At 43.4% G+C, this 71,701-nt stretch overlaps 1 protein-coding gene and 1 long non-coding RNA gene across 12 annotated transcripts in view; both read left to right on the forward strand.

The window, feature by feature from the left end:
- Window positions 1–3,786: 3,786 nt before the first annotated feature.
- On the forward strand, window positions 3,787–29,153 carry CD34 (CD34 molecule). 3 transcript variants are annotated; one of them, XM_067548548.1, is made up of 8 exons: window positions 3,787–4,054; window positions 15,806–15,946; window positions 16,862–17,113; window positions 18,414–18,499; window positions 21,654–21,810; window positions 22,271–22,323; window positions 24,344–24,508; window positions 26,516–29,153. In XM_067548548.1, exons 1-8 carry the CDS (start codon window positions 3,976–3,978, stop codon window positions 26,705–26,707), a joined length of 1,125 nt encoding a protein of 374 aa, XP_067404649.1. In that variant the 5' UTR covers window positions 3,787–3,975; the 3' UTR covers window positions 26,708–29,153. The 3 variants fall into 3 exon arrangements, with proteins under 3 accessions (XP_067404649.1, XP_067404657.1, XP_067404642.1); XM_067548556.1 differs by lacking the exon at window positions 26,516–29,153 and adding an exon at window positions 24,987–26,497 and having other exon boundaries at window positions 16,862–17,127; window positions 18,416–18,499; XM_067548541.1 differs by having other exon boundaries at window positions 3,788–4,054; window positions 16,862–17,127; window positions 18,416–18,499.
- Window positions 29,154–49,501: 20,348 nt separating this feature from the next.
- Window positions 49,502–71,701, forward strand: part of LOC137153350 (uncharacterized) — a 55,939-nt gene continuing 33,739 nt past the window's right edge. For all 9 annotated transcript variants that reach the window (XR_010919763.1, XR_010919765.1, XR_010919769.1 and 6 more), the window contains exon 1: window positions 49,502–49,794. This is a non-coding gene — a long non-coding RNA (uncharacterized lncRNA). The remainder of the gene's footprint in view (window positions 49,795–71,701) is intronic.

The raw sequence follows: 71,701 nt of genomic DNA on the forward strand, positions 1-71,701 counted from the left end.
GATCTCGGCACGTGGGTGCTAACCCTATTAACAGGACTGTGTAAGAAGGAAGGGGTGTCTTTTCTGGAGAAAGTTGGGGGCACAAAGCTGCCATTTTCTTGGTGCCTGGTAAGGTAAGTCGGGAAGGGTGTTGGTGAGGGATGGAGGATTTCTTGGTAATGGGAGACTCAGCAGGGTTCCTCTCTCACCTGTTCATTTCCAGATGGTTTCACCTTTGGGACTTCTTCCCCCTTCTTTAAAGGAGGTAGCAGTTTTGGAAAGCAAGGGTGACCGCCCTGTAATCAGGGTTGCGGGTCTCTTTCCTTTTTCTCCCTCTCTGCCTCGGCCCTCTTAATGCCAAAGTCCAAAGTGAGCTCCCTGTAACTAGGGCGTGCATCTTTCCCTAGATTACTGTCCCATTTCAAAGCTAGGTCTAGAAAGCAGCCCCTTTGGAGAGTTTAGGGCTCGTCCTCCTAGCTGGGCCGTCCCCGTGCTCGCCTCACGCTCACAGCCAAGTGCAAACCACGGCGAACCGTGCATCCAGCTGGCCCGGACTTCTGCGGCAAGGTGCTCTGCTCTCTGCCACAGGTTGGTGCCGAAGATGAGGAGTTGGGGTAATTTCGAGGAGCGATCACGTGGAAATGACAGTTTCTCACATCCCAATTTTTGTTGGCATTATCCCAATCATTCTTCTACACTATGCTATGCTTCTAATCTCTTCAAATCAGAAATGTTTCCAAGTCTCCAGATGATTCTCCGTCAGTCTAGAACCACATTAGGACTTCCGTTTTTCCTTTTCTTTGCTTGCTGTTTATGTGTGAGCTGTTTGTATCTAATTTTGATACCTTTTTGCTGGCTCGCTATCATATTTGCAATGGATTCTTCCGATTTTCTTATGTTCCCTGTCAGCCACAGTGATACTTGTCTCAATAGCCATTTGGAGGATCAGGGAAAATTAAATTGCCTGAAGTTTTATGGTTCAGAAGAAATAAGTGTATAACTCAAAAGACTCAACAATTATCTGTATAGTGTACAATGAAGAGTGCATTAATAAAGGAGAGTGTAAAACTTTACAGGAAATCTTTGTAATGTGGTTTGAACATACATGTTGTGTGCGCTTTCATGCAGTGTGAGTGTATAATCTCAATCCATCTCACTTCCTGTTCCTTCCTATTGTTGTAACTCCCTTGTTACCTTTTCAGGGCAGTTAACATATCTTATTTTGTGCAGGTTGTTCCTGGATCCTTGTTGTTCTATGTCGGCATCACCAGAAAATAGAAATGAAAACAACATTTTGTTCACTGTAAACTTATTTTATACAGAAGTTGGAATCTGCGAATGCGAATATATTTCCTGAGCTCTAGCAGGAGACAGTATTACGTATCCAGAAAAAAGTTTAATCAGACAGTTTGAAATCGTATGCATGGCAATCCACGTGCTTCCGATAAATAAGTATTTTCTGTTTACAGTCTAAAAGTGAATATGAAAAATAACATGAAATATATTTTCTGTTTATCTGAGGAATGTTTAGTGGATTCATATTTTAACAGGACATGGTCCCAAATCAAACTTCTTTATCCGAGCAACTACATCATCTGGGGATATTTTGAATTTTTATCCAGATCTGAACATTAAGGATAGACCTAGCTATATAATGGGCCATACCATGCCCTAGATTTGAGCACACTGATATCTGATAAGCTTGGAATTGAACATTGCAATTCAGGCCAATTTCTTATTTTAATCAAACCAGTTCACCGCATTTCTACTGAAAATAAGACTTAGCACTTCTTCTATAAACCTTTTTACTCCTTCACTGCCCGGGTACTTTGCAAAGGGTTAGAGATGTAAGGTCCATCTTAAGGAGTGAAGTGTGTGTTTGTGCATCTGTACATGTATATGTTTGTGAACTCTATGTTCGTGGGATATTTCATGACCTTTATCACAGCTATACAGCTGTGCCAGCTAACTTTTTAAAAATGTTAAAACAACATAAAAGGAGCCTATATATATAAAACTTGGATCAAATATCTTAGCAACAGATGTTGTCGTCCCAGAGACATTTTCCTGTCCTAAATTTAAAATAAAAGCTATTACAATCTTATCATACCAATATATGCAGATAATTAAAACAATCTACTGAGGGATTTCTTTTTGCATGATACTTCCTAACAGATGTGTTTTCTTAATGATTATAACAATCTGCAACACTACTATAATTTCATTTGGGGTGAAGGTGGGGGAATCCCAAATGGCAGTGAGGTGTCTGGACGGGGCAGGACAGGAATGAAAGTCATCCAGATAGAAAATATTAGATAGGAATAGGTGTCTTTATTACTCTGTCTGTCCTCTTTGTTTTGTTTTCCATCCTCTGCTAGGTAGGCATCTTGCTAAGACTGACTTCTTTAGTAAAATAAATGTATGTTTTAAATATAGCATCAAAAACAAAAATTAAGGTCAATTCAGTGTTTACTTTTCAGCAGTTTGTCTCACTGAACAGAACAAATATTTCTCAAACTGCTATACTGTTGTTTTTGGGAGATTAAATAGATTTTTTTGAGAAGTGACATTTTTATAGTTTGCACACCTACGATAGAAAAGCAAGAAAACAATAATTTTTTGCATAGATTTTTAAGATTTATAGACAGGTTGCTGTCATTCTTGGAACAAATTTCGCAACTCATCTGGTGTTCATTTGTTGTTGGTCCACTGAGAGTTGGTTGCTTAAAGGGTGGTGGCTCTCATCTTTATACCTACTAAAATTCATCAAGGCAGCTAAAAGTACAGTAAATACTTTCCGAATGCTAAATTTCTACATAAAAGTAATGATTGGTTACCGGAAACAGGTGCGGTGTGTGTGTGCTGCACAATCATGAATGAGAGGAAAGGTGTCGTTGAGATTCTTCATTAAGATGTAACCCTTATTTTGAAAAATGGGACGTCTCCTGGTCTAAGGTTATTTTTTGCTGTGAAGGAAAGGGAAAGGAAACAAATTAAATGGAAAAGAATAGGCAACAGCGGAAAAAGCAACCTGTCCTCTGTCTGAATTGAAATGGGCAAGGACTGAGGAGGGGATTTACTTGACTGATGTAAGACATCCTTTTCTCTGGGTGTGTTAAATCATTCTTACTAGGAATGACTTGTCCCTGAGTCTCATCATGGTACCAGCGAAAACCAAATATTTGGCCTTTGGAATTCACCAATTTACACCTATAACTGCATTTGTTATCAACAGAAATGAGCTGTACAAGGTTGTTTCTAGGCCTCCTTCCAAGGCTTTAATACTAGTTATCTGCAAGTTCCTCAGTCCAAACGCTGACTGTACGTTTCAAACCCTTCCATCCTTGGAACATGTTTACTGCTGACCTAAGCGAGCTCACTGTTGAAGTAAATGGCCTTGTTCCTGTTTCAGCCCATGGTTTTGGCCCCAGAGTCATTCTTAATTTGATTACTCAAAAAATCCCAGACTCTAAAAGCCTGCAAAGTTCCTGCAGCGTGCGTGCGTGTGTGAGGGGGTGTGTGGAGGTGTAATTTCTCATTTTTATACTGCTTTTAAGTAATATTAGTTCAGGGTAAAAGGGAAATTTTACTTTAACTACACAAAACATATTATGCTCACTTTCAGCATAATGCAAATTCTGTCTGTCCTCAATTTAAAGTGAAAGGAACCAGCTTCCATGAAAGAGTTAAGCATGTGTCATGTTGGTTTAAAAAAAAAAAAAAAAAAAAAAGATACGGGGGAGGGGAAAAGTTAACAATGTGATAGTGAGATTGCTATGAAGTATTTAAGGCTAGAGTGAGCTTTGGACAAACTCCACCTCATAATTTGGAACCACAGCCATAACCTCTGCAAGGGAATCCCACCCCCTTGTTGTTGGCCTCAAAGACTCAAACCAAAGGGGAGCTATACACAGTCTCAACAGAGCTGCAGCAGAACTTAAAAACCCAAGAGTACTCACAGTAATATTCGGTTTTGCTTGTAAGTAATCAGCAGGGATGTCGTTACTGGGGACTTTAAAAGCTATGAAGAAGCAGCAGCTTTTCTGGACTATGTTCTGTGTTCTGAGCTTGCTGGGTGAGTATTAAAAACAAAAAGGCTACAATTTATGGCTACTAAATGAATTAAGCACAAAATAGTGTAGCGGGGGAATAATGCACAGGGAAATACCTCTCTCTACTACTGCTCCTTGAGTAGCAAGGTAGGGGAAAGAGTGAGTGTACTATAAGTGTAATACAATGCATGTTCAATGAAATTGAAGCAGACCACAGACTTATGTGGAGAGCATTATAATCTGGACATTATATGGAGAGGAAGGACAGTTACCCAATCCAGCTTCTCCAAAACTCAAAAATGAGTGTTCTGAACAGGAATTATTATGGCTTTAAGCAGAGTGAGGAACCAAGATATGAAAGCATCCCATTAGAAACCATGTTATAAGGAAGATGTAAATGTATGGAGTACATCTAATGAGTGCATGTCATTTGTTGCTCTGCATTTGCCTAAAATGACAGAGGTTTCTAATTTGCGGTGATTATTTTATAGGAATTAAACATTTATTTAAAGGACAAGTGTAACTACAACACCAAGTGTTATAAAAAAATCTGCCATTTCCATAGACCATTGCTCCATCAGGTGAACTCCCTGTGACCATGGGGATCCCTCCACCCACCTTAATTCCACAAGTAATGCTCAGCGCCAGAAAAAAGAGACCAAGAAAGAGAGTAATTCTATGAGGATTTTTGATGTGTGGGTTTTTTGTTTTGTGGAGGGTGTTTTGTTTGTTGGTTTTTGATTTTCGTTTAAGCAATACTTAACTTTTTGGATAGATTTTTATGTATTTAATCTAAAACCTAGAATCTTTATACCCATGAAGATTGGTTTAATGAATTACAGGGAGACTTTTTTTGTCTAAATATTCTATATGCTGTATTAGAATAACATCCAAGATCCTGTACGTATCCAACCTACTTTAGTTTTTCCTTTGTCGCAAAAATGTGAGATGATAGATGCCCTTAAATGATCGGTTACTTTGTGCTCTTCTGTCTCTTATTTCATTGCTAATATTTCAGAAAGGATCATGTTCATTCCACTATCAAGCTGGCATGACATACTGCTCATCTGAGCCATTTCATCTCACTCTCTATTATGCACGACTCTTACAGAAAGTGAAGCACAAAGAAGCCTTTAAAGTGTGTTTCAGCATTATATGACTATGGTAAGCAAGGCTTTTGTGCAATAGCATTCATCAGGACTTTAGAAATCTGAGTCACTTTGTGATATGAAAAAAGATAAAGACAAAATTATCAAGTGACAGGGTTTGGTCTTTTAATTTTTTAATTTTGTAGCTGTAATAGGCTTTGCGAGAAAATCCACATGCTGTAAAATGTGATATTTTTATTGGCCCCGCACTATAGAAAGGATATGGACAAATTGGAGAGACTCCAGTGGAGGGCAGTGAAAATGATTAGGGGGCTGGAGCACATGACTTAGGAGAAGAAGCTGAAGACACTGGGCTTGTTTAGTCTGCAAAAGAGAAGAATGAGGGGGGATTTGATAGCAGCCTTCAACTACCTGAAGGGAGGTTCCATGCAGGATGGAGCTAGGCTGTTCTCAGTGGTGGTAGATGACAGAACTAGGAGCAATGGTCTCAAGTTGCAGTGGGAGAGATCTAGGTTGAATATTAAGAAAAAGTTTTTCACTAGGAGGGTGGTGAAGCACTGGAATGGGTTACCTAGGGAGATGGTGGAATCTCCATCCTTCGAGGTTTTTAAGGCCTGGCTTGACAAAGCCCTGGCCGGGATGATATAGTTGGGGTTGGTCCTGTTTTAAGCAGGGGGTTGGACTAGAGACCTCCTGAGGTCCCTTCCAACCCTAATCTTTCATGATTCTTTGATAAACCTTTTTGGTCAGGGGGAGATAAAGGTCTGGGAACCCACCAAGTTTTAATTTGATTTTGGAGCTTGAACAAATCCCCAAACTCAAAGGGCCATATTTTGCCTGGTTTGGGGTCAAAATCATTTAATTTCACTTTGTTTCTTCCTGAGATTCGAGCCCCAGCCCATTCGAAAATGCCGATCCTTTCCGTGAAATTTGCCCAAGTTCTAGTTTTGCAATTAAATCACAAAGCATGTGAAAAGTTTATGCCCACATGCCCTGACAGACTCCCCCAATATCACTGTCATGACCGTGTGTCAGTCAGCAAAGGAGTCCATAGCTAGGCTAGTCTCTCTTCCCTGGCATTGGTTAGTAGCTCTAGAGACCCTTTTTGTCTTGCCAGACAGCACCAAATCAGTTCTCACCAGCTTCTTATCTCTTCGTGCAGCGAAGGGTATTTACCAGGAGAGAGAATTGTGAAACAATTCACAAATTCTTTAGAATAAGAAAACAGAAACTTGAATTGTACATTTACAACTGAGCACTCTCCTGTGCCCATGTACACATGATGCAGAACTCATGTTGTTGCAATGGATGAGATAAATACTTATGTTAACGGGAGAAAGACACACCTTCTGTGATAGGTGCTGTAGTGATGTGAAGGGACTTACTCCACTAAAAGATCTTCCATCAACTTGCTTCCTAATCTGCTACGGTGCTGGAATAGGACTGTCCCCCACTTGTTTAAACTCATGTTCATTAAGGAAGGAACAATTTGTCCGTCATTTCAAAGTTAAGTGTAGGTCCCTGCATACTGCAGAGGACCAGCAGCTTGTTACTGATCTGAGCTGTAGATGTTCAGCATCTCTGGGGATCACAACCCAGCTCAGATGCACAACTTTAACAAAGCAAACATCTCCGGAGTAATTTCCTGGCTGATCTCTCCCTTGGCTTTTCATCTTGTTTTCCCAGCAGCATTTCTCCACTTCAGTGCTAAACAATAGAAGGATGTCTTTCAAGAGCTATGTACAAATTGGCTTAAATAACAAACTCAGAATTCCCTCTTTCTCACTGACATACACTAAGTGGAAACAGAGCTGCTCTATGTTGTTTCAAAGGAAAATTTGTTGACATATTTACTACAGACTCTGTAGTAAGATTAGAATACATTCAGGTAAAAGCAAATCCAGAATCATGAAACACATTACTTGAAGGCTAATTAGGAGTGATTCAGTGCTTGTCTAATCCAAATGTTAAACTATAATTCAGGTTTATTCCTATAACACTTCATAGTCTTTCCAAGAACTGCTTTTCATACTTTTTAGATGTTGTACTTAGGTTCTATTCCTGGCTCGGCCATTAATCTGTTTTGTTACCTTGAGCAAGTTATTTCACCTTGATGCTTCAAATTCTCCATCTGTAAAGTAGGGATAATGATACCTTTTTGCAAAGTATGTGGCTTATTATGAAAAGCACTATATAAGAGCTAAGTAATATTATTGTGAGCTGATAGTCGGCAGTGAGCTACATTTCATAGGTAAGCTAGTTGGATGCATTCCCGGCACCATAGATAAGCATTTCCATGTCAACTTATGGAGTTTTAAAACCTTTGAACCACATCATCTGAGCACTTTTGATAATCCTGAAGTGATTCACCCAAGGTTACAGAGTGGGCTTGTGACAGACGCAGGAATAAACCCCTTTTCTCCTCAGCCCCCACAAAACCATCCATCCTCTCATTTGAGCATTTGCCTTGGAGTCAGATGCCAAAATATCCCTTCCCCTCAGTGTGGTGCATGGTGCTATGCATCCCAGGAACTGTTGCATTTCAGATGATTCTGTATATAAATATAACTTGCATTACATCTTGGGATCCTTCCAAGTGAAAGCTGCTAAGTGGGAAATGTGTCCGCAATATCTACTTGGCCTTTCCGGTTTATTTATTTTTAAGTATTAAAAACAATTGGGATAAGTTAATTTTTAAAATGATGGGGGTTTTTTACTTTGATTTATACATTCCAATTACACCATCAGACAGGTAGATCAGGAGATCAGTGCTGAATCACTGGAGATGGGCAAACTAAGGACTTTTGCCTGGGATTTGAATCAAACCCAAACAAACTTTTGTTGACACTTAGGAAAGTTTAGTTAACCTGTATGCCAAGTTTCAGCTCTGTGATTTTTACATGGCTACAATATTAACTGCAGCAACGATAATGTACATACACTAGAAAGTATACACTGCTGGTGGACAGTGCAGTGAATTGTCCTATTAGTGCATGTATTAAAACTTGTACATGGTGTGCTAGTGCAAGACCCTGCATTATTTGTATCTCATGCAAGCGATATACGTTTGTACCTATAAGTGTGGCGCTGCATCATTATGCTTCATATGTCAGCCTGTTTCTGCGTTCTATCATCCGCAAGTACATATTGGTTTACCAAGATTCTGCAGAAATAAAGGAGTTAAAGAGCTGCAAATTGGTGAGGCCAAGGAGGAACGGCGGTTCAGGTTCAACTTCTTCAAGAGGGTTGATTGTCATAAGTATGCAAGTCACAAGCATCATAGATACTGCCTGAGAAGTCGCGCTCCTCTGTGGGCTCTTAGATACGCCACTGACCTTAAGTCAGGCTACAGGACAAAGCAAAATCCCTCTTTGTTGACTGTGGCTGAGCAGTGTTAAGTGTTGATTAGGTGAGTCTGCTCACAGCTGAATGCAATGATGTAATGGTTTGAGTTGTTATCCCTCCTCCTTCCCACATTCTCTTAACTTTTTTCTTTGTCATTCGTGACTCCAGAACCCACACCCATAGCCTGTCTGGAGCTGTACGGAAAAGGAAAACAAAAAAGGGAGGGGGAGAGGAGAATTTTCTCAGTTATTTCCAGAGCAAAGGGACTCCACCCGCTTGAATTCCTGCCACATGGCTGGAGAGGAGTAAAACTAGAGCTTTGTGAGTAATGTATCCCAGAGTCCCCGACGGTGCTGTTTATTATAGTTGTTGGCTTAATGAAAGGCAAACATTGAAACCTGGCGCATGCTGTTGTAGTTCTGTTTTGCTCTCTTTCTCCACTGCTTCCCCGTTCCGACCAGCACACCATCTCCTGAATTACAGCCGACTCACAGGCAGTGCACCCACTGTACCAGTGTACTCTGACTGCAGAAGTGTAGTCTTAGAGTATGTTTACACTGCAATTAAAAGCCTGCAGCTGGCACATGCCAGCTGACTCAAGCTTGCGGGACTCGGGCTAAGGGGCTGTTGAATTGCGGTGTAGACACTCTCAGGCTTTGGCTGCAGCCCAGGGTCTGGGTTCCAGAGCTCAGGCTTCAGCCCAACTCAGCTGGCACAGGCCAGCCGCAGGTGTCTAGCTGCCGTGTAGACATACCCTTACAGGACCAGCAGCGCCAAAGTGCTCATGTTGGTTCTGCCCCTGTGGCTTGAGTTGTGTGTCATTTCAGCTCTGCCTCTGTTTGTCTGTCTGCAAAATTGGGTTAATACCTCCCCTGCAAGGTTTTTGTAAGGATTAATTAGTTAGTTGAAGTCAAAGGTATTAAAGCAGGCATGAATTTGACAAAATGATTGTCAAGTGATTTGAAGATGGGGTTATATTATATAAAGGCTAATTAGTATTGTCATCATAGAAGAGGTAGCTACTTCCAACAGGTTGTACGTTAGTCATTGTGAAGATGCAGATGAGAGGAAGAAAACCCTGTATTTAACTGCCTTACAATGCTAAATAGGATACAAACTACTGAGACATTGCCCAGTGTTGATCTGAGTCTGTTCCTTTACTGTCAAGCGATGGATGTGGGGGAGAACTGGGTAGCACTGTTGTAAAACTGGTGTGGATGATGAGGACAAGTCCATTAAATTTTGTCGTGTTTGTTATTGCTGGATTATTTGATCTGATCCAGTGACAGGTTTGTTTATTAATTAATTTTATAAGATTCTCAAGGATGTCCAAAGTACTGAATGGACACTCTGTTGTGATATAGTAAAAAGATGACTAAATATTTGTGAAATCCATTTCTCTCCTCCCCACTAATTTGGAGGTGACTTCGCACACAGGCTGTTAAATTATCACGGCCCTTCCCGCTGGCCTTACTAGACCCTGATTGCTTCATGCTTAAAGTTTAATTTGCTTAAATTCTCAAGCCCTTAATACTAATAGATTCACACAAATTTCACCTAATAAAAATGTGCTGTGCAATAAATGATTGAGGCTTTTAGCCACTTAGGAGTGGTATCCCTGTAATCCTGTCTCCATTCTTAGAGGTCTCTTGACTCCTACAGCTGCAAAACACTTTGATACTTCTTGTATTAGAATGGTTGCATGTGTTGGAAATGGGAGGGGAGAAAAGGAGTCTTTGTAAGATAAACGGAGCAAATCCAAAGGCAAATTAAGGTGGATCTAGTCCTTGTTTTATGATACACACTGGTGCAAAGATTTTGGCCAAACAGCTCTGGTATTTTATAAACATCTGGAAAAGTTCAAAGGTGTTTGTCAGGGTGGTTATGGCACTTTGGGAGCTCCAATTCAAGGCATTATGTCATCCTAATGAGGTAAAGTTTCCTGCTCTTGTTCCTATAAACAAAAAGCCTTGTGAAAAGGGGAGATTTAACATTACGCTAATTATTATTCTGGGCATGAAATCATGCCTCCTGGTTGTGATTAGTTATCAGGAAAACTCAGTGATTGAACTCCTTTGAACTGGGCTCCTTCCTGGGAAGAATATCTCTGTTGTTTAAAAAGAAACCTGACCAAAACCCTAGATCCAAACACCCCTGAACAGTGCAACAATTCAGATTTTGATGTGAGCTTTGCAGCTCAGGCCCATCTCTACTTTCAAGGTGTCATGGAAGTGAATTTCATGGGGGAGTGGTTAGTTTAGAGACTGGTGGTAGGATACGGAAAAATGACTGTCACGGTTGGCTTCCACGGGGCTGGCTAGACTTTGAAAAGTGCTCAGCACCCAATGTGCATGCAGCATGATGACCTTTCCTGAAAGTCTGGCTGCTTGTTCTGGTGACTAACCAGGAGATGAGCTCTTTGGAAAAACTGGCCTCAGGTTAGCAGAGGGGATAATCATAGAACGGGCCATGGAGACTGAACTGCCTTCTCACCGTTCAAATCATTCCAGAGCAAGTCTGAGGTATGTTGTATAGGAAGAAAGCTTGCCCAGCCAATTCCAATGCTGTATCTGCTCTAAAGACTTTCCTTTCCAGAGATGGCAGCCTGGCATATTTCATAAACACAAACATTCCCAGCATTATATTTTCTGATCAATACTTCTCACATTTCTTATCATCTATGCTTGCTTCTTAATTGGGGGAGAAATAAAAATGCAGGATATAAATTTCCTTGAGAACATAACTGGGTAGGATAAGATCTACACATAAATATCTCTTCCTCTTTATGAAGAACTTCCCCTTCCTAAGAAGATCTTTAAAATGACACAAACCTTTTGAGGCCTTGTATAGACTAATATTTAAAGGTGTGAGGTTAGCACGTACAAAGCACTTGAGAAAGCACTATGGAGAGGCAACTAGTGTACTTGGTACAATCTGTGTGTGTCAGGTGCTTTTTGCTGCTCCAGAGCAATAAAGCAGGGGTCCTCTTCACAGCCCACAAGGGGTTAAGAGAGAGCGTTCAGCTTTTCTGTGGTCAGCCTGTTAACACTGTGTGTACTTGCTCTCTTTTGGGGTACAGATGGAGGATCGACTTCACAGTTACCACACCATAACTATTTCCGTGTACTAAAGCCGCCAACATGAAGGAAACTGTGAACATAGGTATTAGGAGGACAGGCGTTCAGATGTTAACTCTGCCCCTGTGCATTGGAAAGACACTGAACTGTGTGTGAAAAATTTCACAGAGTGTGGATTCAGTGTGAGTTTCCTCTACGCTGTTGATGCCATGGATTGTAACCTGTACATTTTCTTCAATGAGTACACAGATTTGTGGTAAATTTGTAGACACTTAAGTTCCAATCCTGCACCTTTATTGAATGTGGTTTCAAGGATCTAACTGTACAGTTCTCTTGGCCGGATGGAGGCCGTGGGTTTTATTTCAGCTCTAAAAGATCAGTGTGGCTACACGTGTGAGGCCCCATCATGCCGTCCCTACACAAACAAATCTGCCTTTAATGGCAATGGGAGTTTTGAGTCTGTGGACTGCAGGACCTTGCCTGAATTGAACTGCAGTAATGAACCAAAGGCCTGTGAAGCTCAAAGAGGGGGGTCTGCGCTCTGAGGATATTCTCACAGAATTGATTGTTGGGTATTTAAAGATGAAGGCTCCTGTATGTCCCTTAGTTAATGGCAGTCAGTTCTGTGTTTGACACTGATGCATTCTTGCTGAGTGGTACTTCTATACCAGGCTAACCTATTCCCTTCTTCTCACGTCTTACATTCATTTCACCCACTGTTTTGTAGTGAAATGGTGATTATTACAAGTTGCTTAGTGAGTTTCAAAAGGCATTATACATATCTGGATAAAAATAGTAGCAGCTATGCTAACTAGGATAAAAATAAAGGGCCAAAAATACACCTGCTCCAGGGCATAAGGTGATCATCAATGTTGGTCAGAAGGAAATTTTTAATACTGCATATAATGATATTGCATAATTAGCTATATTTTAGGGGGTTATCCTTTCCTCTGAACCATCAAGCATGGACTGGAGCCCGGATAGCAGACTAGTTTATCCATTCTGACATGGCCGTTGAGTATTTATTTTTTATGTTCAGGATACACCAACTGATTATTAAAATGGAATATTTGATTTCTCCCTGGAATGTGCTGCTGGGTGAATTCTGTCATATTTCATCTGGCTAATCCAGTGTGATGCTCTGGGTAAGAGAGAGGAATGCAATCCTGGAGTGTGTAAACAGGGGTATCTCAACTAGGAGTAGGGAGGTTATTTTACCCCTCTATTTGGCACTGGTGTGACCACTGCTGGAATATTGTATCCAGTTCTGGTACCCACAATTCAAGAAGGACGTTGATAAATTGGAGAGGATTCAGAGGAGATTCACAAGAATGATTAAAGGATTAGGAAACTTGTCTCATAGTGATAGATTCAAAAAGCTTGATCTATTTAGTTTAACGAAGAGAAGGTTCAAGGGTGACTTGAATTCCAGGCTATCAGTACCTATGTGGAGAATAAATATTTAATACCGGGCTCTGCAGTTTGGTAGAGGAAGGTATAACACGATGCAATGGCTAGGTTCTTTATGTTGCTATTTTAAATCTAAGCCTAAATATAGCACTGAGGGTGCCACTGCCCTTGGCACCAGTCTGAGTTGTAGCATGCTTGGCATGCCCTGCTCCTCTTGGGGACATTGTGAAAATGGACCCCATCAAGTTCTCCTCTCATTTCCCAGGGCAGGGCCAAGAAGTAGATGGACTCTCACAGAGACATGAATCTGGCACTAGAATGGTACCCATGTCAGAATGTGATGAAGATCTGAGAGTGTCTCTCTCTCCAGCCAGCTTTCTGGCTCATTTTTTGTTTGGCTAAACAGCTGCAGGGTCTGTGAAACAACCTGCCCCTGAAGCCTGTCTTGTAGTGAGTTCCTTGTACATTTGCGTCATTCTCAGTTGCAGTTTCTCTCCCTTCTTCACATGCTTTTCAAACCACTTCATTGTCCCATGTCAAAATCCTTCCAGTTTTTCTCATAACTGACTGTATGTAGTGCAAGATTCTGAAGAATTCAGATGAGGCCCAATCCATGGGGGATTGAAATGCTCCCAGACATTTGCCAGACACATCTCAGCATGGTCTTTAGAATCTACCTCATCGTGTGTTTTGCTTGTGTAGCTGGCAACTCCTCGACATTCCAGTATTTCTCCCATGCGCACGCACACAAACAAAATTATATTTCATAACCTGACCCTATATTCAGACTTTAGAATTTCCAGTATCAACAGTTGTAACTTCATTAGGTGAAAATTGCCAAGACAAGGGTCAGTTTTCTTTCTTAAAAAGTCTGTTACCTAATCTGGATTGTAAAATATTTCCTTTATATTTATCTTGACAACAGCATGGATTACCATTTTATTTATTCCTGTAATCAATCCCATCAAGTATTTTCAGTGATTTAGGGCTCAATCCTGCAAGGGACTGAGCACTCGGGGCCCAATCCAGCAAAGCAATAAGGGCCCAGTTCAGGAAAATATTCCTATTCAGAACAGTATGCATGTGCTTAACTTTAAGCATGTACATAAGCATGCCTTCATTTGAACTTATTATGTACATGTTTAAAGTTAGGCACAAGTTTATGTGCTTTGCTGGATCAGGGCCAGAGTCCTCAGCAACTGATCAAAGAATTTAATGACCGCTCTGCTAGGTTCTGAAAAAATGAATAATGGTGAAATAAATTATCTTGCAAATTTTAAAGTTCAGTGGTTACTGGATAGAAACTAATGCAACAATTAATGTATTTTTTATATTAATATATTTTTATCTTTTGGATAGGATCTAAAAACACACAGAATCTGAAGTAGGTATTGAACCAGCATGTGGAAAAAAGAAATAGCATGAAAAATAGGAGGAGCAAAGTCTTGAAAAACATTTAAGGCATACCTCAGATCTCGCATAAGCAAAGTCAAAGGCGGCATGTTTCTCTCACATCATGTGATTACTAGGATATATACAAACCTTAAATGAGAAAATTTGATGATTCTCTAAATGTTCCATTTTACCTCAAAGAGATGCACTCTCTAGTCAACAAAGACTTGATTCAAAACCTAATGGATTGTTTCTATTGACTTCACTGGGCTTTGGATCAGGCCCTGAAGGAGTTTGTGCCTGCCATAATGTGAATATATTTGAAATTTCCATTCCTTTTTTCTATAGCATACAAGTGGTCTTTTCCAAATGCTGAATCTTTCCTTCCAAACCTATTAGTTTAGGACAGTGTACAACCCAGTCTTGCACTGAGCTCTGCACAGCTGGACTCCTGTACTCCCATGGGCTTAATGTAGGACCAGGACCATCATGTTCAGTTCCTGCTTGACTCTTGTTTAAAGTTGCAAACAGAGACTAGATTAACAGCTGAATCTTTGATACACCCCAGTTTGAACGTCTGTTTTCTGAATTTCTTCCATGTGAATTATAAGGCTGTTCAGTTTTTTGGCAAGGAAAAGAACTGTCTGTTTGTGAAAAGAGCTGTTTAAAATCCCTTTTCTTCCCTTTAAAGAATGTAATAAACTTTTTTAAAAGAAAAATCATTAACGGAGGATACCAGAGAGAGCTCTGCCTTTTCCTCCAGGTAGCAGAGGGCTTCTCTGGGGTGGTCAATCCCCAGGACAATCCTGGTACAGTGATGCTGTTGTGGAAGGGAATGGTTTTGGGATACAAACTGATCATCAATAAGTTTAGGCTTGAAATTTGATGAAGGCTTCTAACCATCAGAGGAGTGAAGTTCTGGAACAGCCTTCCATGTGGAATACTAGGGGCAAGAAACCTAACCAGCTTCAAGGCTGAGCTTGATAAATTCATGGCGGGAATGGTATGATGAGACTGCCTACAATGACGTGTAGCTGCTAGTACCAAATATCTCCATTGGCTGGTGATAGGACACTAAATAGGAGGGCTCTGAGTTACTATAGAGAATTCTTCTCCAGGTGTGTTGCATCTTGCCCACATGCTCAGGGTTCCAGATCCAAGTGTCAAAAGGAAAGTCAGTGCCAAATAGGCAGCCGGAGGATCAGAAGCCTTCAAACAGAAAAGGGGAAGAAGCAGCCAGCCAGCCCCAACCCCAAAACCTAACACCCCAAAATAAAAACCAAATAAAAGAAGCATTGCAAAAAAGAGATGTATTGCTTCTCAGAAAGGGACTCTCATGTTGCATGTGACTAAAATATCAGAGTCCTGTTAGAGTCTGTATCTCTTAGAAAGGATGTTATACTGTGCTTTAGCTATAAATTACCACTTCTTTTCCCTCCAGAGAATAAAATTTCCGGTGAACGGCACCAGAATATATCAACCACTAAATCATCTTCAGAGATGAATGCTTCCAGTGTAACATCAGCAATGACAACACTCAGTCCAACCATGGAGCATACGTATACTTCAGTAACACTGTCAGGTATGGGAAATGTATTTGGATTTGTTCACTGTTCTCCATGCTCTCTGAAGTTTCACTTGCTGATGTGCTTTAGTGATTGAATTTGCAAGATGTGAAAGTGGAACTCGCTTTAAGCAGCCACCCAAAGTTGTCTCATCAAAATGGGCTTTTAATTCCTGGTCAAACCAAAATGATATTTTAGAAATGAATCCAGAAGGGAACCATAGATGTGAAACCCAACTGTCCCCAGGCTCCTGACATACTTAAGAATTTCAGACTTTGCTTCCAGCTCCTATCTTGATAATGGACCCAAAGAGGACCCCAAATTCAATCACTTCTGCTCTTTTGCGAGCTGTGGATTCAGATCCAAGGCTTGCAGCTTGAATCCATTTCTGCTTTCAAGTGATTGCTTAAAGTAAGCGTTCTGATCACAAGCAGGCTAAACTGTAATGATCAGGTGCCCTGGTTAGCTCACATGCCTGCACTCCCATTCTGTGTTCTGCATACAGCATCTTTACATGTAAGAAGTCTGTCTGCCTTTCTGCGATACGCCAGCGCTTGAAGGGATTCAAGCTGAATGATCTTAAAAAGAGACACACTCTTTATTTTAATCAACAGATCTATTTGTTTGAGAGCTCTGAGTCCAGTGAGAGGGTGAGGGTGGCACAGGTGAGCTCAGCATTGGTAGGGAATGAGCCAGGCAATAACTGCTTTACACTGTTGTAGAAGACACACTGAATATTAGCACACTGTAAGCAGTTTATAAATGCATGTCACAATTAGGTAACTGAAGCAAATCTAATGTGCGTGTTTTCTACAGCCGACAATACATTCTGGTACCACTGGCTATAACAAATCAATATTGCAGGTCAGTCACTGCAATGACAAGCTTTGATTCTAGAGGCCTTAAGCATACTCCTATATTTTTCTATGTAGGAAAACCACATACTGATGGGATCAAGATAACCGAAGGCTCCAGCCTTGTGACTTCTCCAGGGCCCACCCAAACACACACGGACATGCCAGACCAATCAGTGTCAATGAACACATCTCTGCATTCAGAGCAGACTACACCACAAGCTACTTACAGTGGGACAACACAAGCCACGACTTCGGAAATGGTTTCGACGGCCACTACTGTAGTCCCAGAGCAAACTTCCCACTCCGCTACCACAGGACACCCTGTGAGTAGCCATGTGAAGGTAGGAGGAAGTGCTTGACCCTGCATTTGGTGGACCATGGTGTGCATGTTGTTCCTGACGACTTTCTTCAGAAGCTGTGGTTTGTCTGTGCCATGCTTTCTTAAACCACATCCGGTGCTGCACATGAACCGGAGAGCTTTGTAGCTGGGGCACCAGAACTGAGAGTCAGGAGACAGGTTCTGTTCCCAGCCCTCCCAAAAACTCCCTTTTTGACATATTGGCAGGTCACTTTCTCTCTCTGCAAAATGGGGATAATTTCTTTTACATTCATTAATGTTCCTGAGATTCCCCTGAAGGCGTCAGAGAATTGCAAGCAGTTACTGGCTGGCGCTGTCTTTCATGGGACCCCTGGCCAGAGTTGAGCAGTGATTTGTGCAGGTGCTGGGATACCAGCACAAAGTGCACTGCTCCGATTGACATGCATCACCAGGGATTCAGCAACGGATACAAGCACATTCCTAGTCGAATGGCTTGTAGGGCAGTGAATATCATAGATTTATTTGGGCTGCAAGGGACCTCTGGTGGGCTGCCTCTGCCATTGCTTCAGAGTTGTTCTCACTATTCTCAAACCGTCCCTGACAGACCAATTTCTAGCCTAGTCTGGAGTATCGTCAGCCATGGTGATCTCGTGTCCTTTGGCGACATCTTCCCCACTGCAGTTCAGCCTGTTCCTGCTGGATCTGTCCTGCTTTCCTGATACAGTGAGGTTTGCCATTAAAACAGCTTTTCAGAGGGCATGCCTTGTACCGTGGTGGCGGCTTTCCAATTCGAGACAAGCAGGGCTAATATGGCAATAGATGTTATAGGGCTACAATAGCCAGATGGGTGGGGTTGGAACCTTTCTCTGCAGAGTTTTAGAGAAATAGCAACCAGCTGGGGAGCAGAGCAAGCAACCTCACCCAAAGGATGTGAATCAGAATGGGCTGAATCATTAAAGGCGGCAGACAGCAGAGCTAGTGCAGTTATGCTGCACCGAGGGGCCAAGATGCAGGGAACCTGAAAACATAAAGGTCATACAGAGCATGGCTCTGTAGGGCTGGCTCCCCACTCCATCAGCTGCTGTCTAATTATTCCCAGGTGGCCTGAGAAACTCCATGATAAAATAGGGTTTGGGGGTTGGTTGGGTTTGAGAGTCATCATCCCAACCTTTCTGAATATAGAATAGAAAGACTCCCATTATCAGGGGACCTCGAAGACTTGCCTAAGGCATGCAGCCGGGTGTCCTGACCTGCCTCTATGTACCCGTGCAACTTACAAATGCAGCAGTATTTTGTTTTGTTTTTTCTAGCCCTTCCCCTTCACTTGCCCGAATATTAACCACGTGGAGAAGACGAAAGTGATCTGCTTGCTTCTCAGTGAGTCCGACACGTGTGTAAGTAGCAACCAGGTTGAATGGCCACTTGTTTTAAAGCCGCGTGAGAACAGAGAGGGTGGGGTGTGAGGCCGTGGGGCAGGTTCTTATCGTCATGTCTAACTTCCAGCCACAGGGACGAGGAAAGCTCCCTGTGGTTGGCACGTTAGCGTGATGCTCCATTGCCATAGGGTGGGGAGTGCGAAGAGCTTGCTGCTTTATGAGCACAGCAGAGACAACAGCAAGAGTCAGCAGGAGGAATTCAGACATGTCCCCTTCCATCAGGGTGCAACCTGGGGCTGCCTCAGCTCCCTCTGTCTCCTTTTGTTTAACAGGAAATCACCATTCACAAACCCACACGCAGACACCAGCCCTGCACACATGATCTCCTCTCGCTGCGTTACCATCCTCCTCACATCCTGCTGCAGCTGGCATGGAGAGGAAATTTGGTCAGATGAGGGGAGACAGTAGGAACCTGGGCCTCACAGCCCCAGTTCAGTGGCTTTGGAGGGGATCCCAGGTTTGTTTGAACTGGTCCACCTGGAAACGGTTAGCGCAATTATGCATTTGTCAAACTGAGAGGAGACTACTGGGGGAAGGATCAGCTAAGGTGCAGTTTGGGGTGGAGGGAGGAGGGAGGGAATAAACCCACTATGCAGCAGGTGAAGACTTCAGACAAATGCCGGATGGTAAAAAATCTTGTGAGACTGCCCACTTGCCCGGCCTGGTGGTGTGAAATGACAGTGTTTAACTTCACCTCTGCAGGCCAGCCACATTGAACTCACTTGGGGAAGCTAGATTCTTACTCTGTCGACTTTTCCTTGTAACTTACCTATTAACTAGCATTTTTGTCTGTTTACTACATTCACACTGAAAGCATTTTAGCAAGAATTGGCGTTGAAACTCCTATGGGAGTGATTGACCATAAACACAGGTGCCATCTAGTGGGCAGTAAACTAACAGAAATGTCAGGTGCGAGGTTTTATATATTTCTGTATTCTGGTTGAGATTCGATGTCCAAGAAATTGGGCGTATTTATGTGAAAGGTAAGTTAGTGAATGAATCCTGTTCATTGTGCTCACCCTTGTGAATGAATGAAATGCTGACAAGTCTAAAAATATATAAAGAAAATAATAAAAATACATTTTAAAGCATGGTCTTGAAGCTAAGGCACTGGACTGGGACTCTGGGTTCAATTCCTGGGTCTGCTACAGACTTCCTGTGTGACCTTGGGCAAATCACTTAGTATCTTTCACACATGTCTTCTGACTTTCAATTCCAGCTACTCTAGCAAGTCACATCTGACTGCTCGTACACTTGAAATACCCAAATATTAAATGCTTTAAACCACACCAGTTTTAACAATGGCTTTTCCAGGAACCCTTATCCCATGGCGGGGCCCTCCTCGTGCCTCCACCTTAACTAATCATTGCATGGGAAAAAAAATTATTTGGCCACCAAGCCGGGTTAGCTGTTGAACCTGGGAACCAGAAAACTGTCTGAGAGGAGGGCAGATACAGGGGGCTGAGTCGTTTCTCCTTTTCCCTGCTGGCCTTTCCCAAGGCATGCATGCAATAAGCTGGTGTCTGTCTCTGTTAAATGCAAAGGAAACTCTGACACTCTCAAGCATTCTTTCCACAGCAGACAAAGGAAAATGCACACAGGTCTTTCCTCCCATCTCAGTCCCCAAACCCCAAAATAAACTATATGGAAATGGTTTTAGTAGGTTGGTTTAAACCTTCTGTTTCCACAACAAGCCAGTATAAATGGTTTTACTGGTGTGACTGGGCGGTTTTGCATTGTTAAGTGCTTAGCTACACCAAAGTTATTTAAAAGTGGGGTTGCTCCATCAGCAGATTGGGCTGTGGCAATCCCAAGTGTGTGCAGGACACCAGTTTGCAAAATGGCGTCCTCCACACAGCATGATATCACACACGCCAGAGGGGCGAGGTCATGCTGCCTGGAGGATGGCATCTTGCTCTACAAAACGATGCCTTCTGTGCTGCATGACCTCGCCCATACCGTACGTGAGCGAGGTCGGGCTGTGCAGATGATGACATTTTGTAAAGCAAAATGGCATCCTTCATGCAGCGCGGCCTTGCACATGTATGAAAGACACCGTTTTTAAATGGCATCCTCCATGCTGCCTGGGGTCGCGGGAAGCAGTGTATCTAAAAATGGGGCCATGCATGGAAAACATTTGGGAACCACTGGCCTAGTGATTCTGGGTGCCTCCATTTTTGGGTGCCCAACTTGAGACATATTGGAGGAGCCTGATTTTTAGAAAGTTTTAAGCAGCCAGCCCTCTCTATGCTAAAGCGTAAGAAATTGTGATCTTGTTTTAGCAAAGTCCAGCCTTGACCCCGATCCAGAGTACGTGTGTACACACAGGTGTCAGGAGAAGGTCCATCCTGTTTGGTGTACAAGTTGGCCAAAAGGAGGAAAAAGCTGCAATCCACTCTTCTCTTCCTCCACCCAAGAGTCACTATTGTTTTTAAGGAGAGGGAGCATTTTAATGCTAAAAGTGAGAAGATGTATTCTTTGCTCAGCCTTTGATCAACGATTCATCAGAAATACTGAGGCATTTCCTAAACAGGAAGGCCAAATGTTTCTTTATTTCCCTCTTCTCCTAGCCGATGACAATGGGGCAGACAGTGTCTGCAATTTCAAAACAATAGAGGCTCTTTTGCATTCTGAGATTTAAAGGGACACACCTAAGCACATCAGACCCCAAATTTAGGCTTGGTAAAAATAAAATTTAAAAATGTTGTTAATATATAAAATGTATTTTACAAGCATAAAATTGTTCTGTGAGGTGGGTAAGTACCAAAATTCCCATTTTGCAGATTGGAAAATTGAGGCACAGCGAAGTTAAATTTCTCACCCAAGGTCACACAGCAAAAGTTAGTTGAAGGGGAAGATTTGGTATTTGTGGCCCCTGGCTCCCAGTCCAGTGCTCAGTGTATTAGATCGGACTGGTTCCCAGTTCGAGCTGATGTTTGACTAGTGTTGGCTATATGTTTGTACAATGCCTAACACAATGGGGTCCAGATCTGGTAAGAAGACCTTAGGCAATAACACAAGTTAGCGATATATTTTAGATATCGCTGAGGGAGAGAATCTGTGTGTTTGTCTGGTTTCTTTTGATGAATCTTTCTTTTGGGGAATTTTGCAGGATAATTTTGTAAAGACAAAGGGAGCCAACTTAAGAACGGTGATTTGTGACACAGCCCCGTGCTACAACCACTCATCTCTTCCCCAATGCAACATTGAACTCGCCACATCCAAGGTGAACCCCTACTGCATGCTGCTCATTCAGGCTTGTGGTAAAGGTCAGTGGAACCAATATCTCTGGATTTTGTTGTGACCAATGAGGGAATTGACTGCGTCTGTGTGTGGGGAGGGGAACAGGAAAGTGAGGGCTTCTGTGGGGGGAATGGAGGTTAACTTTAGGTGAAGGGTGGGGGTGTATGGCTTGTTTGTGGAGGCAGAGCAGAGGGTACCTGAACACGTACTAGAAAACCTGTGATACTAAAGCACAGCCTATCAAGCAGAATTCTCAGGGGACATATCCACGCTGTAGCTACTGTTTTCCCTTCTCTATTAAATGAGTTTTACTAGACATTTGTCTTCTATTGAGTCACAGTATTTGCTGTAGCATGGATGGGGAGTTCACAGCTTCTACTTTATCAGCAATGGACAAGTCTCTTCAGTACTGATGTAAACTGCAGGTACTGACCTGCTGGCATGTACGCGATGCGTCTCACCACCTTTTTGTTTTGAAAACTACAGATGCAGACATAATAGAAGCGCTCCTCCAACGTCGGGAGTCTGATCTGAATAAGGTAAATGCTGTAAACTAGTTAAGCATGGGAGACTGGATGGCCTGGTTCAAATCCAGTCCGGGTTGGTGGCCACTGAAAACTGTCACTGTCTCAGGAGCATTTGGTGACCCACGGTAAAGAAGATGGTTTCAAGCCAGCTACCCATGAATAGTGTTCACAGCACCAAGCCGCCTTACTGAGCATCCTGGCTGCCAGTCCCAGGAAACAGACATCAATGAGTTGTAGAGACTGAGCCCCTTTGTTTCCGAGACATGGTAACTGCAGGGTAGAGGTCAGTCAGGGTGTGGAGAACGTTTGCCTGGCTACACCTGTTCTGGGGAGAAACAGGAGATCTTTCACTGTCTGCTCCTACCACACTGTTTATATGCCCTAAGCATATTATGATCTAACCACGGATTCATGTCTTTGGCATATGAAGCATCACACATCTCCTAGAGTGCCTCATAGGTTCTCAGATACTAACCAGTTGGCACTTTAAAGGATGTGGTCATATTCTATTGCAACACACAGGTTGGTACAAAAGGCTCAAAATGTTGAATGAGCCATTCATCTAGGGTTACCACCTCTGCGGTACATAAAAAGGACATCTGGATGATCCTGACCTCATAAAACTGGACAGCTGGCAGTGTGTACTAAGCACCTTTACAGCTTTCCTGGGACAGCTATCTCAAAAAAGGGATGATCCTGGGAAAACCACAACAGGTGGCAGCTGTACACTCATCCTGTAGAAATCTTCTGACAGGGAATTCCTATGGCTTTGCAGACCTATCCAGAAGCCTCATCTGTCCAGGGATCCTGGAACCAGAATCTCTTCAGCACTTTTCCCTCTGGGAAGACCACAAACACTGTCAAGTGTTTTCTGAGTCCAGCAGCAGAATCTCTTATTATTTTATTTATGTCAAATTTACCCATTGCCACTGTATCCCTTATTTTAAAAGGGGGGGCTAATTATGTTAAAAAATAATTAGTGATTTTGGGGTTCCTTAGAGAAACTGCTGAGCACCCTCACCCCCTCTGGAAATCAGGTCCTTTTAATGTGTCTCAAGTTGAGCACCCAAAATCACTTGTCACTTCTGAAAATTCAGGGGTGTGTATGTGTATATAATGTATGCACACACTCACTATAGCATTCTACAACCATCACCCCAGGGTCCTCCAGTATCACTACCATATGCTGCAGTGCTTTGGATGATTACTGTAACATATGGTAGTATTTTTTTTTAAAAGGACCTGGATCCCAATAATAACTCTTAACACTTAATTGGCACTTTACGTCTTCAAAGTGCCAGACTGACATTCATTAATCTTCCCTATACACCACTGAGATTGCCATTACCTTGTAAAGCTGAACTCCAGGTGCCTGTAAAAATGACACCCAGCAGCTAAACATGCGCTAAATTATTATATCTCTGCGCTAAGTCTCAAGGACATCCCAGTGTTTAACTCCCCCAAAGATGAGAATGTGTAGCGAGGTGGATGCTTATAATGCAAGTGAACTGTGAGGTCCTTCAGTCCTGGGTGTGTTGGCTCAGCAGTGTGCACAGCCCAGGAGAGGGAGAGAATAATAATTATACAATATTGTGGTCTTCTGCTGTGCTTTTCACCCAGAAAAGTTGTCAGTCTGAGCAGAGGGGCCAAGGATTGAATGTCCAGTGGATTTCTCACCTCTACAGTTGGTGCCTGCAGGTCAGGGGTGAGGCACAGTGGCGGGACAGTGTGGGGAAAGCTTGCACTGCTTCTGCCTGTGCAGTAGCTGTCCTGGGGAGGTAAAATCTCCGTCTTGGGGGCTGTCAGCCTGGTTCTAAAGCTCTGATTCAACTCTGACTGAAGCTAATGAGTCCTTCCACTGGTTTCCTCGGGAGATGGGTCAAGCTCTGTGAGCGTGTGTGTGTGTTATATATAAATAACTGGGATGGAAGACAAGGTTTGTGTTTTTAAGATTTGAAGTGTTCTCAGCAGATATTGTGCATGCACAATTTCCTGTGTATGAGACTCTTGGCTCTGTTTGGTATATTTCCAGCTTGGAGTAAAATCCCACACACTGATGAATATTAAGCACCACCAGTACGTATCCCGGAAGACACTGATTGCCTTGGTCACATCTGGACTCTTGCTGGCGGTTCTGGGTTTGGCTGGATACTTTCTTATGAAACGACGGAGCTGGAGCCCCATGGGAGAGAGGCTGGTTAGTGCTTATAGCTGGCAAAACAAGTAGAGAGAAACCAAAATGCAGGAAGAATGTGGAGGAGTGAATGTAACGGAGTCATAAGCTCTCTAAGGGAGTGACCCACTGCCAAAAACCTTTAAGCACCGCTAACAGTCTCTGTTTGGGAGGGTAGAGGAAACAGAGGCTCAGTTTATATTATGTACAAGTTGCCTATAGCTTATGAGTGTATCGACAGAGGCAACAAGACCGCTTGTTAAGGTAAGACCTGCTCCGGGTTCCACTGCAGGCAGGCCGGCAGGAAAACTGAAAACTTGGTGAGCCTGTGACTGATGCAGCCTGAGAGTGGTGAATGAGGAGATGAAGATGAGAGGTATAAGCAGCTGTGCTAGAGCCCAGATCATTAAGAATGGAAGGAAATCTCTCTCCCCCTCGAATATTAAATATTCTGCCACTGTTCATTTGGGGATAACTACCCTTTGCTCCTTATCACTTCTAGGTCTAAGACTTATTTTTGCCTGGCAGTAAGCACTCACCTGGGAAGACTCCTCTAGAGATTCGAAAAGCTTGTGAATTTGCCAATGAAAATGAAATACTTTTCTCCAACCATTACATTTAAAAATCAAATTATACATCTGTCTTGTATCTATGCTGTAATAAAGGTTGTTTCCCCCACTTAACAAATGGTGATAATAAAGAATATCAAGAAAGAAAGAAAATATTTTCCTATATACATTTTTTTCCTCTTACAGAGTTTGCTGCGTTCCAGGGGTTCCTTCTTTATCACTGACTTATGGAGACTTGAATCCTTCTATAAAGCGCAGTCAGAACATGTACATCTAGTTTGAGGCTAATAGAGTTCAATATTCTGAGATGTATCCAAATGCATGAATGCAAATGACAGTGCATGTGCAGTGGATTGAAGGGTCGGGGGTTGGTAATAGGATAGAGAGCTTGTCATCTCTAGGGCACTGGATCCAACCCCTTGCCCCTAGCTTGGCAGTGACTGAAAATCACTGGTGTCTAATGGGGATTTGGTATTCTATATGTTAAATAAGCCTGGTGGTCTTAATGCAGTTTCTAGTGGACAGATGTCTCCATCACAAACACCATCAGCAGCACAGTCGATAGTCAGCCAAGAAGCCAAAGATGAAATTGGACCATAGAGCCTGAATTCCACTTCTGTGTAAGAGATGTCCCTTCCCAGGCAGGATTGAAGCATTTTGGGAGGGGATTGTGTGGGTGGGAAGTTTGCCCTCCTGCCACCTATGCTGTACATGGCTTTGTGGGCGAATAGAGGACCTCAGACTCTATCAATCCGTATCTCCTTCCTGATGCACTATATTGGCACGTGTACTTCACATGCAGCCCCATGCCACTGGCTCTTGTCGGAACTTGCTATCAGATCCGCTGCACTTAGGGCTACAAGAGCTGTCAGAGCGGAACAAGAGCAGTGGTCCATCTATTGTGTGTGTGTGTGTGTGTGTGTGTGTGTACACACGTACGTACACACTACCACATATAACCACACTTAAGTTGTTGAATATATATACGGCTTATGCCCCTGTTATCTCATTACTGAAAGCTGCTTATCTGAATTGCAGGCTGAAGATGATAAAGGACATATCCCAAATGTTTCCTGCCTGACCGATGTGGAAAATCAAAGCTGGACGAAACCAGGCCTGGGAGTGCAAACTCCCAAGGAAGGCAGAGCCTGGGCCTGTTTATCTGAACAACACAAAAATTAGGGTTTTCTACTTTTTTTTTAAGGTCCTTGAGAAGAAATAATTCTCTGACTGGGCCTAATCCTTAGTACTGCAATGCCATAGTTCAGGCCTGTATCCTGTCTCCTTCCTGGTGACAGAATCTGGTATCCATGCCTACTGCTATTGTGTACCTCCTTTCTGGGAAGTAGACGAGTAGGGTGCAGTGTTCCCAGCCTTGCAGCTCCTACTTGGCATGTAAACTGGTTGCTGTCCATACTTTCCTTTCACTAACCCTGCATTTGTTCTCTATGTCCCTGTTTAGGGTGAAGACCCCTATTACACTGAAAACGATAGCCAGGGAAACACAGTGATCACCGTGGCCTCTCAAGAACAGCTCGAGACACAGGAGAAGCCAAATCTCAATGGAGGAGCGCAGAAGAATGGGACTGGACAGACATCCTCCAAAAATGGACATTCAGCCAGGCAGCATGTTGTTGCCGACACTGAACTGTGAAACATTCCAGGATGACTGCCTTATTATCCTGGTTTGAAAGGGGAGGCAGAAAAGAGACAGGAGTGGGGGCAGATTATCCCTTGGAATGGCTGGGAAATTGTAACACTTTTTTCTCTGAAGAACTCCAGAGTCTCACTCTAAAGCACACTGCACCCCAGAGCTAACATAGCCCTGTGCTGTACAGGGTTGAACTATACTCTTAAGGTGCATCTAAGGATTAATACAGGGCAAGGGTGGGCAAGGGTTCTTTGTTCTTCCTATAGCAGAAGAGAATGGGATGTGACCACCAATCAAACCACCCAAGCAAGGGATGGGGAAGATATTTGGAAATTCTGAGCTATGTCCACTTCGTAAGAAATTGGCTTGATCGTGATTTTACTTGGAGGGCAAGGAAGGGGGGAGGAAAGAGTCAGAAGTTGCTACCCTTACACAGTTTTAACCCTTCATGAGCAGATGGAGCATTTTACTGTCTCTTGTTAGAAGACAGTCTTTATTAACCTCCTTTCCAGGCCTCCCAGTGGCAAATCAAGGGCTGTCTGCCTGAGAGAGACTTACAAAATGTGGGGAAATGGCCTCCCCTTACTGTCGTCTGAACTACAAACAGAGAATGCCCTAAAACTGCAAGTCCCACCCATTTACCACCACTCTGGTTCTGTCTTCTCATCGTAAAAAAAAAAAAAGGGCCATTCAGCAGCTGAGTTGGTTCTATGAGAGATGGGCTCAAGCCAGAAAAACCTGAATCCAGGTTCCAAACAACCCAAATTCCAGCGGGTTCTTGGGTCCATTAAAATTCTAGGGATCTGGATTACAGTCACCGCCAAAGCTGTAATGTCTTTCAACGTGACGGTTTGGTTTAGCCTCATCTTTGTATTTAAGTGTAGCTTTTTCCCCCTCTCAGAACAAGGAGTTAACATCCCTTCTTGTGCTTTATATCCTTTCACTGTGTAATACTCTTGTGGAACTTGCTGAAGTTGTATGTAAAGCTTTCTAAGTGGAGTTTGCTGCAGATGTGAATAGACTTGGAGTTGAATTACTATTTCCTCTTCTCCTCTCCCAGCATATTGTAGTTGTTTTACAGTGAACCCCTCTGGCGTCTTGCTCCCATAGACTTGGCACTAACTAGTCGAGGGAGCGATCGGGGTGTGTGTGTGTGTACGTGTACAAGGGCACATGACGCTGCTCTAGACAATTCACTCCACTCCCAAAACTCACCACCGTTCCATCAGGCCTCGTGGAAGGAGTGGGCGTTGTACCCAACACGAGGCCTTGGAAATATGAAGATACCAAAGGATTGCTCAAACAACCCAAAAAATTATCATACAGGAAAGAAACCTCAGTCCTGTTATAGATGTTTGTCCTTCCCTAGTCATAGGGGTTTGTATTAAAAAAACCCCACAGCCATAGGGAAGAGATTTTTCGATCTTAAGAACAAAGAAAAGGTCTCTCAGCAGCCCCTGAAGTCTTAAGGCCAGGAACAATCCCTACCTCCGCGTGAGCTTGAGATTGTTCTCTTGGGGAAAAAGTGGTTTAAGCCAAGCCCGTTCTGTGTTAGTCAAGAGCCACATAGTGTTCAGTAAGGGGTGAAGTCCAGCAGACCTACTTGTGTCTGGATTCCCTTGGTAGGATGGAGGCAGTTCCCATGTACACTTGCTGCCTGTAGCCTTTGTGATTCCTGGCATTCAGATTGGGTCGGATACTGTCTCTAGCTGCAGGTGGAGGCCTCTAAAAGCATGGCACCTGGAGCCTCTATCAGTGGGACCAGTATTATTATAGCAGGCACAGCCCTGCAGGCCGGGGGAGCAGATTTCAATGAAGAAAGGGGACTGGCTGGCTCAGGGGCTTTCATCTCTAAGTCACTGATTCCAAGGAAGCCCTGGTTGGTAGGTGACCAGAGACTTTGTGATATGACCCATGTGTTGGTGGCCCATGGACAATGAGTAGGGGACTCGTAGTAAAATTTGCCGTGCTAACAGATTCCATTCTTGGCGCATCAGCATTAGGGCTGAGGACTGAATAGGCCTGGAAAATTGACATCCCCTCTCATTACTCCAGGTTATTCCCATTCCTTGTGAAGATTGAGATACACTGATGCCTGGGATGTGGGTGAGGGCTGCTTGTGCCTGACTCGTACTATGCTTAAAGAGAAGGTTTTCAGTTTCCAGTTCTGTCAATCAGGACCTTTTCACCAGTACTAAAGTCATGTAAAAAAAATGCAAAACCTATTGGTGTTAAGTTTTTTTTGTTTACTTTTTTACAATCAGGTCTATAAATAATGTCAGTAAAAAGAGCTGAGAATTGAACCAATTTTTCTGTTGTATTCTTGAAACAATGGACTGCTTATTTCTTTGGCAACTGTGTGTGAGGCTCAGTTAACCACCTGGACAAAGAAAAGAATGTGTGTGTTGCCCTCTGAGAAGCTGCTTTCCAATAGAAATATCATATGTAAAAGGTGTTTCTTATTCTTTACTTGCCTGCATGCACTCTCTCTTTCTTTCAAGAAATGGGTTCAAAACAAGTGAAAAACATGTATCATGTTCAAAAAATCCTTCCCCTCGCCCCCCAGAATTAAACTGTCATACACTTTTATTGCTTGATAAATGTCTTAGGACTAGAGGCTGCAAGCTGATCCACAGGGGCATCCCTTTGACTTGCAGGAATCCAAGTTCAGGTTCAGGTTCCAAACCGGTTGCTTCCACGGTCGTCAGAGATTGTCTAGATCTGGGATTTGGTTTGAACCCACCTCCACCATTCAGATTCCTTTCTCTGAGAACAGCATATTAGGGCCTAACGTGTATGGAGGTTTAATCAAGGAGGGCATTTTAAGTGATGACAAGCAGGGGTCTCCTATGTGCGTTTTTTAGAGACAATGAATATGGATGTATCTGTGCTGAGAAATCACGTCTTTGAGAGAAATGCAATGCCACTAAAAACCCTTTGTAACACCAGTCCCACGGGCATGCCTGGATGAGTGAGTCAGAAATCTTTGCTGCTTATCCTGCTTGGGAAAAGAGAACATGGCTTCCAGCCGAGTTACAATAAACTGTGAACTGCATTTTAGTACGGGTCAGCCTAAAACAAAGACTCAGGCCCCATTCCTGTAAACCTTGAATATCCGCTGCCCTGTATGAAATTAGGCATGTCCCATTGTCCCCAGCTGCTCACTTGCATGAAGCAATGCCCATGTTTAAGTATTTGAAGGATTGGAGCCTTAAGTGTGTAAGGAAGCAGGTTATTTTTTTAAAGCTTTGCCATGCCAAAACCCCCGCTTGTGGGCTGAGGGAAAGTCTATTTAATGAACTGCAGGGTGCTCTCTGAGGTAGCTTAGGATACAGAGGCCTGCCCCAGCACTAGCAGGCAAGCAGTTAATCTCTGCTAGGCTGTGCTGGTGACCACTCAAACAGGTGGAATGGGTTATGGTAACGAGGTGAAGCTGCCGCCTGAGGGAGGCAGGGTAGGGCTAGGGAAGCCTGTTGGTTTAAAACACTCTTCAACTCTGTTTATTTCTGAAGCAGTTCACCCAGAGGCTCCTGATAACAAAATGTACAGGCAGGCTCTCCTTGTAGAGGAGGCTCCAGCAGCTCACAGAGCGCGTAGGTGGCAAAGCGTTCCTTTCTCCCCTCTGCTCTTTGCACAACAATGAGCCCAGCCCAACAGAGTCTAAAACTCCCCATGTTGTGTCTGCGCCAGGCACTTTGTTAAGACTGGTTCCAGTTTATCCTGCTTTGACCAGCAGTGAAGATGGCTCCTCTGTGCTAATGTATGGCTGGAGTAACACAGTCACTCTAAGAAAAGAAGAACTGTTGGTCGTTACCAGCCCAGTGAGTTCTGCCACAGTTGAAATTCTCTCTCTCTTTCTTTCTCTGCTGCACCTGGGGCACAGTACAGAGGCAAGGCCAGAGTGATGGTGTCTCCACTCACAAAAGGCTGACTTTCAAAGGAAAGGTAAGAACAGGCTGTACTCCAGCCCAGAGTGTTATGCTACAGGGACTATCTTGGCTGTTGCTGAGCCAGCAGGGCAGGAACAAATCACAGGTCCTCTTGCCCAATATATAACCACTCAGCATAAGCGGGCCTGGAGGGTGAGCGTAACATTTGGAATCTCCCCAAAGGGTGTGGATCAAATAGTAGTGTGCATCACTGCCTGGGTATGACGCTGTGGCAGCTTTCTCTGCCAGGCCCTAGGAGCTTGGCCTTTCTATAGCCTACTTCTTGTGGTTCATGTCAATGGAGGATGGGTGGTTAGAGCAAAGAATTGCCAGTAGGACTCCAGAATTTTATTTGTAGTCATGCCTCTAGCTTGCTATATACAGTAGTCTTTGGTTAAGTTGCAGAATCTTTCCTTTCCTGGTTGCTCAGCTATGACATGGATGCTATAATATCCAAAGTGGAGGGATGCCAGGAGTGTCTGTGACATGCTTTGACTGAAAGGTGCTACAGAAATGCACAGGGTGTTATCTAAACCATCTGCATGGACTCATGAAAGCCTGAGATTCAAAACACCTGTAGGGCTACTCAGTCCGTCTTCCTGCTATTGAGGTGTTGCTCCCTGCTGCACAATTCCTAGTGTCCTGTCTAGTTTTTGAATGGGCAACCTTTCGTATTCTGTAGTGGCAACAGCTCAGGGGTGAGTTGGACAGGTAGACTTGTCTAAAGAATTTGATTTAGATGCTGGTTGCTGGACAGTACTAAAGTTGTCTTAGGGGACCAAATATCTGTTAGAGATGTTAAGTAATTTTTTATTCCCCAGCCCCCACAGACCAGTTTTTTTTTTTTCTGATCAACTGGTTAAAAACTCAGGTTTCCCTTAAGAAAAGTTTCCCCCTTTCTGTGCCCTAGTCTCTGTGATCAGAATAAATGGTTGAATGTTGAACTGAGACATTAGCAACATTATCTAAATAGATTATGGCTTTGACTCAAACCAACAAAAGCAAAGCATTTCAGAGTTAAGACATCTCTCAGTTCTTAAGTTGCTCACTGGTGCCTAGCTGTCTGCAGGAGCCTGAGAAAAACAAAATGATCCCTTATATCCACTCAGCCTGCTGCATTGCTCAGGCTTAGCTGGGGGGGCTCAGAGCATAGACTGTTTTAAACATGGAAGGTGAAAATAAAAAAAAAATGGTTCCTTTTTACATGTGATGAGACAGGAAAAATCCCTACGTAAATGTTAGGGATATTTGTTGTGAGAAAGCCAGTGGATCCTCAACACTAAAGATGCTGCTCAGTGGAGACAGGGAAAGGTCTAGAGAGGCAGTGCATCCTAGTGGATGGAGCACACAGAGCATTGGACAGGACTTGGAATATCTGGGGTCTGTTTCCAGCTCTTTGCAGGCCTGCTGAGCAACCTTCAGCAAGTCACTTCTCCTATCTGTTCCTCTGTTTTCCCCTCAGTAAAATGGGGGTAATGATATTGACCCCCTTGAGATCTACTAACTCTCATGTAAGAGTTAGGTTATTATATTTAGTATTATATACTATTTTTAGTATTATATACTATTTTTATAGTAGTATAGCTCCAAAATTTTCACTGTCCCAAGCTTTGCAGTTGCTTGTGAGGAGTGCTGTCCAGTGGTCAGAACACTAGGAGGGCAGTCCAGGCTTCTGAGTGGCTCTCTCTGGCTCTGCCACTGGCTTGTACTGTGACCTTGGGCAAGTAACTCACATAATCTCTCTCAGGGTCATCTGTAAAATGGGAATAATAGTACTTCCTTTCAGCAGCTAACATGGGTGTTAAGAAGGTTAATCAGGTAAATCCTGATCTCCACCCCTTTGTGTTAGAGTGGGAGTTGCGTGCACACAAGAGGGGCTCAATAGGAGTTATTTAAATTATTTATAGTGATCCTGTTCCTTCATTTTAACCTCCCGCCGCCATCCCAATATGGGTGAGTTACATTAGTAATGCAAAAAAAGGCCTAGGAAGAAGGAAGAGTGATTCTATGGTTGAAACACAGGTCTGGGACTCAGGAAGTTGGGTTCTATTCCCAGCTCTGTCACAGACTTCCTGTATGACTTGGGCAAGTCATTTATTTTCCCTGAGGCCCAGTTCCACTTCCCTTTGTTTGTCTCCAAGACAGGACCTGTCTCTTGCTATGTGTAAGTACACTGTTTAGCACAATGGGACTCTGATCTTGGTTGGGGCCTGTAGCTGTTATCCGAATTTTAATAATGAATACGGCCAGTAATAACTCCCTTTTAGCTCCTCTGCCGTTCTTGGTTCTCTGATTCCTGCAGTAGTGAATCCTGCAAATAAAATATATGCAGGAAAACTGACTGGATTTCCCAGATCTGGGGTCTGTCTTCCACAGGACACAAGGAAACCTCTCCTATAGACACTATAGATGTAATATGTTAGAGTGGTTGATTTTTTTGAATTAGCCTGTTCCACATGCCCTGCTGTGTCTGAGATCTAATCCTACAGAGTGTGCATTTCTCACAGCTCAAGACACGTTCTGAGACAATGAAACGGTAGTGTACATTGCACTGGCAAAAGAAAAACTTTTCCCCAAAACAGCCAAGACCAAAGGAAGTGCAGAGCACAAAGGAGGTGGGGGTGCAGACCAGCAGCCAGCTTCAGACAGGAAAAGGCTGTGCTTGGAGTGTCAGGAAGTTTTTTCTAAGTGTGTAAACATAACTGGGCCCACTCAGGCCAAACAAAGACTCTATTATGCCTTCCTTATCAAATGACCTAGGTTCCTTCCTTGTAGGTCCCACCTCAAGCTCTTATTTTTGAGAACCTCATTGTCACTAACAGTTTAACTACCCCCCAGCAATCCTTTGCTGCCTGAAAGTGTGTGTCACAGACACATCCCGGATAGCTCCTTTTATACTAACGTCATCACCTTCCCCTGTCTAGAATACCAGAGCTAGGTTCTTTCCCTTAATCAAAGGGCCAGGATCATGGTATGATATTTGTAAATGCACATGCTAAGGCAAGGTGAACTGAACAGCACGCTGCAGGGCAGTGGCTGAGCACAGCGGTGCTGTTTGTTTACACACACAGCCCTATAGTGTTGAACAATTTATGGGATTTCTTGCCTTTCCCTTAGGCAGGCGGGTGGTGGCTGCAGTTGGAGGCTAGGCACAGAGTTAGTTGGAACCACGGTGCAGATCTCAGGGCATCATAGAAAGGGGGGGTCAGGATCCTTAGCCTCTTTTTTACAGATGCGGAGACTTAAATGCACTTGAACAAATCCCCACCCATGGATGTCAGCTGGTTCTAGACGTGGTCACTCCTACTCCAAAGCACAGGCCTGTTACTTGAGCCAAAGGAGCAATATCCCTTAGATGGCGGCAGCAGCAATGTGCCCTGATCTGTGGTGTTAATTGCAGTATCGCAATTTTGGAGTGTGTTTTCACTTGTCTCATGTAAACATGTGGTAAGGCAGCAGCTCCTGAATCTTCCCTTATTCAAAATGGCCACCATCTGCCATTAACGGCAGGACAGCTGAAGCCAGCAAGATGGCTGCCATTTTCTGGCAGTTTCTTGCGTTGGGACAGGCAGGCTGCCCTTAATAAAGATGGCTGACGCCTCCCCTCAGCTCAACGTGGTTGGAAGCCACGCCCCCAGGCAACTTGTCTGCCCCCCTCTATGTGCCTGGGGCTGGACAGGACACAGGGAGTGTGAGGAGCAGCAGAGAGCCTGAAAGGTGGATGGGGAGACTGGGGGGGAGAAGGGACTGGGAGTGCAGGGGCCTTGGGGGGGGGGGGGGAAGGAGGGAGGCTGAGGGGGCAGGTTGGAGGATGGGGGTGCAGGGCTGAGGGGGCAGGGCTGAGGGGGCAGGCTGGAGGATGGGGGTGCAGGGCTGAGGGGGCAGGGCTGAGGGGGCAGGTTGGAGGATGGGGGGCAGGGCTGAGGGGGCAGGGCCGAGGGGGCAGGTTGGAGGATGGGGGGGGGGAGGGGGCAGGTTGGAGGATGGGGGGGCAGGGCTGAGGGGGGGGGCGAGGGGGCAGGTTGGAGGATGGGGGTGCAGGGCTGAGGGGGCAGGGCTGAGGGGGCAGGTTGGAGGATGAGGGGGCAGGGCTGAGGGGGCAGGCTGGAGGATGGGGGGGCAGGGCTGAGGGGGCAGGCTGGTGGGGGGTGCAGTAGGATGTGGGGGAAGAGGAGGCGACAGAATGGGAACTCCCCCAGCCTGGGGGGTGGATAGGGGGAGTTAGTGCTGCCGTGTCCAGGGAAGGGGTGAAGCCAGGGGAGTGTGTGTGGGGGGGGTCATGACAGTAATGGGCAATGGGTGGCATTTCCCTTGTCTGTGGGGTGAGGAGAAGGCATGTGGAGTCTTTGTGAGCGGTTGGGCGCACAGGCATGCATTTTTGTGTGCATTAAAGGGCCACATTTCAACCTGAAGTTGCCCTACACACACACACACACACACACACACTGCCAGAAGAGGAGAGTGGAGTGAAAAGCCAAAAGCCTGACCACAAACCATAAGGCTTGGTGATGATTTCAAAATCTCACCGTTTGTGGGGCCAGCCTCGTGATTTTGGGGATCTGAGTCATGATTGTGAGCTGTCCAGGACTGCGGTGCAGCGGCCTTGCAATCAGCCTGCCCACAGTGTTCTGGGTCTCTGTCATTTTGACATTATCCTCTTCTGTGAACCAACCATTAAAGTGGGACATAAAACATTTAATAAGTATATCACATCAGTGTTAACCGGGATGGAGCAAGGAGGATTTGGTTAAGTAAGCATGACTACTTCACACTTTAACTGAGGCGGCGTTTAAATTATTTGCTTGTAGTTGCAGAGCGCATTGGTGGCAGGTCTGGGATTAGAGATCTGGGTTCCTGGCACCCAGTTTTATGGTTATGAGCTGGCCACCGTCTCGGCTGACATACGAGCGTATGAACCAGGCTTCTCCAGAGCTAACAGCATGAGCTGCTGCAATTTGTGCTAAAGAGGCAACAAGCAGTCGCTGGCACTGTAACAGATGCATGTCCTCTGTGGATCAGGCATAAAGGGGAACTTGGAACACACCCTCCCCAGTGGGTTAAGCTTAGACTATACTTCCTGTTACATGGGCCCGATCTAAATTCTGTTGGAGCCAGTGGGTTTCCAGTGGCTTAAGTGGGCTTTGGATCAGGCCCTCTATGGCCAAAATAATACCATTCTTTTGTCAATTAAGGGCAGTGGAGGTTGTATGCAAAAGGGTTCCCTGGTAGAGTGCAAGTTAAGAACTCTGTGTATGGGTGAGACTGATGAAATGGTGTCTTGTGTTCTCTCCAGCCTGGAACTCATTAATGCAGCCACAAACAGCCCTCCCCTTGCTGGGATGTGTGTGCGGGGTTATGAGGTTTCCCTTAAGAAAATAACAAGCTGATAGTAAATGTTTCCGTGCTGCCGGCAATCATTGTTCTGGCTTTATCTTGCCTACCCGCAGTGAATGGCTGAAATAAGTTGATGTTTTTACTGCCTTTTGGCAAGAAGAGCTGACACCTGACTTCAAAGCAGGGTAGATCTTCTCCTTGTTCCTCAGCTCTCTCTGGCTTCTCTGCTCCTCCACTTTCCACTGTTCTTGTGTACTATTTCCCATGGTTCTAACTTCACCCTGCGCCAGTCCAAGTGGAAAGTGAGGGAATGAGATGTGAGGATGGGACCTTTGTTTATGCTCCGTCAGATACCGAGGTGCAGGGCCCCTTAGGGATATGTGATATAAACTATTGGGTCTTGAGTCTGGCTCAGCTGTGAGAGTGGGATCAGGCTTCTCACTTTGCACCTGGAGGTCCCCAGGTGCTTCCCAGATCTGCCTCTCACAAAGGAGATGATGTCTCAGTGCTGAATGGCATCCTCTTCTCCGGATGGAAAGCACCAGATCCTTTGCCTGGCAGCTGAAGGCTACGTGGCAGTGTCCATGTGACTGGCACCCATTGTTTTTTCCTCTCCGACACTTATGTGGGATGAGAGCTCATCCTGCAGCAGATGCTCTGGTGGCCTGCCTGTCTCAGCTGGTTTCTCATATGATCATCCAATCTCAATCCCTTCTGTGAGTGTCCAGTTAAAAGCACTTGGGCATTTGAAATCACTGGGACGCTTGATGTGAATTTCAGGGAGGATGGTTTCAGATGCAATAATATAGTGACTTTAGAGAACTGAAGCTCATGTAGTGCCTCAGCCACATGCCAGTTAGTTTGGTAGGCAATTAAGGTGCTAAACTGGGGTGCAATAATTCAGGGTATGACCAGATACTCTGACACCAAGGGGTGTGTTGTGATTGAGGTATGAAGCCAGAGGTCTTTAGTTCAGCTTCAATCAGCTAGCTGTACTTCCCCCATCACATGGGCCAGAGAGGTTTAATAATTTTATAAAATGCACTGTAGCTATAAGCTGTTAATCAACTGCCATGTTCGAGCCCAAAGTGGCTGCATTTCGGTAGTGGGTGAAGTGATCAATGTGTACAACTTGCAGAGAGAGAATTACAATGTGCAAATGTGGATTAGAGTTCTGATTCAGAGTTTTTGAGGAGCCAGACAGGTTCTCTTATTAGAGAGAAAAGATGGGGTCGGTTGCCAAACTTCCCTCAGTAGAGGATATCTGTGGATTTGCTTGTGAATCACCTTTAATTATATGCAAAGTGTTTTTGGACATTTCTTCCTGACGGGTGCAGTATAAACATAGGATTTATACATTTTAGTTTAACAGTTTCAGTGGCCCTCAAACAGCTGCAATAGCCTATCCACAGCAGCAGCTCCAGTTTGCTATCTGTTGAGTGCGCTAGATCCAGGGCAGCAATTTTCACAATGTGGCCCCAAGTTCTTCACTGTGTGCTGAGTAACTTCTGAATAAGCCACTGCTAAGTGCAGAACGCCTGCTGTGCCAGGCTCCCCCTGACATTTGCTAACATTTCGCTTGTTGCTTGAGAGCGCATTTGGAAGATAGAAGACAAGCTGAGTTTCTGTAGCACCTTTCACGTGCTCTAAGTGCTGGAGTCAGAGACTCCAGTCACCTTTGTGAGAAGTTTTGTCCTTCAGCTGGATGGCAGGATTGCAGCTAACCCTTCCTTACTATGCCAACTCATGACAGGCAAGCATCTGAAGGTTTGCAGCTTTGCCTTAGATGACACAGAGAACAGCTGTGCAGCTTGTCCCCCACCCAGGGCCGGATGTACACCTTACGCGACCCTAGGCACGGTACCTTCTGCGCCCCCCTGCCTAGAGCTGATCTTCGTGTTTTCTGCACGAGGCGGTGAGGGAAGAGAGGGGCAATATGTTCACACCTGAGCTCCAGCTTCCAGCCTGGCCAGGGGATGGAGCCTCAAGGAAAAGAGGAAGAGCAGGAGAGAGGGGGAGGAGCAGGTGGCAGAGCCCCCAAATGGGCTGGGACCCCTGGGCATGGGCCCCATTGGCCCATGCAGCGATCTGCCACAGTTGAGACGCCCTTAGGCACATGCCTACTGTGCCTAATAGGAAATCTGGCCCTGCCCCCGCCCCCAAATCCACCTACCTTGTGCCTTAACCCTGCTGTGGTGGAAGTCACCAGGGGGAGTCAAATCTCCATGGTCCATTCAATCCCCAGCACCTCTGATTACACCCACGAAGTTGCCATTTAGTGCCAGTCATGCTGGTGGCAAGTGTGATGTGGACACATCTCCTCGAGGCACCGGGACTTTAATTCAGTGCCAAATTAATTTGTAAGGTGCGAGAAAGAAGAAAGAGGGCATCTAAATAAGAAGGTGCAGATTTTCAAAGCTGTCTAGAGTACAGCTGGCTTAACATTTTTGTCAAAACATTTTCTTGACAAAAAAAAATGTGTTTTGACTAAATGGGAATTTTGATTAGAACATGTCCGTTTTCATTTTAGAAAACTGCTCAAAAGTTTTGGTTTTCAACAGCAGAAAACTATTTTTGGTTAGTTATCAAAATCAGAAGTTTCTGATTTTTATTTCTTTTTATGAACCCCCACAAAAATTCTGTGAAAAATTTCAGTGCAAATTAAAGCCTTTCTTGTTTCTTTGATTTTTTTTTTTTTTTTTTAAATGGAAAAGCAATACATTTTTCAACCAGATGTCGTCTAGGGTTTTAGACACACATCATCTTGTTAATTGTAATGGCAGGTATGTGTTTAGATCTCGAAGACTGCCTTGGAAATCTCAGCCTAAGTTATTGGACTTATTCACTGTATCATATGCATCATCTCTTTTCTGCTTAGAAATGCAGTTGAATTAATTTCTTTAGATAATCTACCTAAAGTAAGACTTACAGAGGTTCAGATATCCTAGTACCATTGAAGCATGAATAGCACAGGATGGAATATGTGTAATAGTGCTGCCACCTGCTGGTTATATTTCACTAATACAGATTTAGTATGTTGCTTCAGGATACAATATTTATATAGGGCTGTGACCCCTATGGTGCTTGCTGATTTGACATAGGATGTTAATTTCAGTGATCATGGCAACCGAGCCAACAGATATGTCTCTAAAGTCGGAAACATTAAAAAATGTGATAAGCGCAGGGGTTTTAGTGAAACACTACAGGAATTTGGGAACATTAAAATGAGGAGTTCACTAAAGCAACAATCCTCTTTTTGTTTGCTCATAAAGCTTCTCTTTTCCCAAAATTTGTGTGAGAGTTGGGAGAGAGTACAATTCTGGAGACCAGAACTGGAGAAAGGAAGTGGTACTCCTGGGATCAAATCCCGTTTCTACTGAAGTCATTGGCTTGAATGAGTCCTGGATTTCACCCCTCTCTATTCATAGAGATTGATCCTGTGTGATACTGGGCAAGTCATTTAACCTCGGAGGTAGCAGTATCTGCCTCACATGCTTTCCAGATAGTCAGCCTGTTTCCCTTTGCTTGTGTCAGCCTGCTATTGGGTTTTATCCTTCTTGGACAAAATGAGTCTACTTGACTCTTTATGGTGAAATCCTGGCCCTAGTGAAGTCAGTGAGACTTTTCCTACTGACTTCATTAGGGCCAGTAATACCCTCCTGTTATGGAAAGTTTGCATATGTCCTATACTCTCAGGGACTAGTGCGCTTTTTGATCTAAGTGAAATACATAAAGAAATACACATATGTTCTGTATTAGACCAACCTAAGGTGAATGGAAGCTGAAATGGTACTGAAAAGAAAAGCTAAGCTAGCAGAGCATTGATTTTGGGGGATGAGGGTGTTTCCCCTGGTCTGGAAGCCTGCAAATAAATTTAAGCCTGAACAATTTCCTTGTTGAATTCCCTTTTATCCACCCAACAGTATTCTTAGATGTGTGATATTGTGTTTCTATAGTCAGCTGACAATCTGTTTAGTATCTAAATAGCTAGAATGATGGGCTACCATAGTTGATAATGGGAAACAATCAAAAATGGGTTTCTTTCCTATTCTCCTCCTTTTCTTAACTGTTGGAGAAGCATTGGGTGTAGTGTGCTGTGTGTGTAATCAATCTACCTATAATTATATATTTCCCCTCTATTTTCCATGTAAAGGCAAAAACATTTGTATGGGGGCTTCCCCTCTTTAAAAAAAAAAAAAAAAAAAAAAAAAGATATTTAACATTGTTTTCGTTATCTGCATTTTGCAAGAGTTTTAATTCTAGCTCTTTAATCTTAGACTGAAAATCTGTTTCATTTGCAGGTGCTTTGATTTATAGTAGTGGAGGTAAATCATATGATCTGTCCCTTGAGATAAGATGTCAAAGATGAGCTAAGAAACTAGGTTCTACGAATATGTTAATATGGTCTCAGTTTAAACCTGGGGATGGAAACATACATAAACATACATTTTTCTTCAAGTGATGATCCATATGTGTATTGCACCCGTGTGTTCTGCATGTGGGATATGCATGTGCACCTATCTGAAATTTTTTGCAAGCTGTGTCCATTCACCCACACATGTGCCGTAGCTCTCCTTGTGCTCCAAAACAAGGGCATAAAAGGTACTGCAGGCTGATACCTTTCCAGTTCCTTCTTATGGCTGGATGGTGAGTCAGAATCTTGTGTGTCCTCAGCTCCTTTTTTACTGCGTCACTGCTGTCAGATATTGTATATAGTTAGTGTTTGTAGTCTTGATAATATAGTTAGATAGTGTTTTCTCCATTTTCTTCCCCACCCAGGGGAACTCAGAAAACATCTCCTCCTGGAGAAGGCAATGAAACCCCAGCCAGAGACCTGCTCCCATACATCAGTCTCACTCAGCACGCAGCTCCGAGCACAAGCTTGAGAATGGAGGCTAAGACTATTAAGCCTAAGGAGAAGACTTCACATGAGAGCAAAGGGACTCTCACAGGCAAGCTATCTTCATCTAAAACTGCTCTGAAGAGAAAGGATCCCTCCCCAAGCCTGTCAAAGTTGCGATAGCCAGTACACATGGGTGCCAAGGATTTAGGCCAAAGTAATCTCCTAGAAAGTAGGAGGAGATGTGCAAGGGTATAGATCTGACAGTTCTGACATCAGCTCCAGTGCTGAAGGCTCAGGATAAACAGTTCCTGGGGCTCCCACCCGCTTCTAGAACTGATGCAGGACCAGTAGCAACATGCTCCTGAAGGAAGCTAACCACCATGGTGATCAGGGAAGGTCTAGTTCTGATGGCTTTGACAGTGGATTCTCCTCATATCCCAGGGTGATCAGAGACCTACGTCTCCTCTGAGGACATCTTTGCTCTTCCCTATCCACATTCATCCCTCCTGTAGGGACCCTCTCTAATCCCGGACACGGATATACCAGAGGAGGAGACTATCCTGATGAGGCAGTCATTCTCCCATCCCACTTGCTAGCGTTGTGGCACAACCATCTGTACTATCGGTTCCACTGTAGATAAGGGGTCCAGGTTTCTCTTTGGATGAGTCTGCAGTCTGTAGTCCAGTCTGCAGTAGTCTCTGCAGCATCAGACAGAGGTGGCATGAGACAGGAGCCCAGAAAATCAGGGTTCTGGCCTCTGACTAGATACGATTGGCCAAGAGAAGGTGATACCCTATGCCATGGGATCCACTTTTGCCAGTTTATCTATCCTATTGGCATACTGGGGACCATGGGAGCCCTACCCTAGACACCCAGGATCGGTGCAGGAATCCTATTTGCCATTGTCCAGTTTGGCACAGTGCTACTTCTGGTTCTCCCACCCCTTAGAGGGGCCAAGAAGCACTACTTTGTTCCATCCAAAAGGGAAGAGTTTTTATTGTCTCACCCTCCGCCAAATTCCCTGATGGTGCAGGTGGCTGCAGAGCATCCAAGCAACAGCACCCAAAGGCTCTATGGCCAATCTATCCATGAAGATGGCCTTTTCTAATAGCCATAATGTCAGCCAGAAGAGTCAGTGAGCTGGGCGCTCTCATGACATATAAAGAAAAGGTCTTGTTATGACCCCACCCTAGATTCATTTCTAAAGTAATTTCTGAGTTTCATGAGAGTATTTTTTTCCATGCCTGAGATGAAGAGAGATGGCTGCGTTCTCTAGATGTCTGAAAGGCTTTTATCTACAAAGGATTTTAGAAAGACACCTAGCTATTTGTTCCCATAACAAAGCAATCAAAAGATCAAGCTATATCGACTCAGAGACTTTCAAAATGGATCTCGGGTTATATTATCCGTTGTTACTAACTAGCTAATATTCCCCCTGTAGAGGGGATGAGGGCTCATTACATTAGAGAGCAAGCTACTTTGGCTGCATCTCAGAGATGTACCCTTCCTGGAGATACATAGGACAGCTACTTGGAACTCCTTGCATACTTACACAAGATATTATGCCCTGGTCCAGTTGTCAACTGTGGATACAGCTGTGGGGACAAGAGTACTATAGTCAGCTATCCCCTCTGTGTCTTTGCACTCATCTCCTGTCTGACAACTGTTTGTTAATGTCCCACACGTGGAATTAACATAGAAACCATCACTTGAAGAAGAAAGAGGTTACTTACCTATAACTGGAGGTTCTTCAAGATATGGTCCCTATCTGTTTTCCAGTAGGTGCCCTCCGTCCTCTCTGCTGTGGATTGTTTGAAATGTAGTAAGAATGGGAAACTGGAGAGGTGTCAGCCCACACCACTTTTTATGCCCTTGGTTCTGAGCACGAGGAGAGCTGTGGTGCGTGTGTGGGCCAATGGACACTGCTTGCAAAAAATTGCAGACTTGGGTGTGTGATGCACATCTTTATCCCATGTTTGGAATAGAGATAGGCCTCACACGTCTCGAAGAGCCTCAGTTACAGGTCCATTGTAGCAGCATTAGAATACATCCAGAGTCAAAGCTTTTATGTCAAAAGTAGCCATGGTCAGGTGGTTGCAGGCTATAGCAACTGGAAACTGTCTGTTTGGGGGGGAGGAGGGGAAGCGGTGTGTGGTTGTTTTCCACCTCCTCGAGTAGTAGTGTAGCTAGGTTGACGGGAGAATTCTCCTGTCAACCTAGCACTGTCTGCACCAGCGCTTACATCAGTTTAACTGCGTCACTCATCGGGGTGGATTTTTTACACCCCTGAGCGACGTAGTTATACTGACCTAATTTCCTAGTGAAGGTAGGCCTTTGAGACTTAGCAGATAGATCTCCATCACTCGTTATTCTTTTAACCTCCCTGAAGTCCCTCGGGGCTGATACTCTAGCATTGCAATTTCTTTTGTTCTGCTTATAGCAGATTTGACCCTTTTCCCTTAAACTCAGCTAGGCAGTCTCTGCAATCTCCTTCCCTCCCCATTTCAGATTCTCTGGAGAAATTATTTAAAGGTGACCCACAAAGACAGAAAGAAAAGTGGCCCTTTTTTGTTTCTTTACTGTACAGAAAGAAAGCCTGCAAAGGATTTTTTTTTTCAAAGTGGGTTTTTCACTTTACCTTAGAAATATCAGACATGCCTTGCTTCTCCTGCTTTTTTTTTTTTTTTTTTTTTTTTTTATATTTTAAATGACTCCTTGGTGGACTAGAGACTGGAGTGAGAGATTTCAGTCTTCCTTTGAAGGGACAGAGGGTGGTCAATTAGGCCTGCTCTGAGCAGAGATAGTTACTGTGGTGCTTAACATGGTGCTGGCACTTAGTGGCCAAAATATATTAGGGCTTCCAGTATTTCTAGCACCAGTGGAGATTAATGGCGCTAATATATTTGAAAAAATTAAGCTAGTATAGACAGGGCTCTCAAGGATAAGTAGGCAACTTGATGAGAGATTTAAAAATAAAATGGTAGTTACATAAAACACCCATAGTAACAGAATTTGGCCTGGCTAACAAAACGAGATAGAATTACAACAGGATTTCCAAAGGGAGCCTATAGGGATAGGTATATGCTAGGTATGCAAATAGATGCCGTCAAGGAGCTCAACCAGGATTAAGTTAAAACATCAGGGATAAAACCCTACGGGTAGGAATTAAATCCTTGATTTCTACACATTCTTTAGCCATCATGTAGCAAACTAATAATATTATATCTTTGGATGGCAAATGTTACCTGAGGCAGGTGTTTTTTGTAGGCAGATTACAAAGAGTTATAAGGAAACCAGAGCCCACAAATATCAGGTTGTTTTGACTCTGCATAGCAAAGTTATTTAGGCCTATTGACTTCCCAGAATTTAATCTATCTGTGACTCCTTAGATTTTTCCCAGAGGACATGACTTTCCCTAGGCAATCTCTGTCATCTGAGATTATTCTATTAAGACTGGTATGTTGCAAGGCAATGGCCCCTTCCACATGCCTACCAAAGCCACTTTAAAAACTCCTCCTCAAACTCCTGTAAGTGTTCTTAAATAAATATATTTTAATTTTGTTCTGACAGGCCCTGACTCAATTCTCACTGAAGGCCATGGGAATCTTTCTATGTATAAGAAGTAATTCTGTTAGCTGGCAGCACTAGTAGGCTCTTACTCTATGTGGACTAGCCACCAAAGAACAGACTCACTGTTAGCCAGTGTGGTGATATGGATAAAGTGAAATTCACTCGCTAGGATTATCAAGCCAGCTCCTTTCATGACCTAGAAATGCTATAGAAGTCACCCAGTGAAAGTTCCTATTTTAACTCTTGTCTATTCTTAAACATTCCTACATAGGCTAAAATGTGTCTTTATTCAGAGATGTCAAAGGTTGGCATTTCTGAAATTCACTAGACGCTCCCTCCTCCTCCCACTGAGGAGAAACCTCCCATTCATGTGGATTGAATCAGGTGCTTAGTTGTTGTTACAGAAATGCATCCCTGTGCTCATATCATGGAAATGGTTGTAGGATGTGTCTCTGTGCGCCTTTTGTTTTCATAGTGCAAGATGCCGTACAGACCCCTGCTGATGGATAGATACTTATTACATTCATTTTTAGGTTCTATTTTTTTTCTTCTTGTAAATTAATTTGAGACATTTCTTGAATCTCACTTATATTTATTATCTATTTCTGGGTCTCTAACTTGAGGCGCACTTTTTTTCTACTTTTCAATCTTTTTTTTTCTAATTGTTTACATTTTCCTGCTTTTCTTATTTCCTGCCTGCCCCAGAGGCTAGTTCCTGCTTTGGCAACTTGCTAACATGTCCACAATGATAAGATGTCTAATTAATAGATTAATTAATTAGTGGTACAAGTTCTTAATAGCCAATTACAAGAAAATCATTTAGGTACTTTTTGGTGTTTTGTTGTTGTTGCTGCTGCTGCTGCTGTTGTGCAACATAATGTATGATCTTTCTGCTTGTGCTAAAGGGAACAGATGTTAAGGGTCTATCGCCTTATGAATTTTGTTGTAACATGAGTAGAAATGTTTGTTTTTAAAGAAGTATAAATTAACAGGTTTAGAAAAGATGCTACCTGTGTTGTAGGCAATACCATTGAGCTAGGCAAGTTGGAACTAGGGCTGGAGTTTTCAGAGAAGCCTAATGGTGGAATGAAGGGCCCAAATTGCATTGAATTCAATAGGAGCTGTATGCCTGACTTCATTAGACTTTTTTAAAAATCCCACCTCTAGTCTTGAGTATAAACAAACCTTCTGTATCACCTTTGCATTTAGGGGCCAACTAAGTGAAACTAACTAATCTGATTTCACCATCCAAGCAGCATGAAAATGCAAATGCATGAATTACAAATGACATACAGTAAATTAGATTGGGTTGTATTTGTTTTAATTCTTTCTGATTCTGCACTTTGTTGCAGTGTTTGTAAGAACCGAAAGAATCCAGTGCACAGTCCAACTCAGCAGCAGGTTACTGCATCAGGCGGACTGAACCAGTTTAGATTAGTACGTGGCAGGCTGAAAAATGCCCCATGCACATGATTGCCTTGCTACTTGGTGGTGCATACAAGGAGTTCAGGGTGGGGGGCAGGTGCAAGGATCTCCCCAATGCTCTCTCTAGCTCTGTACTGGCTGTTAAACTGAAGGAAGGAGAGAGAAGGTTATCCTCTGCAGAGGCTCACAGCTGAAATGCAAGCAGCTGATGCTTCCCAGGGGCTTAATTCATTCTCTTAGGCCTATGTGACTCTTCTGGGAAATTTCCATTGAGCTCATTGCTGCTATATGCAATGCTTGTACTGTATCCGTGAGCAGAGCTGCATGCAGCCACATCTGCATGTCTCCCTGCACTCAGCTGTACCAGTGCCTGCACCTACGCTTGTCATGAATGTAGGTGTGCATGCTAGTGCATGCTTGGCCACACCAGTATGTGATGCCAGCTGTGTGGAGACCAGCAAGTACCATGAGTACATGTTTAATGTTTATTGAGACACCCGTATATGAATACATAGACACTCTAATGAAAATGATGCAGTAGGGATAACAGTAATACCTAGCTCTTGTATAATGCTTTTCATCAGGAGAACTCAAAGCTCTTCACAATTATTTATCCTCACAACACCCTGTGAAATTGGGAAGTATTATTATCCCAGTTTTTACAGATGGCTGAGTGAGGCACAGGAGTACTAAATGGGAAGTCTGTGGCAGAGCAGAGAATTGCATCCAGGTTTCCCAAGTCCTAGACTAGTGCCCTAACCACTGGACCATCCTTCCTCTTAGTCTAATGGACCGGGCACTGGACTGGCACTCTGGGTTCACTTCCCAGCTCCGTCACAGACTCTGTGTGATTATTGGACAAATAACTAAATCTACCCTGTGCCTCAGTTTCCCTTCTGTAAAATGGGGATGATAATGCTTCCCTACCATAGGGGACTGTGAGGAGAAATCCCATTACTGATTGTGAAGAGCTCTGAGATTGATTTAGATCAATAGATGAAACGTATAGAACTGAAGTGGAAATCTTAGAAACAGCGTTTTAAAATCAACCTTAAGAATCATGACTAGCCTTCTAGCCCAGCTGTTGTTTCCTTTGGAATGGTTCTAGAATGGATTTCATTACCTCTTCAGTTCTAGAGGGCTTTGAGTAATTTCCCCAGAACTCAATGGATTTCATCCATAATATATTCTGTGGGATTTATCCAGAAGGGCTTGCCCCTGTGTTTGTAGACAGTGCACCTTAAATGTAGCCATGCGCTCCTGTTTGCATAAGCCTACACCTGTATGACTCTGTATACACCACAGTACTAGAGCAGAGCAAAACTGGGACAGAAATTATGACATTAAACATTTGTTTTCATCCCCCGTCCGGACCTTTTGCAGAACAGAAATTAAAAGAAAAAATTCAAAATGTTGAAAACGGACGTTTTCCATTTTGGTTTATCGAACTAATCTGAACCACTTCCTTTTGAATTAGCTCCATATTAATCTTCGTTTTCCCTAGTGGTGCACCGCCTGTGGGAGTTGTAGTTTGGAAGCTGATACTCCCATACCCCCCAGTGGGCCAGGGTCCCTGGTCAGACTACATATCCCTGTGATGTGCACAGTCGTGTGGCATCCCTGATACACCACGTGGCGTGTTGAGAGAGAAATCAGCATTGCAGTCCTCTGAGGAGCCTGGGGCCTGGCTCATAGGAGAGAATGAGGACCCAAATTTCAACCGTAAGACAATGCAAAGGGAGGGAAACATTTAATGTTTTGTAGAACTGATTCAAAACCGAATGTATCAGGTTAATTAAAAAAATGAAATATACCAATATTGGCTGAACCAACCCAAAATGAATATTTCATTTTAATATTCCATAGAGAAAAATCAGATTTATTGGGCAAAATCAATACTTTTCCCATGGAAAAATTTAGTTTTACACAAATTGCATTTTCTGTAGGAAAGTCCTGACTGGGGTGGGGAGAGAGCTGGGATAGGAAGAATGGAGGGAGAGAATTAGCAATGGAGGGGGGCGGGAGAAGGGGAATGGAAAGCGATGGGAGAGAGTTGGGGAGGAGAACGTAGGAGAGAGATGAGCAGGGAGGCAGGAAGAGGTGCTTGGGTGAGCCTGAGGGAATGCAGGAAGCATCAGGGCCGGATGTGTGTGTGTGTAAAGCAGGCTCCCCAAAGTGATTCCTGCTGGGACAGCCTTTGTATGCAATGGCCCTGTCGTCCCAGGATATTCGAGAGAGAAGGTGGGTGAAGTAATGTTTTATTGGACCAACTTCTTTGCCATTTGCCTGCCTCTCCGAACTCATAAGTTCCTGCTCCACCCATGGAAAACAAAATGGGAGGGTGGAGGCAGTTACAGATAATCCTGAAATGGTCCCTGAAAGCATAGTTATAAATAAACTGTGTAGTCATTTCTAGCCGCAGCAAGTACTGTGCTATCCACGTGCAGCTTGCATAGAACAGTTCCAGAGGGGGAGCCGTGTTAGTCTGTATACAGCAAAAACAACCAGAGTTCTATAGCACTTCAAAGACTAACAATTTTAATTTCTGTAGGCATAAGCTTTCGTGTGGTTTGCAGCCCACGAAAGCTTATGCCTGCAGAAATTAAAATTGTTAGTCTTTAAAGTGATACAGGACTCTTGTTGTTTTTGCTGTATAGAACAGTACCTTATGTCCACATTTATATATGTAATATGGAGATCAGTGGTCACAATAAACAGTACTTATAATCAGCATACACATCAATTCTATAACAGTGTTGTATGCCTATTCCTATATTGCAGTCTCTTTGAGGCAGGGACCACATCTTAATTTGTGTCTGTACAGCATCCATCGTGATGGAATCCTGGCCAGGGCCTGTGGTGTTACTGTAATGTCAACATTAATTATTATCGCTGGAGAGGTAACAATGTCTATATTAAGCTTGTCTAAGACTTCCTGTTCTAAATCTGTTTTCCATGGCTTATAACTTTGAAAAAATCCACATTTGGTATTATGTATGTGATAATTTGTGCATGTTCAAGTGGATAATACCTGGAGTGCATGTCAGTACTGTATGTGTGTATATTGGAAAGAGAGTAGTTCAGTGGATGGGAATCCAGGAGTGCCCGGGCTCTGTTTCCACCCGTTTCGCTGACCTGCTGGATGACCTTGGGCAAGTCCGTTCATTTCGCTGGGCCTTGGCTTCCCCATGTGTAAATGGGGGATAATGACAATTGGCTTTCTTTGTAAAGCACTTTGAGTAATACAAATGAAAAGAGCCCAGTGGTGTTGTCATTGTACACCAGTGATTTAAACTGCATTCACTGAGAGGCAGCTCATGGCTTTCCACGGTTTTCTGTTGTCCTTTTAGTTGAAGCTCAAAATACAGTACTTTATTTAAAAAAAAAAAAAAAAAGCCAGCCCATGCGGAGAGTTTGTGGCATGAGAGAGAGAGAGAGAGACACACACACACAGAGATCTCTTTTGGATATCTTTATTTTTAGTTCCAGATTCTTTATGGATGCCTTTGGGAACGTCTGCTCCTTGGAACCTGGGTTTGTTTTGAAACCATGACCATTTAGAGATGGTATCTCCCCGCTTTTCCTCTTCTTGGCCCAGCCAATAAGAATGCAGAGGTGTATCTGGCAGAACCAATAGCAGGGCTGGGAGCTTCTGCAGCACTTTTTCATTCCTGAAACAAACACGCTCAGGGAGTGGTGGGAGGAAGGAAGGAAGCTCTGTGCTTGGGTTGGAAGATGCTTGCTGCAGATTTCATCATCTGCCCCTCACCTTCACATGTCGACATGTCTAAAAGGCAGGAGCGAGCCCCTTGTGACACCAGTAGACAGGCTAACTGTTACCTAGAAAATCTTCCAGGGTGAAGACCAGATAAAGAAAGGTATTGGTGCTAAAGATGTGAGATTAGCTGATGTAGCAGAATTTGACACTGCTGTACTGACGGAGACATCCCATCACCAGCACGGCTAAAATGGGGTCGAAAATAAGGCAAGTAAAAAAACAAAAAAAAAATTCCAGTGCCGCATTTAGTAAGAGAAACCCTTGCACCCTCAGCATCTGTATGTCACATGCTGTTAGTGCCAATTTCTTATCCTTGCTTCACTGGGGTACCTGGAGGCTTAATGTTTGTGAAGTATTCTGAGATCCTTGGACGAGAGGCTCCAGGGGAGTGTACAGGATTATTATTGTGATATAGGTCTGGGAGCTGAGAGCATCTTTCAGACAGCAAACAGGTCTCCGGAAGCGGCGCCCCTGTTACTTGCACTCCGTGTGTGGCAGGTGGGGGGAGGGGTGTGGTGGAGGAGTAATGTAGGAATAATAGTTGAATGCCCTGGGTGTGTCCAAGACAGCTCTGTGTCCTTCTGCAAATACAGAAGCGCTGGGATGGTGAATATAACCCAAGCAATTGGGAGGAAATATAAAGTAGCAGCAAGCTGGGGTGCAGTGACAACAAGAAAGTGTTTTGTTTCCAGCTAGGGGTCATTAGCCTCGTGTGAACGGTGACCCAGTTACGAGGGATGAACAAATGGAGCCACTTAAAAGAACAGGAACAGCCTGAGCCGTCCTGGTTTTTTGTTTGTTGTTTTTTTTAAAAAAAACAACCACTCCACATCAGTTAGGGAGAGGGAAACGTTCTGTTCTGTGCTGTATGCTGTGTGTGTGTGTGGGGGGGGGGGGGGGGGGGGGGGGGGGGGATGTGGGTGTGTGTCATGGTTACTGAGGCAACAGCCGCCATGAAATGGTGATGCAGATCATGCCTCCCCGTTCAGAGGAGGAAGTGCTGCCTTGCTGTGAAGCTTAGCTGCGGGTGGTGCTGTGTCAGGAGGAGGTCTGGGTCTCCAGCCCAGCTCCTGCGCATTAGCAGAGGCTGCTGTTTGCTTCCGTATGGGCTGGCTGATAATTCTGACAGCCAAATGTTCTCTTCATAACTCCGTGAGAGGTTTAAAAAAAAATGATTCTTCTACCCCGGCTCCCTCCCTCCCCCAAATCCTCTCTGGGTCACAGGATGCTGGATGTTTACCAAGATGCTAAGAACAGCTTGGGGGAGCCTGGTGAAATGCTGTTCATATTTTGAGCTCTGATCCAGCCTGCCTTGTCTTGGAAACATGGGTCTGTTCTTGTGACACCAGCCTCAGTGCCACGAGCGTTTCCATTCTGATCCCTGCTTGCAGGCCACCCGCTCTGGGCAGAACAATCTCATGATCCCAAAGCATCCAGCACCCTTCCCACTCCACGCCTGCATCCATCCGAAAGAGGCTCTGCTTTCATGAGGCCAACCAAAAACAAGGGCAGCAGTAAAAGACAATGAGAGCAAAAGATACAAATAAATGACATGCATGCAGCAAACTTAAATAACCCTGTGATCTTTATGACCTTTATCCTCTGACCCCAAGCTCTGTTTCCTGCCCATCACTTATACCTTGTTTGCTCTCACTTCTTATGCTGTCTCTAAGCTGAGAGTGTAAGATCCCTGAAGCAGAGAGCACCTACGATACTGCATGAAATAGACTTGAAGGCACTATAGACGGATGAGCTAAATATTATTTCAGTGTCTGTTATCTGTATTGTGGAAGCAGCTAGAGGCCTCAGCAGGACCCCTTGGTGCTGGGTGTTGTACAAACATGGAATAATAATAATGAAAAAAAAATCCCTGCCCCCAAAGGCTGGCAGTCTTGGTTAATCACAAAATGCAGGAGGTGAATTTAACAGCAGCCCCCATCCGCCATTGCACTTAAGCACATGTGTAAGTGCTTTGTGGATTTGGCCCAATTTGAGCATGTTTCCATGTAGGCTAGGTGTGCCCCCAGTGTGAAAAAGCAAGGTTTAAAAAATAATCAGAATTTTTTATGATGAATTTGTCCTGATGAAAAATTTTGGGGCGACTTTGCAATACCTGTCTTTCCCTTTCATTTCTCTTACCTTTTTTGTAGCTGTTACGTTATAGGGACTGAGAGTGCTTTTTCTTTAAAGTTAGACAATGGTAAGGGGTGGGAAATGTCTCAAAACTTGTTTCTATTTTAACATCAGGTTATGATATAGAGAAGGTTGAGAACCAATGCTTTACAAGCCGCGTGTGTGAGAGTTTTGCAAATTCAGGAACAATCACGTCATAGAACTTAATAATAACTTTACAGCAATGGTTTTCTACCTTGTATGCATTGTTTCTGTCCCAGTGTACATGATGCAGTTTCTGTTTTTAGATCATTTCTGTGGAAAGGTGGTTGAGACAAAAGTTATCTCAATAAACTGGCTTTTCCCCTTTTAGTAGGTTTAGCCCAGATAAACAGCATTATTAGCCTGGGACCAGTACTGTTTACTATCCATAGTTAAGTTCTGTTTCATTAAACATTTAATTTGGATTAACTTCTTTAGTAATAACAGGCTTTTTGGAAAGAATTAATATAATAAGCCAGGTTCTGTATCAAGAGAAACTAGAAGGTAAAACCCAGTGAAATTATTTCCTATACTTCCTTGCATCTTTTTATCATCAGTTATTAGTCAAATACCACTGCTGCTTTCAGTTTCATAACTTTCTATCTTTCTGCACACGTATTATAACCTATGTAATCTTGCACGTGACTCCACTTCTATCTAGAGTGATTGTGGACTTCCTGTCTTCATTATTAGTTCAGTTTTTCATGAAAAATGATTTGACTTTTATATCAATAAAAACATAATATCATGTTAGGCTGAAAAAGCATTACTGGTTAAACATCAACAACATACATGATATGACAGAAGAGGATGCTATCCCTATCCCAGGCATATTCAGAGTAAATGCAAAAGGGCCTAACTTTTCAGGAGGAGATTTTCTAAGGCACAAACAGGAATTTTGCACCCAACTCCCAGTGAGGTCCAGTGAGAATTGGGCACCTAGATGATCTTTGCCTTAGAAAAACTCCCCTTGCTAACGTTACATAACAATGTAAGACAGGAAGTGAAGGTGGCTGTACTCAACTGAAATTGCAAGGAAAACTTTAGTGGGGCTACATTTATTGGGAGACCAGTATTAATGCCCCCTGCTCTTGCAAAGCAAGCAAATAAACAAAATCCCCATGGGATCTTTTCATAAGCAGGAGGAGTCAGAACTCGATTTTACGATTCATCCAAAAAATAGCACTTTTGGATTCCTGGTATCACCATGAGGGCAGTAGTTCAGTGCATTTACAGAAGGTAAAATGCCATTTGTTAAACAACCAGAACTATCTCCTGCTGCATAGAAGTGTTTTGTTACAATTTCCCCATTCATGTACTGACGCAGCATGACCCTGCTAGGAGCTGACTGGATCACTGCACATGATGATATGGCTGCAGGCCAAGCTGGTATGGCAGGTATGCATGTTAATAGGGGTGGAAGAAGGGAAAGAGGTGATGAGAAAGACCTTGCAGGCAGCAACAGATTGTCTTGTACATTGCCTGATATTGTAGGAGATTAGAAACTCCCTAAAAGAAGGCATCTGAATTTCTTGGTGCATCTTTTGGTACAGTGCTGCATGCTTCCATCGACTGTAGCTGTAACTCAATTATATTGTCTCAGTAGATTTTTCATTTAGGAACCTTAATCTTTAAGAATATCAAAGTTCTCTTGCATCGCCAGATTCGTTCACATGATGCACATTTAACAAAATAACTCTTGCAGGTGACAGACTGCTGCATTGGTGGTCTAATATTTCCAGTTTACTGAACCTTTCTGAAGGAGGCGAGATGTATTTCCCTTTCTTATTGCTGTTCCATCAAACTGGAGAATCCTGATGCATTGGTCTATAGAATAGCAGTTGTTCTAGTCTTCCTGAGTTAGGGATGTTACATCCCCTAGTTTCTTCCCACATGCTTTGTCAGAGGAAGAGAAGTGTAGGAGTATAATAGCAGCATAGATGCAAAGAACAACATGGCCTATGCATCACAGTTACCTGAAATACCCAGCTATTGTTACAAATCAAGGCTCTTGGGAATATATTGAAGGGGCCAATCCCGCACTGGATGGAAAAAGAGACTTACCAGAAATGGAAGAGGCCTGCCATGTGTAGTTGGCTGAAAACTGATAAAGATATTGAAGCCCTGATGGCGGCGTAGGATACTCTCAGTGAAGGGCCTTGAGCACTGGGATTTACTCCATCGTCATAATTAACACTATGGAGATGGCACTTTTTCACCCAAAAGTTTCAGGTCACTTTTAAAGGTAAGTCTTTTTATCCCAATTTTCCAGGGAGGGAAACTGAGTCATGGAGGTGCAATGACTTGGTCATGGAGAGTGCAAGAAATAGAGCCGAGTACTCTTAACTTCACCACTGGACGGGCTTCCTTTTAATCAGTGATTTATACCCACCTTCTCTAGAAATCTCTGGGCTCATGCTGAAGCTGAAAGGGCTTGCTTTTGACTGCAGTGAGGTAAACACTCCTTGCTGTTGCCCTGGCTATATCCCCTGCAGGCATTCTCTGAATGGCTTCTCAGTTCCATGAGTCCATCTACTTTAGTCCCTTTTTTGCTATTTTCACCTCCAGCCTCACTCTTTGAAAGGTGTCAGATGTGCCATGTTCACACTGTACAACCCTGCTCTCCTCCTTTCCTCACAGTGATCCTAAGGCTTGCATGCTACCTAGTGCAGTTGTGTAGATGGAAAGGATGCTAAGTTTGCAAAAACAAAAAGCAGCAGCAGTGGCTTGGCTATTTGTATGCAGACTCAGAGCCACCTGACCTACCTAAAGTCATGTGTGAGAGAGAGAGAGAGAGACATCCTAACATGCTCAGGACTTTCTCTGTGGAGGGGCCTCAACTCTGAAACACTCAAGACTTCGTTAGGTTTTTTGTTGTTATTTATATCACATCCAAGCATTTCCCTCTTTTGGATGCATTATTCTTGCATTATCGTGTCCTGAGCTGCTGTGTAGTGCTGTTGCTGCATTCTGTGGCTGCAGTTGACTAGTGCGTGGGCTGACTCCTGTACATCATTTGTCCAGTTAGTAAAGTTTCTGAAGATTTGGATAATAGCCATCTGGGTGGAAAGCACTGTCTGAATGTAAGGTCATGAATAGGGCAATGTGCCTAAATACTTTAAGTCTGAAACCATTTGAGAGTAATGTCCAACCGTGTGTGGAACGTAACAGAATATAAACAGCCCCTGTGAACCACCATACACTGAAAAGGGAACAAGAAACAGTGGTGTGTGTAACTCTCTGGGCCAGAGGCCTGTCTTATGGCTGTAGGGCCCTTAGCCCCCATAACTTGTACTGTGTAAATAATAATTAAAAAACAAGCAAGCGTAAGGAAGTCTTGAGTGTTCTAGAGTTGAGGGCCCTCCACAGAAAACATCCTGAGTGTGTCAGGGCGGTGTGTGTGTGTGTGTGTGCACGCGCATCTCCCAACACCCCCCCCCCCCCCCCCACACACACACCTGTACATGTCTCTAGAACAGATTATAGAGGAATTGTCTGTAGCTGTATGTGACGCTCCCGACCCATTTTAATTTTGTACATAGCATTTATCACCATGGTATCTAAGGGGCCTATTCCACCTATCTATTATCTTCCACATCTTCCTCCATCTCCAGGCTCTTGCTCGTCCCTTAGGAGGCTCAGTCTTTAAAACTGCAGGCGCTTGGAGTGGTTGAGTGTGTGTAGAGTTTCAAATGCCAACATAGATCTTCCAGAAGCAGGAGGTCTGCTGGAAGGAGTTATCCAAGCCTGGCCCCTGCCAGTAACAGCTTCAGCCATTGTTTACTGCCCTTTTACTCAGTTTGCGGCCATGCATCCCACCTGTCATCATCCTGTTGAGGTGCTTTGCCTTTGGCTTGCTTCACGGAAACTTCCGAGTACAGAAAACACATGTGTTCTGGTTGGTGATGGCGGCACAGACGTTTCCTTGAGGGGAAGGGGAAGCCAAGCCCTCCTCGTCACTTGCTGCTGAAGACAAAGAACAGTTGCGCAGCCCGTCGTCATCTTCTGTTTTTTGACTACCAGCGCTTTAGCCTTGGCTGCTTTGTTCCAAGGCCAGCAAAGAAGCCAGGGGAGTCAAAAAGAAATCATGTTGGAAGCAATTTGAGGGAGGAGGTTACCATGGAGATGGAAAGTCAAGTACTGTATTTTTTCATGCGCTATTAGAAGGTGGTGGTTTTCAGTTCTCAAACGAGCCGCAAGGTTTTTCCTGTGTTCTTGATGACTTCACTCTCTTCCTCCTTGGCAACGTTCCAAAGCTACGTGGCATCAATTTGCTTGATCTCACTTATTTTCACCTGAGAAGTAGTGTCCTAGAGTCATAGAGTACAGCTATACTTTGAGTGGCAGCTCGACAGACTTCGGCTCTCACTACTGTGCTAAAAATAGATGTGTAGACATTGCGGCTGGGGCTGGAGTGAGGGCTCTGATGCCCATCCCACTCCCTAAGCTTCAGAGCCCGTGTTGCACCCTGAGCTGCAATGTCCACACAGCTATTTTTAGCATGAGAGCGCAAGCCTGAGTCTTTCAACCCCGGCTCTGAGACTCCCTGCTGTGGGTTGGGTAGCGTACCCACAGAGTTGAAAGCCGAAGAGATCACCACATCATCCAGTTGGACCCCCTCTGTATCACACGCCACTAATACCAGCCAGCCCCTATGCACTAAACCCGACAACTGAAATTAGACCCAAGTATTACAGCCTGCAGCAGACTAGACGACTATGTGCACAAGCCGAGAATAGGAAGGACTGAGGTGCACCAATGCCTGAGGCCGCCGCAGTGGCAGGGAAATGATTAAATGAGATACGCCCAGATAACCTGTCAAGTGACCCACATCCACATGCTGCAGAGGAAGGTTAAATAAACCCAAGGTCACTGCCAGTCCGACTTGGGGGAACATTACTTCCCAACTCCCACGTATGGCAATAAGTTAGACCCTGAGCATGTGAGCAAGAACCAGCCAGTCAAGCACCTGAGAGAGAGCACGCTAGGTGCCATCTCACAGCCACTGTCCTATGTCCCATCACCAGCCCTGGTCATCCCTGATGCTCCAGAGGAAAGAGATGATAAAAACAGAATACAGTGGGTGAGAGGGAAATCCTTTCCTGACTGAAGCATGTGCTTTTAGGAACACGAGTCATAAACCGAAAATGAGCTGCAAGGCTGTTGAGCCCGCCTTCTACCTTCACAAGCAACCCTGTCCTACAGTTGCACTCATAAATGTATCCATCTCTTTTTCAAAACTTAATTGTGGTGTTTGCCCCACAACTCCTATCGGAAGGCTATACCAGAACATCACTCCTCTGATGGTTAAAAACCTTCTAATTTCCAGCCTAAATTTATTCATGGCCAGTTTGTATCCATTTGTTCTTGTGTCAGCATTATCCTTTAGCTTAAATAGTTCTTTGCTCTCCCTGGTATGTACCCCCTAATATATTTGTAGAGAGCAATCGTATCTCCTCCGGGCCTTCTCTCTGCTCGACTAATCAAGTCAAGCTCTCATAAAATAGGTCCTCCATTCCCCATATCATCCTAGTAGCTCTTCTGTGCACCTCTTCTAGTTTAAATTCATCTTTCTTGAACATGAGTGACCAGAATTATATGGAGAATTCCAAATGAGGTCTTAACACTGCCTTCTATAATGGCATTAATACTTCTCTATCTCTGTCGAAAATGCCTCGCCTGTTACATCCAAGGATCACATTTGGCTTTTTCACAAACACTTCACATTGGTGTCTCATAGTCATCCAGTGATCGACCCACACACTCCGGTCTCTCTCCTCTTGCTTTCAGCTGATGAACTCCCAGCAGAAATTTTTATTATTAGACCCAGTGCATCACCTTGCACTTTGTACTATTGAATCTCATCCCATTTCTATCACGTCAGCCTTTAAGTTCATGCAGATCTTCCTGTATAATATTCCAATCCTCCTCTGTATTAACAGTATCTCCCAACTGTGTATCATCAGCAAATTTAATTAGTGCATGCCTACTTTTTGTGCCAAGGTCATTAATAAAAATGTTGAATAAGACTGATTGCAAGACTGATCCTTGAGGAACTTCACTAGTAACCTCCCTCCATTCTGATAATTCACATTTCAGCACAACTGGTTGCCTTCTCCACTTTAGCCAGTTAATTATCCACTTTAATTCTTGTGTTCATCTCTGTCTTCCCTAATTAATAATTTTTCATATAGTACTATGTCAAGTGCTTTCCTGAAGTCCCTGTATATTAGATTTTCTGTCCTTCCCTTATCTAAAAAATCTGGTTAGTTTGTCATGATCTGACTTTGGTAAATGCACATTGCATTAAACCCCTTCACCATGTACCTCTATGAATTTAATTATTTTTTTCTTCACAATTTGTTCCAGCCCTGCAGCCAGATGGGAGTGACTAAAACTCCAATATATGCATCACTGTCATTTTAGAGGAAGCCACTGTGAATGCTGTTGGCCCAAGGTTTATGCATTGGTCTCTTAAATGTGACAGATTTCTCCATTGCACCCTGGTAAATGGAACTAACTGATTTTGCAGAATTCTGTTTAAATGCTTTACTGCAAACAGCAACTTTCAGAAGAAAGCTTTGTTCCTTGTGTTCTAAGGGTTATTAGGTTACTGTTTGGAAGAAGATATGTGTCTTTAAAGCATGATTTGTTGTTTCTTTTTGCAACACTGCCCTTTTTTTTTATCTAGTTCCAGTTCTTACAGTTCTCTTTCCCCTGCATACCAACCAGCATGAGGCTTTCACAATGCATTGGCCACTAAGGGTAAACCTACTATATAACGTGGATTTTGTGTTCTTTAAAAACGTATTAGTGTGCATGGATAACCAGTTTCCAGCGTTGGCTGTATCAGACTATGAAATGAATATGAACTCTGGTTTAGCAGGGCACAAAACTTCTCTCTCTGTTTATGCAGCATCATAAAGTCACATGGTGCTTTGTAAACATGGATTAAGTCATGTTCCATGCTCTGTTGAGTTTACAGCATAAATAAAACAAGACAGATGTGTATGTAACTATGTCTAAATCCAGACTATGGTGAATCATATAGGTCATTTTACAGTGGTATTTTCCAAAGTTAGGTAAATGCTTTTGAAAATCCCACTCTTACCATCAATAGTTTTCCTGAAGCTTCAGTAGAATTATTTTTCTATGACCTTGGACAAATACAGCAAGTTCTAAACTCCATGGTTGGGATGAGTGATGTCTTTAACAGATACTTCATCCCATGGGTTCACTTCCCTCTTGCAACAACAGTTCCACTCCAAATATACCACGCTACCAATAGTCACCATCTTTTAATAACCCCAGTGTGAGGTAACAGCAAAATGCCAGATGTGATTAGAGGTCTGACTGAAGATCTTCTGAGAATTGAGGGATGGTGAGAGAGGTACCTGAACTCTGCCCTTTGGTCAGAATTTATATTTTTTAGGCAAAATTTTCAGTGTTTTGGATCTAGAATTAGACATGTCAACCCATATTTACAATGTGTGGACCATGAGAACTGGAAGTGCTCAGCATCTCTGAAAATCAGGACACCTATTTAGGTGCCTAAGGTTGGACAACACAGTTGGAATATTTTGGCCTGTGCACATATGTGTAGATTCAAATATCCGAATAATATTTTTGCCAGTTCAAACTGAGTCTGAGTTAGCAACTTGACTCAAAGATTCTGCCAGCGATAGCAAAACCATCCAGAGTGAAGTCAATTCCATGCTGCAGTCAACACCATTCTTGCGTGACCACATCTTAATTTCTGTTACTCCAAGGCAACAAGGGTGAATGACTTTATTTTCTTATGCTACAAACATTCCAGTCATCATCCCTGTCTCAGCTGAGCCATCTATATTAGTCTTCCACCATCTCTCTTATAGTGAACAATTGTAAGTTTCTTTGCCTGTTTTTGCTTTAGTGAAATCATTTGAATCTGTATTAGTGGTAGCATTAGACTCTCTGCAACTTCAAGTTCCGTTTCCTGCAACTGAGAAAGGACCTAGGTTACAGTCGAGAGCTTGGCTAAGCTAAGTTCTTCAGCCAAGTATTGAAAAGTAACTAGTAATTTTGGGTGCTTCAAGGCATGTCTACCCTACAAACTTTTGCCGATGCCAGTTATGTCAGCATCAAGCTGCTGCAGTTAGTCTATCACTTGTACGTGTGCATACTTAGCTCCTTACATCAGTGTTGCGTGTACTCACCGTTAGTGCTTGTGTTGATGCATGTTGTGATGCATGGTGGGTAGGTGCAACGCACCCCGTCTAGCACATTGTCTTTTAGGAAGTTTTGGTCATGGGTGGTGGGACAGAAAGGAGTCATGCAGGGGGGACTGGGAGTAAAGGGCCAACTTCCCAATGTTTACCTATCTCTAGCCTATCATGTGACCTATATTCCATCATTTTTGTGCCTTTTAAAAAATCCCACAAACCCACACAGCCCTCCTTGCTGTCTACCATATCTGACAGAAGCATGGAGCATACACAGCTCTGCACTGTTGTCATAAGCATTGCACGCCCGAGAGGCACTATGCTCCTGTGTTTGCTGAGCCATACAAAAAACCGAATCAGCATGGACTATGACTGTCTCCTGGCGGACTGATTGCTGTGAGACAGAGCGAAAGCAAACTCAAGGTTGTTGGTGGCATTCACAGAGCAGTTGCAGATGGTGGAGTGCCACTTCTGGGCCCAAGAAGTGAGCACCAATAGGTGGGATCACATCATCAGGCAGGCTTGGGCTGCGGAACTTGCAGATGCACGAGGCCACGTTCCTGGATCTTGCCCTCCTCACTGTGCTGTAACTCGCCCATCCTTGCACGTGTATATGAACCTTCCAAACCGAAGGTTCCATTTCATGCGTCCGACGGAGCGGGTTTCTGCCCATGAAGGCTTATGCTGAAATAAATGGGTTAGTTTTTAAGGTGCCACAGGGCTCTTGCTGTTTTGCTAAAAGCAGACTAACACAGTTACCCCTCTGGAACTAACAACAGAGAAGCAAGTGGCAGTTGTACTGTGGAAACGTGCAGTGCTGGATGGTCTGTTGTCATTCCAGCTGTCGTTCTGGTGTCCCTGTGCTGGAGAGCTGGGGTGGTGAGCTTGGAACACAGATCCAGATGTGGATGCCAAAAAGTCGAGGCACACATCATCACTAGTCACTTTGAACATTTTGGTCTTCATCTTTAACGCTAATTTGGTGAGTGATCTTGGTTTTTAGCATCTCTCCAGCCTCCACTGTAAGCACCTGTGGAGTTAGGACACTCTCTGGCACGCAATAATCCATTAGGTATGGCTTTTAGAGGGGACAGAGTCTATTGATTCAGCTGTCTGCTATTCCATTGTTCCTCTTTTTCTGTGCACCACTATTTTCAGTGATCAAGCTGCCAAAACTGAAGCTTTAAGGAAAAACAAAATGCTGCTTTGTCATCAGGAAACTTTCAAATAAATCCCAACCAAGAAAAACTAGCCCACTGTGCTGCGAATCCCCTAAAACCAGGGTGAGTCCCCCTGCTGGTTCTTCAACAGCTGAGTAACACACACTCTTTGAGGCTGATGTGAAGGGGGCTCGGCCCCATTAGGAACAAAGAGTAGAGGAAAGTACAGGGATCACTGAGAGAAATTATTTTTACCTCCTAAGCATGTACTCTCTAAGGCAGGTTAAAGTTACACTGCCCACTTGAAATCAAATTGTTTCCTTATTTTCTGAGGCACTGAACATTTGGCAGCTCTTGTGAGACTTGTGGGTGCTTTACAGCACTGAAAGTCAGTCTGTTTAAAGACAGGGTTGAGTCCAACTTCAGGCACCTAAGTTTGAAAATCTTGAGTCGCAAGAGAAACTACTTATTACCCAAGTCTGTGATTGGGAGAGTTGGGGACTCACTGGATTCACTGTGGAACCTATTAGAATCATCCCTGAATTCTTTGGGAAAATCCTGGATTTGATTAAAGATGGAAAACTACCAGTGGGAGCTCTCTGAAGTGTGCTTGAGAGCAGGGAAATGCTCTCTGGGCTTGCTAAGCAAACCTAAGCTCCTAGTGCAAATGACCTCTTGCATTCACCCAGTGCATATTTATGAGTACAACGTCAGCCTGGCGGGATGATGTGATATTCTATTTGCAGAGTCCCACAAGAGATTTTGAGAAGCATTTGTTGGGAAAAATGGAAGGGGTGGGGGGAATGATGACACTGGTGGTTCTTAGTTTTAACAGTGGGGAAAAAAATGTCCTGGGTAATTTTTGTGCTGGGGACATGAGCATCTGACAGTGCTGTTTTCACCTGCCACATCCCATCGGCGGCTTCTCTAGCTCTCTGCCCTGCCCCCCACGAGTGCTGCACCAAAAAGCCTAGGTTTATAATTCATTACTTTTACTGGTGGGCGATGCTAAATGATAGAAACCACTTTCTAGCACAAGTTTCCATTTATGGGCTTTGTTTCTCCTCAGAACTAAGGCCGCTTTATACGGATCTGGCATTGCGAAGGGGTTTAAAGATGGGTGGGAGTCATATCTGCACACTCCTTAAACCCCCTTTATACTAGCAAGGTGGTGTAAAGGGGCCTCCATGACAATGAGAATTGGGCTCATGGCCTGCTATCTGTCCAAGCTCAGCCAACCATCTTATGAGGATCTAGTGCAAGGCTGTGGCGCCGTAACGTAATAGGACATTTAGGATGGGATTTTCAAAGGAGCCTAAGGGATTTAGGTATCCATCTCCCATGGAATTTCAAATCACAGCCTAAAATCCCATACTTCATAAGCTGTGTTGAGCTACCTCACACACAGTCCGTGGCTTACAGAGAACCATGTACAATATTGTATGAAGTATTAGTGTTGCTAAGTAAAAGCATCAGAGATTTAAGTTCTGATTAGCAGGTTCCTATAGCTCTGTTTTAAACATTTCCTTTGTTCCTTGACAGGACAGGAAGTCCTGGGGTATGCATTGAAGGAAGAGCCTAAGGGCAAAAAACTGCGACAATTGGAAGGGCAGCAGGACAAATCTCTGTAGGCAAATGACTATGCTGCATCTCTGGGAGGTCCAGCACCCTTCAGAGCTTTGGCTGGTTGCTGACTGACCTCTCTGCTCCGGTACAGCCAACTTCTTTTCGGCTATTACTGCTTCTCTGATTCCATGAAATCCATTTTAGTAACTTGTTGAAAAAGAAGATTGGGGGGATGGGCCCAGAAGGGATCAGCTACTTCCCCCCTCTAGTTAGAAGGGGGAGTGTTGCCTCTGGTTAGAGCTGGGAGACTCAGAGTAAGAACTAATGGCTTTGATTTTTGGCTCTGCTACTGACTCTCTGTGTGACCTTGGGGAAGCCATCTTCTCTCTTTTTGCCCTGATGCTCCAGTAAAGTGATTAGAGTAGCATTTATTTAACAGAGGTGTTCTGAGATTTATAAATGATTGTATAGATTTTTGTTTGTTTCTTTGTGATCCTTGAATGAAATCTGCTATGGAAGTTAAGGTTACAATTAGGATATAGAAAATTGTTTTCGAGATCAGTTTTTCAGAAATGTTGTGCTTTACTTTGAGTTGAGCAGTAGGGTTCTTAAAATGATATTTTTTTAGTGCAACAATGTTATGTTTGCACCAATAGTGATATTTGCCTATATGAATTTTTTCATTGTTGCAAAGGTAAGAAGTAACAGCATTCCCAGTGATGGCAGCTACAACGTGGAGAAAGTTGCATCTCTGATGCAGGTAGTCTGTTATACGCAGTCATCCAATGTGTAGCAGGACTTGATATTGAAGTGAAATGGAAGTCTTGTTGTCTTAGTGCATCACACTGTGAAAATTAGAAAGCTAGTTATAGTGAAAGGGAGATGGTGGTAAATGATTTTTTAAAATGTGACACAAAAGAAATTTCTTCATCTATGTTACTAATAATATCTTAGATTAATAAAACTAAAAGAATTTTAAAAATCCAATTCCCTTTTCACTATTTGTGGTGTTTGTTTATTTTTTGCATTTTCTTTATGTTTGGATTATGAGAATGAACTGAGTTGCTTTTGCTTTCAGGTCCTCAGTGCTGAGATTTTTGGGGTGGAAGTATAGCAGAAGAAAATTTTGTTTTGTTTTTTAACTTTCTTTGGTGGAATTAAACAATAAAATTGAATCCTGTAACATATTTCTAAGGATTTAGGTTTAGTAAAAGCTAAGGGCTTTGTTTATTTACAAAACCTTACTTGTTGGGCTGAAATTGAATTGACAGTGTCTCTTGAATCTCTGCCTAAAGTAAACTCTATCAAACTAGTCCAATATGTCTAGGAATTTGTACTGCACTCATCAGCATGGTATCAGATCACCTTTCTTCCATGGTCAGGAAAGCTTCCGTCTAGGTGGAGGGTCACTATACACACAACTTGTTGACGTGTGGTATACAATTTTTGTCTTAGCTGCTTGGTATGACAGTGTCACATGAAGTGAATGTTTGGAAGCGCACAGAAACGGTGTGGAAGGACCCTGCTTTGCATTAAAATCCACGGGAGGCTGTTGCCAGGTGTGTTCTTCTAAAAACCATTCCACAACAAAACTGGATGAGTCAGACTAACTCTCACCTTCCTCTCCTCCATTTTCTAACCATAGCTGAAGCTAGCATGCATGTATTTGTGTCCCGTTTACTCTGGCACACCTTTCTCTGGTTGCCAAGTAACTAATCATATTCCTGAGAGCGAGTATTGTGTATGAACTGTAATGGCATTCTGATTTCTTCCTCCTCCCTTCCAGCCCAACTCTTCTTTTTTTTTTTTTTTTTTTTTTTTTTTAATTTAAATTAGAAATGATAATGCCCAAACAGGACCTGCCAGTTGCAAGGGAATGTAACTCTGGTGGGCATGTTTCAAAGGTGCAAGTACTGCCAGATATGAGGATTCCAGGTTCAGCAGTAACAAACGGGGTAGTCACTGCTGGTTGATTGTGCAGTTCTGTTATGTAACCAAGATAAACTGAATTCTTTATAGAAATGAGGGCTTCAGGTCAATCCAGGCCATTGTCGCATGAAACACAGTGTCTCCTGTCATTTTACGCACACCTGACACAATCATTTATGATGGCTGCCACAAATCCCTGAGTCCCCACCCAACTCATCATTTGTAGGTTTACTTCCTGAAACTTACTAAACAGGAATCATTGTGTGCAACTGTCTGAAAAATGGAATTGAGATCAGTAGAAATTGACCTACCGAAAGAATACAGCAAAAAGATCCTGCTGCTGCCGTCCGACCTATTATTACCCATTGATGTGCCCAAAATCTTAATTCCTTATTTAGCCTCCATTTTTTGGGTTAGTCATGTTCTGAATATTGAAGAATGAGACTCTGCGTGAAGCATAAGCCTGCTTTTTCAGATTCTGGTTGCCAATTGTTTGCATACGGTTTTGCATGTGTGTGCAATGTCTGTATGCTGAGACCTGTGATATGCAATGTCTGTACGCCGAGACCTGTGTATGCATGCACTGAAATCTCTGCACTCTGCATCGAAGCTCAGGAAGCCCTGAAAAATATTAGAGCAACAGCCTGCGAAACAAATCCACGATCCTCCTGACTGGTAAAAGTCAGTGAAGAACAACCATGTCCATTACTAACGGAAATAATCAGCACCTCCTTCAGGGAAGCACAACTCCCAAACCCTTTCAAAAACACAATATTTCCCAGTTCTCAAGAAACCCTCACTTGCCCTGAAGATATCTCCATCTGCTGTCCTATCTCCCACCTCCCATTCTTGGACAAAATAATTGAGATAGTAACCAACACGTGACATCAGCGATGATCCTGGAAGCCTCACGGTAAGGGACCAGGGCACAGCACAGTGGTGGCTCTAGAGGCATTAAAATAAAACCTCCTAATGGTCATGGACACAGGTGAAATCTCCATGTGTATACGGCTGGACCTCTCTGCAGTCTTTGACCATAAAGAAACTGCTAACATATCTACATGATGTAGCAGGAGCAGATGGCCCAGCAGTACAGTGGCTCCAATTATTCTCCCCTCTGCTTCGAAGGAATCTACTCACTTGCAAAATTCCACAAGGATCCATACTATCTCCGCTTCTCTTCCAATATCTATGAGACAACTAGGAGAGAGACCCTGGGCTCTGCTATCAACACAGCATGCTGATAACACTCAGTTACACATCTCATTCTCAATAGATGCAAGCCCTGCTGCTACTGAAATGTCAGAATGATTCCAAGAAATCAACTCTTGGATGAAGCGCAGCTGGCTCAAGCTGAACACAGGCAAGCTTGAAGTGATGCTGGTCAGCAAGAGGAAAGATTTTGAAGAACTAGCCAAGATGTTTTCTCTACCTTCCATTGAAGGTGCACAGCCCCTACTCGTCAGAATGGGAGGACGCCTCAGGATCCCATTTGACTCCTTGTTAAACTCGGATGAGCGAGTAGCATCAGTATCTAAAATAACCTACTTTCACCTCCAGTTCACCAAAACCTTTGTTCCTTCTTTCTGCACAAGACCACAGTGATCTCTGTGTTTGTCACTTCCTGGGTGGATTACTGTAACTTGCTGAGTCCAACGCTGTGTGTGAAGAGGATGTGCAGACTCCAGCTGGCTTCCCAATTTCTCTATGGCTTAGGCCACCATGAGCACATCAGGACCATGCTCAAGCCCCTCCACTGGTTTTCTGTCAGCTTCTGATGCCAGTTTACAGCTTTGGTTTTAATTTTCAAACCAGTTACTTGATCAGCTGTATGAAAGACCAAATTTCAATCTCTGAATGACCACAGAAGCTGCATTCCTCTGGAACAATGCAGATCTAAAAGCTCAGGATGAAGCAAGCGAGTGTAGGGGACAAAAGCGTTCTCTGTTGAGGAAATCCAGCTATGGAACAAGCTTCCAGATGAGATCAGGTGAATCCAGAGTGTGTTTTTAGGAAACACTGCAAAATCTTCCTTTTTGAAAAAGCCTCTTACCATAAGAATAACACTTAACACCCTCCTCTACCCAAAAAACAACTGTACCATCCACCCAAACAAAGGGAGAGGGAAATAAATAAAATCTAAAAAGAAAAAACGAAAAATCAACCCCCTGCCTTAAACAGGTTTTCACCCCGAAAGGTACCAGAGATTCCATGAAGTCCACTAGGGACTTTGTTATTGAATTTACATAAAGGTGTGACTCGGCCGTTCTGAGGGTAGTCACCTGAAAATGCCAAGGTCAGGGCGGGCTGCAAAAGGAGAGCAGATTCTCCCAAACTGATGGCTAACACTGCAGTTAGATTCACCAACCAGTCACAAATGGTGCTTCTGATCCCCCACACTGGTTATCAAGAAGCTGAAAGCAAGAAGCTACACAGCCTCTTTTTACTGCATTTCAGTCTCAGGCTCCCAATCAGCCACTAGGTCCAGTAAAGAGAGAAGTTATTAAAATTCTATGCTCTTTATCAAAAACATTCTCCTGACCCCAAAGGGTCAGCCACGTTGCCAGATCAATATGAGTTTGGATCTTACCCAAAGATACCATGCTGCCAGCCAATCCTTCAGTAACTAAAACCAAAAGGTTTATTATAAAAGGAAAAAAATAAACTAGAAATGTTATATGGTCAAAGCAATCAAATACATACAAATGATGGTAAAGTCCATATATATCAAGTTCTCAGTAAAATTGTGGAGTTTGCAGGCTTGTATAGCCCCTCTGGTGTACATCCAGTATCTGGATGGGTCTCAGTCCTTTCTTTTCACAGCTTCAGTTGCCTTTTGTGTCCCTTGGCCATGAGGCTTGTGGAAATTCATAGAAACAAGATGGAGTCCAGGTCACCCGGGCAAATCCTGATGACTCTTAAGGCGTAGCCCCTGGGTTCTTTCCACCTTTGGGTTCCCTTAATGGGCCATTAAGCAGGCTTATTGCTGCTGCCATCCTGTCTGGGGTGTCGCCCAGAAACATAGCACAAGTTGAAATGCAGATACATCAAACGTATCCATAATATCCCATACAAATATGACACATACACATAAACAACGTTATCATACTTAGCAAATTATAACCTTTCTAATGGTACGTGACATGGCCTATCTTGTATGAATTATTTTAATTTTGAAATATTGAGGTAAAATAATATTATAAATGGTCCCCCTAATCCAGACAGCGTCACTGAAGGCACTCAGCTAGTACAAATGGCAGTATAAACCCTATGATAGAAAGATATCTGTGCATTGAGGTCTGGGCACTGAGATTTGTATGTGCAAGTGTTACAAATCCCATTGTAAGTAAATTCTATGTCCAAGTGGTGAGGATGTGGAGGATGGCTTAGTTTCCCTGCTTTGCCAGTAGACAGTAGGAAAGCTGAGTGATGAGGCCAATTTAACTTTAAGCAGCAATGCTTTGTGTTCAGTGAACTCCACTGGAGAAATCAAATAATGCTCACACCATTGTTTTAGTGTGTGGAAAAAGTGTGTGTCCTCTGTGGTGTATATTCTTAAAGGTGATCTGCAACAAATTTTAAAAAATCAGTGCCATTTACTTGTTCTTTTCTGCTGTGAGAGTATCGTCTCCCCCTCTCCCCCCCACCTCAGTACATTTTTTTTTGTTCTCTTTTCTTGCACTGGCAGAAATATTGGATTCTGATTTGGGGGATTCCAGCCAGATCTTTGTATAGGACCTGGCTGTCAGCATTCCATCAGGCTGAAATGTGATCTGCAGCTCAGCCGGCTGGGGACAAGGGGATGCTGAGTCATGCTCACTGTAAGAGGGAGCTAGTTTAAAAACAAAACAGAAACATAGCTGGCAGAAATACTGGCTAATCTAAAAGCATTTTCCAGTCTGTTTTATTTTGAAATGTGTAGGGTTTTTCATTTTCTGAATTTTCCAAGGAAATTGTTTAAAATAAATTTTCCATTTTGGAAAGAGGAAAAAAAATCCATTCGATCAAATTGACCAATCAAAATGGGTGAAACAGAGAAACAAAATAATATTTTGAAGCATGACAAACAGGCTAATTTTTTTTTTTTATGTTTTGTTTCTAATTTTCCATTGAATTTTTGAGAAAGGAAAAGTTTCAAAACAAACGGAAGTGTATTTGCAACAGATTCTGGTCTTGATAAATGACCAAATCTTGCCAACAGGAAAAAAAAACTTTTTATAGAATTTTTGTTTACCAGCTGCAGCCCAATATTCAGCATCCTGCATAGCTGTCATGTCTAGTTCACCATCTACTTCGAGGTCCTCAAATGAACGATGCTATGGAAGTACCACGTATTCTTCTATCATGCCTTTTAGCATTAGCTATATCCCTGTAGTTGTACATTAGCTGCCTGCATTTTAAAAAATAAAAAGACTGAGGAGGGAATTGACCTAGAAGGACTTGATTTAGAAATAATTTTTGAGAGGGATTGAGGAGAAGGTTTCTCTCATCCCCATTTTATACCAGCATCCTTTTTAAAAACAACTATTTATTATAAATATTTGTATTTTGGGAACACCTGTGGGCCCCTTCTGCTAAGTGCTGTACAAATGTATAATAAAAAAAAGCCCTGTCTCTTCCCAAAAGAACTAACAATCAAAGCTTAAGGTAAGAGACAACAGGTGCATAGGACACACAGGTTGGAGTCAGTGACAAAGAATGGGTTCACTTTGCTGATACTACAGCTGGGGAGAAACCTTTCCAAATTTGAAGCTTTCCAACAAGAAGAGAGAATGATATTGTGAAATTTTTGTGTGCCAAAGAAAAATTCCCATTTTTTTGACAAGGACTAGTTCATGTGGATGAGATTGGGTAACAGTTCCCCTCCCTATTTTCTGCAGTGTGGTCTCATATTGAGAGGGTGACTTGGTTGCCCAAGATATCAAGGTTTTAATAGTTTAGGGTAGAGACTAACATACATGCTTAACTCTTCGTCTATTCGTGTTCATAAAGTCAAGCTCATTGATAAGACTTTATAGGATAAAGGCCTTACAGTGAGTTCTATAGTAGCAATAATTGATGAACTCCGAAATCATTTTGTACATCCTACCTTGTCTCCAAACCAGCTGCTGCAGATTTAAAAAACAAACAAAAAACCAAATCAGATACTTAAATGTGCATCTCTCTCTCAATGAAGAGTGGCCTCCTGGTCCAGAAGGTAAAGGATACATATTTGCTAAGTTATTACAGTGCCATCTGTTAAGCAGTATAGAGGAACCAAGTCCCTGTCTTGTTTGCTCAGAGTCTCTGCCCCCTTCTTCCCCCCTCCCACACAGACTCTGAGGAATAATCCAAATGGCAGCTTCCTGGGGCTTGCCTTATTGAGCCTGTATGGTCAATGTTTCTCAACCTTTTTGTTACTGGGGATTGGCTTCTTGCATTCCTAAACTGTGTTAGGGAGATCGCAGGGACCGATGCTGGTTTAGTGGATCGGGTAAAGGTTCTCAGATCCAGAGAGAGAGAGAGACTCCCAGATTAGCTAGTAGCCCAGTGGCACTTGCCTGGGATGTAGGATTATAATTCAGAGCAAGGACTCTATATACCTGGGTCCCCCATATGTCTTGTGCGTACCCTAATAACCAGGCGATTGGCTGTGCAGGGGTGGGGATTCCTGGTTTTTTTGTTTTGTTTTTTTTCCTCAGGAAAAATTTCAAAAGGTCTAATTAATCCCATAGAGAATGAAAATTAATATTGAAACTTCAAAGTTTTTCACAAAACTGAATTCTTGTTTTCTCACCCAGTGGTTCTCAACCAGGGGTATAAATACTAGACTTCTGTAGCAGAGTTAGAATTCTCTGTTAAAGTCTCTAGGATGGTTCAAAAAGCTCAATAGGAAGATGATAATTATTTTCTGAGGGCTAGCCAAACAAAAAGACTTTCATTGGAAATTTACTTTCTGGTGAGTTTATTTTGTACCTTTTTGTTTTTCAATGTTAGGGAAGGCTGGATTTGAAAGCCTGGTTATTGAATTAAGCGAATTCTGTCCATTCAGATCAGAGTTCTTATGGTACTAAGGGCAGCCGGATCAGGGGAAGTGTGCGGTCATTCTGTTTAGCTCAGCTAAAGGACTGTGTGTTCCTGTAGTTATGCAACATAGCTGAGTCTGATGAGGCCCCGCCTTCCTTCTGCCACAATGAGTTGATAATCCCACCCTATCCATTCACAGGCTTTCATCTAAGGATGTGAAACAGGAAGCCTTGAAAAAGTAGAAGTGTGGCTGTAATTGGGATTAATCTATTTTTAGTATATCAGCAAGCTGTCTGGTGCCCTGTCCACGTCCCAGCTGAGGTGTTGTTTTAAGTCTGTCTAGTTTGACTCGGTGTCTGTCTGCAGATGCACCAGCAAGCGTGAGGATTGCTTTGTCCTTTAAAGTTTGTTTTTACATAAGAATTGGCTTTACATATGTAAAATAGGAATCCTACTTTACAGCGATCCAGTAACATAGAGCTTGTGTGTATTAGAAAAGCTGCACGGCTGTTAAATCAGTTTAAAACCAATCTAGTGACATCAGTGGAACTTTTCCAGTGTAGATAAGACTGTGGGTTATAACCTACAGGAACAATACGTGCATTATTAACACCGTATATAGCACCGAAGCAGGTTAGGTTTTTTAAGACGGATAAGGAAATGTGGAATCTGCCCTCCACCCCCAGCCCCTGGGGTGCTGGGAACTCTCATTGACTTTAATTGTGGTTGTTGGCTCGCTCGGCACTTCTGAAAATTGAGCCCTGAAGGGACACACTTTATATTAAATTTCCATTTATACATGGTTAATAGATGTCATAAGCATGTCACAGACATGAGTAGTAAGTAGACTTAGGCTAATGGATTTTTCAGCTTGTTGGCAATTGCGAAAAGTTGAGAGGAAAATTCATTTGAATTTGAATTCAAAATGAAATTGAAAAAAATTTTCAGCTAATCAACAACACTTTGATTTTGAGCATTCTTATGTGGTTTTAAAAAAATTTTAAAATACAAAACTGAAGGAAATTTTGAAATGCTTTGAACTGAGAAAAGGAAATGCTTCAATGCTTTGGGGAAAAAATGGTTTTGGTCAAAAACACTTTCC

The sequence above is a fragment of the Emydura macquarii genome, unplaced genomic scaffold, assembly GCF_026122565.2.
Source record: "Emydura macquarii macquarii isolate MOO-44397 ecotype Brisbane River unplaced genomic scaffold, CSIRO-AGI_Emac_v2 contig_237, whole genome shotgun sequence".
NCBI lineage: Eukaryota > Metazoa > Chordata > Testudines > Chelidae > Emydura > Emydura macquarii.

Excerpts from the sequence above, each read along its gene's own strand:
- CD34 (XM_067548541.1), top strand. The coding sequence starts at position 3,976 with ATGTCGTTACTGGGGACTTTAAAAGCTATGAAGAAGCAGCAGCTTTTC. Across the intron at positions 4,055-15,805 it reads CTGTGTTCTGAGCTTGCTGG|AGAATAAAATTTCCGGTGAA; the intron begins GTGAGTATTAAA and ends TTTTCCCTCCAG. Across the intron at positions 17,128-18,415 it reads CTGTGAGTAGCCATGTGAAG|CCCTTCCCCTTCACTTGCCC; the intron begins GTAGGAGGAAGT and ends TGTTTTTTCTAG.